We start from the raw sequence: 72,089 nt of genomic DNA on the forward strand, positions 1-72,089 counted from the left end.
ATACATAATTGATGTAAAACAAGGGATTATAGCCGGTATATATATCTTATGTATAAAAATAAGCTAGTATGAAGTAATTTTTTTTCCGCTAATTTTGCCATAAAACGATTCAAACTATTCAGAGCTCAGACTATTGACGATTTTATTTATATAAAAAAAAAAAAAAGATTTCAAAGTATAGATTACGGATAAAATCGAAAGTAGTCATAGACAAAAAAAAAATGATGATATCTTAGTAATTAATTAGCTAGTAGAACTAAAATTATATATTAAATTAACCTACATTTATTTGTGTTTGAATGTTCTTTATGTTTTCAATTACGTATTAAAGATTACCGTTGCGTATTAAATAAATTAAATAGAAGGAATCAATGTGGTTTTCGTGACTATTATTATATATAAAATAAACTACATTTATTTGTGTTTGAATGTCCTTTATGCTTTTAATTACGTATTAAAGATTGCCGTTACGTATTAAACAAATTAAATAGAAGGATTCAATGTGGTTTTTGTGGCTATTATTATATGTGTATAGCAATTATTAATTAGAATATGATGACTTTTGAATTCAGATATTTAAAAGTTTCACGTGGCAGAGTTTCTTTATTTATATATATATATATATATATATATATATATATATATATTGGTGAAACTGAGTGACACACAAGTTCGGTGAAAAGTTAGCGTGGATAATGGCTTCTATGCTTCTTGGCTCTTTCTCTTTGGCTTCTTCCCTTACCGCTGGTAAGCCTTCCAAATTCCTCCATTTTATTTCAGCAATATTACTGCAAATTTATGTTGTTTATGCATTTTTCTAAAAAAAGAAATTGATGTGAAAAATGCTATATTATTTTACAGTTTCATAGTGTTCATGCTGATAATTTTATTATTGAGAAACCTTGTGATGGGTTAAGGGGCATAAATGGGTGTATTTAAGGGAAGGGTGTGAGGGTGTAAGCGGGTTTGAATAGACGAGTTTGTGCAATATTATTTTGAAATCTAACTTAATCTAATTTAATTGTGAATGAATTAGATTGTGTTCGTCAATCATATTTATATATTTAAATCTATTTTATTCGAATAAAAATTTAAATATTTTAAAATAGATGCAAATTATTTAATAACTTGTTGTAAATAAAATGTTATCAACATATAAAGTAAATAATGATACAAGCTAAATTATAAAATAAATTTTGATGGAAACTAGTAAAGAAGATGCTTGTTGTTTCTCCTCTTCTAGTAACCTTTGAAGCTCCCAATCTTTTTCATGGATTCAAGACTCAAATTCATACCAAAGAAGGTGGTGAATAGAAGAGAATAGATGTGTCACTCCAAACCTTGAAGATGAGTAAGTGAGAGTTCTAACAATAAGAAGGAATTCTTAATGAAAGAACTTTAGGAGAAGTTTCTCCTTCTAGAGAACTAAGACTTTTGTAGAGAGAATTCTAAAATAAAATATGATCTCAATAAGAAAAAGTGTGAATACAAGAAGGAAAAAAGAATTTATAGGCCTATGAGTCTTGGAGTGAAATCTAACTTAACCTAGGTGACATGTAATTTAAATATAATTAATTTTTCTTATAAAAATTTTTTTTGAATACATTTTATATAGAAATTGATCAAAATTATAAATGATAAACTAATTAATAATTTATTATTTCCATGTGAGCGTGAATAATAAAACTCATCACTAAGATGAACAAAGCCCTTAAAAAATTAAAATAGAACTCATCTATTATCAAATATTTTTACTAGATTTTCCTGTATATGTTTTTTTTTAATAAATCATTATTTTCATTCTACTAGTATTACTCTCTTTTTTAAACGGTCTTTAAAATTATGAAATTATATAAGGAATTTGCGAAATGTTGAAGATCTATCATTCAATCTAAGTGTAACTTGGAAAAATTCAGAAACTAATTTGAAGAGTGTTTTTTTTAGTATTTAGATATTATTTAATATAAACTTTTATAATTTTAAGAATATTTAAGTGTTTTTTTTTCTTTTATAAGTTTAGGAACCATTTAAGAGAGAATAATGCGAGAATGGAAAACGAAAGAAAAGTATCCTCACAGCCACTAACATTCCACATTTGATATTTTAGGTTCTTACGTAACAAAAGCTTCATGGTATAAAACCAAGAAAATCCAGAATGAATATCTCATCATAAGGCATCAGCAACAACATAACTTGAAGCATCATTATAGATGCATAGAGGCAGCATCCACAAGTAAAGAACGTGGTAGAAGTTATTCTGTGACTGCAGCCTCTGGAGAATCATTTGAATATGAACATCAAGATCCTAGACCAAAAAGCCTTCTGGTCTCTACAAAAGATTCCTTAAATACTTTTTTCAGGTTTACAAGGCCAGTGGGAATGATTGCCACAGTTAAGTCAAACCTTTTTCTTTTCTAGCATCAATTTTCAAAATAGTATTAATCGATATATTTTGTATGAACCTCTATCTCTGGTTTTAGTAGAACAAAATATGTAATATTTTTTTAATCTTTTAAAAATATTTACTTAAATTGTTTGTGTTTGTACAGGCAATAAACATAATTTCTGGGTCTCTCCTTGCAGTGGAGAATTTATCTGATATTTCTCCCACATTTTTTATTGGCTTGTTGAAGGTGGGGTCTCAAATTTGTTGGTGGTTTAAAAATGTCCCAATGGTAGATATTTGCCTCATTTACTTAACTTTATTAACAACTGTGAGTCATTCTATCTCAGGCTATGGCAGTTATCTTGCCCATGCACATATACAATGTAGGCCTGAATACTTTAACCGACTTTGAAATAGATAAGGTATGAAACTTTTTTAACAAAAATGAATATTATGCTAAGTAATATGTGGTTATTTTTTTTTTTTTTGACTTTTGGGTGTAAGTACTCAATTTAACCAAATTTGAGTTTTGAAAATAAAATTTGCTATAATTTTTATATTTAAATTAGTTCAAACTTAGAATTGTGCTAATTCAACTCTTTTTTGCATAGTATTTTGAAGCCTGTACTTTTATAAATTGATACAAATAATTTAGAAGCTATTTTTATTCAAATTAATACATGATGACAAAACATGATAATATATATCTTTATGTGGGCAAGAATGAAGTTATTCGACATAGTCCAATTTTTCCTTGCCCTTGTTTCTTTCAACACCATCTTCAGAAACGCTTTTGGCAACAAATGATGGGAGTTCTTGAGAGAGGTTATCAAACTCTTGAAGAGGTATGATGAGCTCGGACTAGTGGGAGGTTTCCATCTATACTTGCTCTAGATGACTGGAGTAGAAATAGGATAAATCTTTCTCATCAACAACTTGGACTTTTATAATTGTCTTTGTCGTCTAGCATGGAGTTTTTCAACAACTAGCCCCTAATAATTATTAGAGGGAAGAAGTAAAGAGAGATTGAGCGAGTGATGAAGAATGCAACTGATTGTTATTAGAGTATCAAATTATACATCAGCAAAATCTATGAATCTGTCATATAACAAAATGACAGTTATACAAAAACTGAAATTGAACTCTTCTATTATTTTGGGCCTCTAAGTACAATGAACATAGCCCAATATATGCTGCTAAATTACTAACCAACACAACCCCCTAATTCAGCAATTGCTTTTACGTTTAAGTCTTTCCTAAGTTCTACAAACCTTCGAGTATTCAAAGGTTTTGTCATGATATCTTCCAGTTGTTCCTTAGTTCCACAATGCTCCAGCTTTAGCTTATTCTTTCTCACTTTTTCTCTGATAAAATGGAACCTTATTTCAACATGCTTGCTTCTGCCATGATGGATTGGATTTTTTGCTAAGTTGATGGCTGATTTGTTATCAATCTTCAATGTCATAGCTTTTTCAGGTCTGGCCAGTATTTGTTTCACCAAGCTTTCAAGCCAAAGAGCTTGACAAGCTTTGTATGTAGCATATATGTATTCTGCTTCACAAGAGGAGAGTGCCACTACATGTTGCAATTTTGAGCTCCATGAGATTGGTGACTTACCCATCAAGAACACATAACCTGATGTACTTCTGCATCCATCCTTATCACCAGCCCAATCTGAATCTGAATAACCAACTAACTCCCCTCCATTTTGATGTTTAGCATTTGGTAACAGAATACCATAATCTATTGTTCCTCTTATATACCTCATAATTCTTCTAGCAACTGCAAAGTGAGATGCTTTGGGCTTCTCCATAAACCTACTCAACAGACCAACACCAAAGTAAATATCTGGTCTACTGCAGAAAAATACCTCAAACAACCAACCATCTGTTTGTAAAGTGTAGTATTCACAGGCTTTCCATCTTCATCTTTGTCTAGCTTCAAAATTTGCTTCAACTAGTGTAGTTGTTGCGTTACACTCACTTATTCTAAATTTCTTTAACACTTCTTTAGCATAGTTACTTTGGTGAACTAGAATTCCTTTTTTGCTTTCAGTAAACTCCATGCCAAGAAAATATGATAGCTTTCCTAGATCAGTCATTTCAAATTGATCCTTCATCATTATTTTGAATTTCTCAATCATTGTAATACTATTGCTAGTCACCAAAAAGGTCATCCACATACAAGCACACTATTAAAACTTCACCATCCTCAATCTTTGAGTAAATTCCATACTCTACTTCACACTTGGAAAAACCACATGCTGCATAAGAAAGCCATCAATTTTGTTGTTCCAGGCTCTTGGAGCCTGTTTCAGGCCATACAAAGCCTTCTTTAATCTAAGTACCTTGTGTTTTTCTCCAGCAACTATGAATCCTGGTGGCTGTGCAACATACACTTCCTCCTCTAATTCACCATTCAGAAAGGCAGATTTGACATCCATTTGGTGCATTTCCCATCCTTTATAGCTTGTAAGATCTACAACAGTTCTCATTGTCTCCATTCTAGCCACAAGAGCATAAATTTCCTTGTAATCCAAGCCTTTTCTCTAAAGAAACCCCTTTGCCACGAGTCTGGCTTTATACCTTGCAACTGTTCCATCTAGCTTCAACTTAGTTTTATACACCCATTTTACATCTATTGGCTTTTGATTCCTTGGTAGATCGGTAGGTTCCCAAGTTTGATTTTTTTGAATTGCAAGCAATTCTTCTTTCATTGCCTCAAACCACTTAAGGTCTCCAATTGCATCTTCAAAGCACACTGGTTCTGGTTCTATCTCAACATATAAGGCCAAATGGACAAGACCATTTTCATCCTCTATTTCTCCAATAAGTTCTCCTCCTACTGTAACTGCATTATCAGCATTTATCTCATAATCACTAAGCCTTGCAGGTGCTTTTACTGTTCTTGTTGGTCTGTTTTGTGACACCCTCCTACCCCATAATAGATAAGTAACAACAATAAGAATAATTCAATAAATATAACATCAAGAAGGGTCCACATATTTTAATAAAAACTCATAGGTTCACAAGTCTTGAAATAAATAGAAATAATAATAATAATAATAATAAAGTTTTACTCTTAAAATAAAATTATCAAGGTCTCTAAAGAAAAATGAAAGGGATCCAGAATTTACAAATATAAGGTGAATATAAAACTCCTAAAAATAAGTCTCCTCAAACGACAAATAACAATTCATAACTAAAACATCCTAAATTCATGCCCCAATGTCACATCCTATCAGAGCAGAACCCTTTCCCTTTAGAACTCAACACTATGAGTGCCTTCATCTTCACCTAAAAGAAAACCACATAAAAACAGGACGGTGAGAGATAGATAACATCATATATGAACATAGAGCTACCCAATTCCCACCCCACACCGTGCACCAAAATATCATCATTAACTATAAACAACAAATACATCTCATATAATTACCAAACATCATTTTTTTTCAATCATACAAGCTTTCATACACATGCTCACTATATGCTCATACACATCTCCTTTCCTAAGAGTCTCAACTTGGCACTCCGCACAATGGGCGTACCTCGTCAATTCCCTTAGTTGTTGCCAATGCGGGCATACCGTTCTCACACCCTCCCAGGGCCGGTATGTTGCACGGTTAAACACCCAGCGGCCCGTGCAAAGGCAATCCACCCACCGTTAAACCCTCTGTGGCCAGTGAGCTGCGCAGTTAAACACCCAACGGCCCACGCATGGAATGCCTCCCGTCATGGTCCCCCCTGTCTCAACCCCTCTCTGGGCCCAGGGTCCAATGCAATATAGCCACGTCTGGCTTCTCAAGCACCACATGTAACTCATAAGTCTCATGCAACTCATGCATCCCACGTAACTCATAATTAATGCATCTCCATTATATAACATCATCACATGTCAATAACAATCCATGCAATATCATCCTCACATGCTAGGTACCTATCATTAAGTTATCAACATCATAGACCACAAATTTCACATAATTCTTCACACACATCACAATATCTATGACATTCAGTTAATAATTTAACCATAACTCGAGATATACATATCCTTTCTAAGTGATCCCAACTCCATTAGAATCCTAACATCAATATCTACAACTTTCATGAAGAACACAAATCCTAATAAAGTCGTTTAGGTTACCATTCAGGGCTCACAAAAATTGATGTTGTGGTTCGCACACAGATTGGAAGGCTCAAATTGCAACTCACATAACTTGATCAAATATTAATATTTTTACACAATTCTTGTGTCTAAATGGTAGCCCCAGATGTCTAGTTTCTAACAAAACAAACGGCACTCGGTTTGGATAACTACACAGAAAGATATCACAAAATTACAAACGTATGTCGGGGTCCCGACGCCCGACGCCCAAAACTGGCGCTGAGCGCCCAAATCTCTGCCCAGACTCCCCTCTGTGAAATTAAACCTGCGTTTTACGAGTTTCAACAAGGTTTTTACCAATTTTCACTACTTCTACACCCCGTTGGTTCAGTTTAACTCCATTTATATTCTTCATACGTTCCAAATCAATCCATACACATCTCAAGCCTCAAAAATTGGTTTCCATTGGTTTTACAAAAAAAAATCTAAACCCTTCTTAACACATAAAATTCAAGTCATCAAATTTAAGGATAAAGAATTAACAAGAAAGCCCTAATGGAATTCAAAGACAATTCAAGAAATAAGTTCTTCCAAATGAATTAAGAATTTAGAACATCGATTGCACAGATAATCGTTCAGAATTTTAAATAGAGTTCCTAGAGGGACTTAGGGATTGCCCTCACTACCCGAACACCCCTATATTCACATATGAAGAAACCCATCTCCCCCGTACCTGGATGAGCAGAAGATGAATGGTCTTGGTGTGATCTAAGATCGTTCCTGAGTACTCTTCCTTAGAGCTCTTTGTTTCTCCTCTTTTTTTCCCTAACCCTTCAGAACGCAAATGAGGCAGATAGGGTTAACACCACCTGACTCCTTTCTTAAAATTAATCCATTGGACTGGGTCAACCCAACCCATTTTCCTTCTCTTCTAACCCATTTCTAATTTTCCTCAAAATAATTAAATAAAATAAATACATGTATATTATAAAATATTTTTTTTTCTATAATAATAATATATTTCTGACCCTAAATATAATAATATAATTTCAATAACAAAATATCATATAAAATCAACCTTATCTTAAAACATATAAATATTTATTTAAAAATGCTAATAAAAATACTTATTTAATATGTACAAAATAATTGTCCAAAATAATAATTATTTAAAACGTACAAAATAATATTCCTCTATAATTATTAAAATAATTATGACCAAATACCATCTAATAATAATAATAATAATAATAATAATAATAACCTTTTTGAAAATTGGGATGTTACATGTTTCTTCCAACTGCAGCTACTTGCAGATTGTTCTCATTACAAGGTACTGTTTTTGGCATCAACTCATTGTTATCTTCTGAATCATCCCAAGAGAGGTCCAATATGTTGTTCATATTTCTTTCTAAAGAGTTCCAATTCCAACTGGCCTTCTCATCAACTATTATATCTCTGCTGATGGTAATCTTCTTTGTGATGGGATCATACAATTTATAGGCTCCTGTTGGATGATATACAACCAGAATTAATTTCATGCTCCTTTCATCAAGTTTCCTTCTTCTTTCATCAGGAATGTGTCTCCAACAAATTGAACCAAACACCTTTAAATGCTTTGCACTAGGCTTTTTCTTTGACCAAACCTCTTCTAGTGTCTTCTCCTTAATTCTCTTAGTTGGACAAAGATTCAAAATATAAGCTGCAGTGGCAACAGCTTCTCCCCAGAAAGAGTGTGGCAAACCTTTGCTTTTCATCATACTTCTAGCCATGTTAAGAATTGTTCCATTTCTTCTTTCAGCAACTCCATTGTGTTGTGGTGTATATGGGGGTACAATCTCATGTATAATACCTTTTTTCTTGCAGAAAGATGCAAATTCACCATTGTTATACTCACCACCACCATCTGATCTCAATATTTTTATGACTTTGCCACTTTGTTTCTCAACTAATTTCTTAATCTCAACAAATCAGTTAAAGGCTTCAGATTTCCTGCCAAGCAAAAATAACCAAATTCTTTTACTAAAATCATCAATGAATGTAATGAAGTACCTATGGCCTCCAAGTGAGGACACTTCAAATGGTCCACAAACATTTGTGTAGATCACTTCCAATACATCTTTGCTCCTGGTCTGTAGATGCACTTTGAATGGATTTCTTGCTTGTTTTCCAAGCATACAATTTCACAGGTAACATCACTCTTCTCAATGTGAGGCAATCCTATCACCATCTCCTTCTCTGCTAGTTGGCTCAAGCTTCCAAAATTTAGGTGACCAAATCTCAAGTGCCATAACCAGTTAACATCGAAAACTGTAACTGCAAAACACATGTGCTTTGACATTGAGATATCAACTCTAAAGGTTTTGTTGTTGCTTAGCGGAGCCCTCAAAATTGGTGTTCCTTTGTTATCAAGAATTCTGAACATTTGTTCTTTCCATTTCCAATCAAGTAAGTAACCTTTCTGCAAGAGTTGAACAATGCTCAATAGATTGTGCTTCATGGAAGGGACATATAGAACATAAGAAATTATTGTTGCTTTTTCATCTCTTCTTCTAATAAGAATTTTTCCTTTTCCTTCACTTTTCACTATGGAGTTATCTGCAAATTTCATCTTAGTTTTGATCTTTTCATTCAATTCAATAAACCAACTCTTCTAAAAAGACATGATTGGAATAGCCTGTATCCAAATACCAAGACTCTCTATATATCTTCTCTAGTTCTACCGTAGTCACCATTAATAAAACTTCATCTTTAAAGTCCTCTTTTTGTGCTACATTGGCTTCTTCTTCTCTATTACTTGAATTACCTTTACTCCAACAATCAGCTAATAATGACCATATTTGTTGCAATTGTAGCACTGCATATAGCTTTTATCAGAAACAGAACTTGAGCTAGATCTACCACCTCTCCATTGTGAATTGTTTCCTCTTCTTCCACCTCTCCATTGTGAATTGTTGCCTCTTCTTCCACCTCTCCACTGTGAATTACTTCCTCTACCACCTTTCCATTGTGAGGTGTTCTCATGTTGTCCTCCTCTTCCTGAGTTTTCTGATCCATGACCTCTATTATTGCCTCCTCGAATACCTCTTCCACGACCTCTCTTGTTGAATTTCCCTCTATCACCATCATTCTTCTTACATTGCTTAGCTAATAAAGCTTGTTCTAAGTTGGATTTATCACCATCTCTTTCACGCAATCGTTGTTCATGAGCCTCCAACGACCCCTGCAATTCTTCCAATTTCAATAAATCCAGATTCTTGGATTCTTCGATCGCAACAGAAATCATATCGAATCTTGTATTAAGAGTCCTTAAAACTTTCTCGACCACCGCGCATTCTTCTAATTCTTCGCCACACGATTTCATCAAATTGGTGAGGGAAAGAAATCGTGAGAAGTATTCTTGAATGGTTTCTTGAGTTCCCATCTGTAACAACTCGTACTAACGACATAAAGTTTGAAGTCGCACTGTCTTCAACCTCTCTACTCCGACATAACTCTGCGCCAAAATGTCCCAAGCTTCTTTTGCTGTTTTTGCTAATGAAATCTTTTCAAAGTTGCTGTCGTCAACGCACTGATGAATGTAGAATAGGGCTTTGCAATCCCGTTTCTTTGCATCACACTACAAGAAAATTACATATTAGCGAGAGAATATTCCCTCGCTATTTCTTCTCTGATTTCTCGCTAATCAGATTTGCGACGGAATAGTGATGGAATTGCGAGAGACCATTCCCTCGCTAAATACAGGTAGCTAATTAGCGAGGGATTTAATCCCTCGCTGATCTGTAGCAAAATTCGTCGCCAATCCCTTGCTAAGTTCCTCGCTAATTATATTAAGTATGCTAACTATATCGCTCGCTAATTTGCGATCAAGCTTCCTCGCTATTCCCTCGCTAAGGTGTCGCAAAATATCCCTCTCTAATTTGTAGCTAATCCCTCGCTAATTTTCCCTCGCTAAGGCTTCGCAATTCCCTCGCTGAATATTCCTCGCAAACCCTTCTCTATTCCCTCGCTACCTTTCGCTAGCAATTGTTTCGCTATTCCCTCGCAATATTTCCCTAGCAATTGTCTAGCTATTCCCTCGCAATATTTCCTTCGCAATTATCTCGCTATTCCCTCGCAATACTTCACTAGCAATTTTCTCGCTATTCTCTCGCAATATTTCCCTAGCAATTGTCTCGCTATTCCTTCGCTATATTTCCCTAGCTATTTACTCTTTTTCCCCTCGCTATTTCCTAGCAAATCCCTTACTGTTATGTTTTGATTATCATCGCTAATCCCTTGCTATTTTGTCGCAATTTTATTTTTAATATTCATATATTCGTCTTTACCTGCATTTTTATACTATAACTATCATAATTGTTTAGTTGTGATATCAAGATTGTAGTACCTGTATTTTACATATCAAATATATTGTGTCATCAACTTGCATCAAATAAAATAAAAATACTAAAGGCTACCAAAACAATTCTACACAAAACAACTTTTCCTTTGATTTCTACCCATTAGACAACAATTGGGAAGATTTCTCTAACATTTATATATTAGCCTAGTTATCATTATTTTCACTGCGATATCACAACTAACCAAAACAAGGATTAGAAAGATTCTCAAGCTGCCAGTCTCATTACACGTATTCTAATTAATCCAGCTCATTAACAGATTCAACCTCCTCCTCCAGTAGTTCAAATTCATCGATCTCTCTAAAGTAGGCGTTCTGTTTTTCAATATAATCTTGCAGCTGTGCATCCTTGGACACGTCTTGTTCATTAGACACAGCACGTCGCTTCTGAAAACTCAGCAGATATGATCAAACACTTGACCAGAACATCCATTAATTAAGAACCATATAGAGTTAATTTTTCATATATAAAAACTAATCCAATGAGTAATGACAAACACAACAGAATCAATTATTCCATAGAAATCTGCAGAACCATCATAAACAGAGTAAACATTAACCAATCTACGGAAAATACTTATGGCAAGTTTCAACACACACAAATTAAGAAGAGTTGAAAGTTTTGCATGGAACCGTTGTAGTCATATTATTTACCTTCCTGCAACGGACTGTTAACAGACTAGCCTTAGGTAGGTCCAAACCTTCAAGCTCAACTCCATCACTTTTATCTCTGTTTGGAACGAAAGAAACATAGACGCCAACCGAGTAATTCATCGGTGGAATTTTATGGAAAATAGAAGAAAAGTAATAATTAAACTTTGCTCCCTTAATCATTGTAGTATTGAACTTAGTATGACTAAAAAACGGAGGGATAATTAATGTTACCGAATAGTAGAGAACTTTGGATTCGTCATTGTTTCTTTAATTTTCCTTTTCTTTTCATTGAGAGTATGAATTCGGTTACAGAATGCGGAAATTGGCTCAGAAACATGAAGGCCAAGTGTACCTGAATTCAAAGCATGGAATTCGAAAAGTAAGAAAGAGTTATGGTTAATATAGCAATGTGGAATTTAGGAAAAATTCATAGTTAACATGTGATTGAATAAAAAAGAGAGTACCGCGTGTGGTGTTGAATGTGGAAGAGGAAGAAGACGACGATGGAAGGGGGTTGGGTTTGAAGGGTTAGAATTGGTCGGGTTAGAATTGGTGAGATCCGAAAGAGGGTTTCGCCTTCGCTCCAAAGCTTTTGCATTCTTCATTTCAGTGTCATGCATTCTGTTATATTCCATGGCGGGAAATTTCAGTTAGAAAACCACCATCGCCTCATGCCGTCTGCGTGACTTAATTTCAGTTAGATAAGGCTATGATGTAAATTACATAAATTTTAGCTATATAACTTTTTGTAAAAAAAAAAAAAAATCTATGATGTCAAAAAAATGCTAAAATTTTAATATAATATATACGTACGATTTTATTGTGACATTGACATATATAAGATTCAGTGATGAATAAGAATAAGATATAGTACGTACTAATTTATATTCGGTGATGTATCATGAAAACCTTGTTTTTTGTAGAGATAATCATATAGTATAAAAAAACTAAAATAAACCTACAAAATATATATATATATATATATATATATATATATATATATATATATATATATATATATATATATATATATATATATATTTAACTAATATTGGTTCTCCTAATCAATGGTGTCTTCTAATCAAGAGTATTAAATGTGTGCAAGAAATTTATTCTTAAACGAGAAATTTGGAGTAAGTAATTGATAGAGTTTAATTTATAGGATTGATAGTATAAAAATATATATTATCAATTAATTAAGAATTAACAATTTAGTACATTTAATTTAATGTAATTAATTTTTAAGCACACTCTTATGTTAAAATATACAATTTAGTACATTTAATTTAATGTAATTAATTTTTAAGCACACTCTTATGTTAAAATATACAATTTAGTACATTTAATTTAATGTAATTAATGTAAATTTCGCTCTCTTTCTATAAGTAACATAAGTATTACATTATTCATTCTTCATATGTTAAAATGTCAAATAAATTTTATTTTTATCCCTTACATATATAACACAATTCACTATTATATCATAAAACACTAATTCATGTAGATATTATAAAATATTTTTATATAAATTATATCTTAATACTCATATATTACATTTAATATATGTAATTAATATAATAAAAATATTATTTTATTTAAATATTTATAATTAACAAAATACATTAACTACATCTATTAACTACTGTTTTAATACTCATATATTATCTTTAATATATGTAATTAATATTATATAATGAAAATTTTATTTTATTTAAAAAATAATTTTAATATAGTCAACTTTGCGAGGGAAAGGAGAGAAATAATTTCCCTCACTAAATAAACTTTTAATATCTCCACTTTTGTGAAGGATTGGCGAGAGAACATTTTCCTCGCTAAAGTAACTTTTACTATTTTAATTATAGTGACAGATTAGCGACCAAATTATTCCCTCACTAAAATAACTTTTATATTCTTCTCTTTTGCGAGAGATTAGCGAAGGAAACTCAACCTTGCCAAAACAAATTCAATATTCTAGACATTTTGCGAAGCATTAGCGAGAGATCTTGTTTCTCGCTAACTATTTGTGAGCAATTAGCGACCAAATTTATGTTTCTCGCAATTTAGCTACGACTTAGCTAGAGAATATTTTTTTATCGCTAATTTGTCGCTATTTAGCGAGGGAATAGAGAGACAAATTTTCCCACGCTGAAATCCCTCGCTAATTAACAATTTTCTTGTAGTGTCACGAAACATGGCTTGTTGTGCATTGGTGGGAATCTCCGGTAGCTCGTCGTAGCTGCTCAGAACGATATCCAAGACTTCTTGAAACCCAAAGATTGCCTTCATCTTCACACACCATCGATCATAATTTTTCAAGTTTTTGCTATTTAACATTGGCATATTTCCCAGCAATGTGCCTACATTACCATTCGCCATTGTTATGCTTCCCTGATCTTGAAGCTCCTGATACCACTATTTGAGGGAAGGAGTAAAGAGAGATTGATCGAGAGATGAAGAATGCAACTGATTGTTATTATTCAAAGAGAAAAATAGAGTATCAAATTATACATCAACAAAATCTATTAATCTGTCATATAACAAAATGACAGTTATACAAAAATTGAAATTAAACTCTTCTATTATTTTGGGCCTCTAAGTACAATGAACATAGCCCAATATATGCTACTGAATTACTAACCAACAATAATAAGTTTCATCATTTTCTTTGAAGGAGTAGATGACGGTGAAATAGAAAAATTACCTTCATAGCAGCTGGGAAAGGTTGTTTCTTGATCACTCTCTAAAGCTTCATATTGTTGAACCAATTAGAGAGAATCAAATGCGAAAGATTGAAAGGTTGATCTGTTACAAGTTGAAAATGATCAAGTTAATGCTTGATCCACAAAAGTTGGGGCTAACAAGACAAAGTTGTGTTGTATTCAGCTTCACATGTTGAGATAACTATTGCCCTTTGCCTTTTGCTCCACAAAACTGACCAATGAAGTGATAACCTCTACTAGTGATTTTTTAATCAATCTGGTCTCCGACATAATCAACATCACAATATTTCACTAAATGTTAATCTTCTTTTTTTTAAAGAAAAAACCATGATTAGTAGTGCCTTTTAAATATTTGATTATGTGTGTAACTGAAGTTAAGTGTACTTCCATTGGGTTACATTGAAATTTGGCACCCAAGCTGACATTAGATATATGGTCTGGATGAAGTGAGATATAAGATTGATATTATCATTCCTCTAAAGGTTATTTGATTCACTTTTTTTTAATGCTTCATCCATGCCAAACATTGATGTTGCATGCAAGTGTGTGCTCATGGGTTTGGCATCATCCATCTTGAACTTTTCCAAAAGTTCTTTTATGGTGTACTTCATCTAGTGTATGTAGATTCCTTTTTTGTCTTGTTTGATTTACAATCCAAGGAAGAACTTGAGTTCTCCCATCTTAACTTAAATTCATCCTACATTAACTTAGAAAACTCCTTGTAGAGCGTTTCGTTAGTAGCATCGATTATTATATCATTCATATAGATTTGAACAATGATAAAGTGTGACTTCATGTTTTTGCAAAACAACATAGTATATGCCTTTGTTCTTGAAAACCAAATTTCTAAAAGAAATGAAATTAAATTCTCATACTAAGCATAAAGTGCTTGTTTGAGTTCGTAAATAGCCTTGTTTAATGTAGAATCATGAGAGCAAAGTTTTCATTTTCAAAATTAGGAGATTGTTCCACATAAATTTTATCACTAATTATGCCATTCCGAAACACACTCTTAACATCTATTTGATAAAACTGTATTTTACTAAAGGTAGAAAATGACAATAATATTCAAAGGGCCTTTAGTCAAGCAACAAGAGCAGAGGTTTTAGTAAAGTCTAAACCTTATTGTTGTAAGAACCCTTAGATTATGAGTCTAACCTTATTTATCACAACTTTACCAGCTTCATTCAGCTTATTCCTGAAGACCCATTTAGTTTCTATTATTGACTTGTCTTGTTGAAGAGGAACAAGTTTCCAAATATCATTTTTCTAAAACTAATCTATCTCTTCTTGTTTGGCTTTGATTCATCCTTCACCTTGGAGTACTTCATCTATAGTCTTTGGTTCCATATCAGAGATTAGGGTTGTGTTATCTTTTTTCTTGAGAAGTTGGGAGAATTTCGTTCTCCTCACAAAATCTTTGAAAACTTTCATTTTCAAATTCACCCATATGATCATTTTAGATAGAAGGAATGCATACACCTTTTTTTTTGTTTTAATCCCTTTTGCAAAATATATAGAAGAATTTAAAAGACTTAACCTTGTGGGTGAGAAATTGAACTCATGTCTATCTAGTATAGTCGTCCACAACCCATAGCCTTTACCACTGAGGGATGCAATTTTGGTTGGACCAAACAAGTCAATGTGTAGAAGTTCTAAAGGCCTAGAAGTGAAAATAACATTCTTTGAATCAAAGGATGATCTAAATTGTTTCCCATTCTAGCAAGATTCACAAAGCTCACTAGAGTTGTAAGTAAGATTTGGAAGTCCTCTGATGAGGTTATGCTTCATAAGCTTTGAGATTAATCTCAAGGTAGCATGTCTAAGCTTTTTTGCCACGTCCAATGGTTTTCGATTAAAATAAAACATTAAACATTTTGACTTGTTAGTTTGTTTAGCTTAATTTTGTAAAAATTATTCTATATATTTGCAAGAAAAAAAATTGAGTCAAATAATTGTTATTGATTATACATTTATCTTTATTAAAGAACACATCAAATCCATTATCCAACAGTTGACTTATGCTATGTAGATTGTTTTTTAATTCATCAAGATAAAGCATGATATCAACAGTGAGGGAAGACGATATACCTATCTTATGATCTTGCCTTTTTGATTCCCTCCAAAAGTGACTTGACCATCACCATTGGATCTATGACTTTGGAAGATATACCTTTCTCTTGTCATGTGACACAAGCATTCATTGTCTAGGTATCATGACTAGAGTCCTTTTCTTACTATCAAAGAGATTTGCAATATGAATTATTTTCTCTTTAGGTACCCAAGTAAACTTTGGTCCTTTATCCATATTTTCAATACATCAGACAAACTAGGATAAAATGATGTTAAGGGAATCCATTTTCTTCTTAAGTTTATCAATTTTTTCTAGAGTGTAGATTTTTCAAGAGATGTTTCAAAATATTTGCATTTTCCTAAAAGCTTTTCATTCTCCTTTTTATTAGTTCATGATCTCTTGATAAAGTTGTAAAATGTTTCTTATGATCTTTACAAGCACTTGAAATCTTAAAGAAATCAACAAGCTATTGATTATGACACGAGGATTTCATCATTCAATTAGTTTCTATTCTTGTTAGTTAGTTTGTTAGGTCCCTATATATATGTGTGTGATTCTTTGTTACTAACAAAGGAAGTTGGAACGAGAACATGAAAGCTAGACTAGCAGACACAACTGTTGTGATTGTGTTTGGTAATCGTCTAGTGTAATTATCACATAATATGAAATCAATATACCATTTATTTTCTTCATCTTTTTATATTCTTCCTTGATTTTGTGTCATTTTCTTTACTTAATCTTTCACAACACAAGCAATTCATGAAAGCTTCTTGCATAGCTAAACATTCATACATGTTTACCTTTCAATCTTATCTGACTCTTCGCTAGAGCAAGTAGGTTCATCTACATTGGCCCTGAGATATAGTTTGACTTCTTCATTTGTTTTCTCTTCAAATAATGAGAGATCAAGATCTTCCCTTGTAGCCATCAAGCCCTTATTCTACTTTTTCTTGAAGAAAGCATATTTTTTCTTACTATTTTTTTCTCATAATCAAGATATTGAAACTTGAAGTGGCCTAGCTTTTGCATTCATAGCATATGGCCCTCAAAATCTTCTAACATTGTCCTTATTTCTCCTTGAGCATGGAATGGATCTTTCTAGAGATATAAAAATATCTCATCCGTAGAGTCAAGTTCCTCCTCTTCACTTTGTTCTACAAAGAACTCTTCAGCCTTCATGACTTTGGATAAAGACCCACTTCTTGGCTTTTGAATGCTAAGAGTAAGAGGCTTTCCCTTCTTGCCAACCTCTTCTTATTAAAGTTCCAACTGTGTACCTTTAACAATCCTATCAACTCTTCAAGTGATAGTTTGTTTAGGTCTTTGGATGTTTGAAAGGCTATAACCTAAGGTCTCCACTATTTGGGTAAACTATGTAAGAGCTTGTCAATGTGATCAAATTTTATCATAAGTTCAACATAAAAGGGATAGTTCATTGTCAATAGTTTGAAAGTTTTCAAACATGGTTTAAATATTTTCATTTTATTCAATGGTGAACTATTCACACTTACTTGAAAGTAAGCTAAGCTTGTTGCATTTTACCTCTGTGGATCGCTCATATGTAAGTGCTAAAGTGTCCTACATTTGCTTGACACTCTCGAAGTTGTGTACTTTGGTATATTCATCCTTACATAGGGCACACATGTTGGAGTTATAAGCATTTGAGTTAAGTAAATATATTTGCCTTTTTCATCGTTTCAATTGGCTTTTGGAATTTCCCTCACATTTTTGTCAAGGAATGTCTTTTATGCTCTCTACTACATCCCACATGTCTATGTGGCAGGCACCAACTATCATCCACAACTTCTAGTAGTCATGCATGACTTCTTTGAAGAAAGGTGGATGACTCATGCTTGTCCTTCTTTTTTCCATAGGATCATTTTTCCTAGATGATTAGATGCTCAACTCGAAGAGGCCAAGCTCTAATACCAACTAAAAGAGAAACAAACATGCAAAAAAAAAGAGGTTGAATGTATGTGATAAGATTTTTGCAAACCCTTTTTGAAAGACTCATAGTTGAGTTTAAAAACATTTTTTCTAAAATCAAGTGAAGACAAAAACAAGAAAAACACTTACCATCATTATTTTTTAATCTGTTTAGGCTTTGTTTAAAGCACAAAAATATTGAGGCAAGTTTTGAAATTGCATAAACTAGCAAGTGGATATGCTGACCTAGCGTATTTGATGTTGGACGTAGGCTTTTAACTAGATGCTAACAAGCTCAATTTTACATGCTACTTTTATGCATTAGATAAAGCTCTATACATCACGAAATTTGGAGGACAAAACAATGCCATTTTCTCACAGGTCTGGAAAGTCAAAGTTACACCTAAGGTGACATTTCTAATATGGAGGATCATTTGTAATACTTTACCAACTCTTGAAAACTTAATTAGAAGGAGAGTTCTACCAGAATCAGTGGATAGTTCTTGTCCCTTCTGGCACTTAAATCTAGAGTCGGTGTCACACATTTTTTTCTCTTGTCATGAAGTATATGGGATTTGGAAAGAATGTTTTTACTGGTTTGGGACTCATACGGTTTTGCCTAATGATCCTACTCTACATTTTAATCAAATTCCATATAGTTTGGCATTTGAAGTGGAGAAACAAAGATGGAAAGTAGTATGGTGTGCTAACACGTGGTGTATCTGGAGGTATAGAAATAATTGTGTCTTTAATGGAAATGCCTTAGACAAAGAAAAACTGAAGGAGGATACACTTTTCACTTCATGGTCTTGGCTCATATCCTCCCAACTTTTGGTAGACTACTCGTTTAATCAATGGGTGGTTAATCCAGGAGCTTGCCTATCATCATCATGTGCGAGAGGGTAAAGGAGGTTACAAAATATTGTATCCTAAATTTAGGATTTAGTATGGAAAGAGCTGGGGGATATTATAGCTGTCATAATCAAAATTGGCGGGTCGAATAGGGAGGGGAGTTATGCTAAGGAGAGAAGGAAATGGTTCAATTGAAAAGTTAATTTGGTTTTATGTGGGTGGACAGATTTCGATAATCTTCTACCTATCTTATGTATATGGGTTTTGGTACCCCTTGTACCGGTATATATAATAATATAAATATTTGTTGGCTGATAAAAAAAAAGTATATTTAATCTAAAATCATTTTGTCTCCATAAATCTTCTCTTCCATGCATATTTCCTATAATGACTTAGTCCAAGAATTAGTATATCCTAATTTTGTTATCATCAAACTCGGAGTGTTAGACGTTCATAAATGTCTTTGATTCAACATAAATGAGAGAACACCTATATAAATTAACTTATATGGAAGAAGCTTAGTTCATTTTCCGTTCTTATTTTCTTCACTTATAAGTGTTTATCAAAAAGTTTATCAAAATATAGTTTTATGCATTTCAACTTAATTATATAAATACTGTCTCACTTATTTGTTTTTAAAAAAATATTCTTTAATGCATAAATTCATTCTAACTTATGAAAAAAATTTGCTTTTTTTTTTTGGTACAAAACTAGAATAGCGTCTATAAGTTTAAATTATTATTATAAAAATGTTTCACTTTAGACATCAAAATTAATGATTTTCAAATCGTGATTTTTTTTAAGAAAATTGAAAATGAAAATTGACATAAGATTTTAGAAAAATCGTATTTATGCAATAGTATAATTACATTGTATAGTGTATCAAACATTTAAAAAAGTTATAAATGCTATATATTGAAGAAAACAAATAACATTTTATTATGTACTACTCTCGTTGTTGAGGAAAAATATATTGATTTGTGTTACATGTTGTATTAACTGCAGATAAACAAGCCAAATCTTCCAATGGCATCAGGGGAGTATTCCCTTGGAACTGTTACCATTATTGTTGCATCAAGTCTTATTTTGGTATTTATATAAAATTGCCCTTTCTGAAAACTTTAACGTACATCATGTCTCATACTTGATTTTTGTTGTTATTAATATAAAATTCTTTTTCTATTTATTTTAGAGAGCCAATTAACTTGTTATATTATTAATGCTCTATTTCTTAGTATAAATTTAGACATGCAATTATGAATATTTATTTACACTTTTGTTTGTTTTATTTTCTTTTTATTATTTGAAATAATATGAGAATTAAAAAGTTGTAATAACACAATATGATTTCTTTCTCTATGTATATGCTTTAGTGATACTACAAGAGTTGTTCAACCAAACACTTTTACAAACTAAGAATTCATAGTCATTTCATTTTATATATAAAAAAAATCATTTTTTTATATACTTTGTTTAGCAATCAATTTGTTTTCTCTAAAATGTTGATCTTATCTTTATTAGAAAAGACTATGCTCTTTTAGAGTTGTCTAATGTAATGATTATTAATCTATCTGATATCTTTACACTGACTCTTGTCTCCAAAACATTTCATTAAAATTATAAATTTGTTATCCAATCAATGAAAATCTTATGACGGAATTTTTACTTCTTTAATTTGGTTCCACATGGCATCTATGACAAAGTTTGATAGCAATAATTTCAATTTTTTGATGTTCTTTTTCACGTTATATATTGTTCAAGATAGCTTCATTAAGTTTACTAAGGTTAATCATTTTATTCTTCTTTACAGAGTTTTGGGCTTGGATGGATTGTAGGTTCACTGCCATTACTTTGGGTTATTTCCTTCAATTTTATTTTTTCATCTGCTTATTCAATGAAAGTGAGTTCTTTTCGAGGACATTTGAATTTCCTTTTTTCCTTGATATTTTTTAAGGCATAATTATTAGGGTTCATGATACAATTTTGTCATTGAAAATCAGCAAGAGCTTTATTAGAGTTGAGGGAACTAGGAAACAAATGTGATATGCAATAAGTAGCATCTTAGGAGACCTTTACTGTACATCTATATATAAGTACTTCTCAAAAAATTAAAGCTTAATTAAAGACCTCATAACTTATTTAACGAAAACATGAAAACATAAAGAGGAAAGTAAAGGGCAACTGGTGTACCCTACAGATCTCAAATAACTGTAAAAAAAAAAATCTTTAGGCAAGAAGTATAAAGTCTTAAAACTACGAATCTATAAAGGTTATAAGATATAAGCATGAAGACTCATTCTACTATTATTTCCTCACTCTTTACTTTGAAACATGATTGAATAACGAGGGAAATCAAAGAATGTCCTTGGGGCACTACAATAACACATAACATACAGGCATATTCATACTTTAACTATCAACTATAAAAATAAAGCAATAAGACAAAACAACAAACATTATATTTAATAATGCATTAAAACTTCATTTAAATATCTTTTTTACTTAATTTTTTCATCCTTATGACAAATTTCATTTGAAAATTTCAAGGGATATCCCTTTATATTATCATACAACTTTCTCCTATTAAAAGTTGATACCACCCTTTGTGATCCATTTGAGACAAATATTCCTCTCTTTCAATGGAGATGTTATGTCTTAAATTCTCCTTTTAAATTGATCATCCTTTGGAGAATATTAAAGAGATTATTATCCTTCACTTGTCAACAGAGACTCCTCCACATAAATAACACACAATACACTCATGTAACTTTTGCATATATAGCAAGTATATCACTTGAAATACATTTAATTAAAAAATCCATCACTTTTCATTGTTAGGGACTTCAACATGAGTGTGCTTGGTGAAACATGATCGTACTTAATTTAAGCCACTAATTGTGAAACCCTTGTACAAATGATTATGCTTGCTTCCAACATGCTCCGGCTCTATAGAATGTATTTGAAGCACAATTCCAAAAACACCTACAAGTCAAGCTTCCTTTAGTACAACCGTGCTCATTGTACGTAACTATATGTTATTTTCTTTAATAATAACCATTAAATGATTATCTTCTCCTATAAATAAAGCCACCACTCTTTTTAGTAACTTTCATTATTTTTTATTTTTAAATAAATATTTAAGGACACAAAATGTTTTTTTTCCCTATTCTATACTAAATATTATATACTATACTATATATAAAAGGGATAGTGATTATGTAATTTCTTTTTGGTCTTTACATATTTTAGATCATTATACTCCATATAATTATTTCACTCATTATTATTTAACTTCTATGTTATCTCACTTTTTTTAACTCTCTAATCTTTTAGAATTCTATTTTTATTTTATTTTTATCTATATTATTTATTTATATAATTTATATTTATTATCTATATAATTATGTATAATCTAAAATCTATAATAATAGATTTAAATTCAATATTTATTTTATGTAATACCAATCTATATATTATATATAGTCCTGACTTATAGTCTATGCCTTTTCCTATCTCTCTCTTTGACTCCTTCTATCTATAATGTTAGTTTTTGGATCCTTCCGAAGTTCAATAGAGACCTCTTGCTCAAACACTTCAAGCACAACAATCCAGTTTTGTTTGAGATAGTTACTTTTGTTTTTCCACTTTATAATTCTCAATTTCATTGCATTTTGCAATTTTGGTATGTTTGTTTTCTATTTCTCTCTCTCACTCTATGTATCTAAGACGTGAAATATGTCTAAGGAAACATAACATCTCTTTGTTATAGAATAAAAATACTTTGTCTATAACAACGGGCGAATGAGCCAATAGATGAAATACTTTTTATTTAAATAAAATACATATAAAGGTATGGAATGTCTTGAATTTACTAATATATATATATATAAAGGAAATATCCCCTATTTTAGTTTTCACTTTTTGAAGATGATTATTCTCATAATCAATCATAAGAAATAAGGATATAACTACCCACAAAGACGTAATTACCCATTTATTTTGCCTTATTATTATTTTTTCAATAAAGGCGCATATTGTCTCTTTTTCCTGTAATAAATAAAGATTTAGTGAATAACTTAACAAATGTGATATACAATATTTGTACTTACCCTGAATTTTCCTTTTATGAAGAAAATTATGTATATCAGAGGAAGGGTTTAAGTATTAAAAGTATGTGACACTAGTTTGCTTTTTCAAAATTTAGACTTGAATTTTAGCTTCTTGAAAGCATGAGTTTGGAAACTTTATTTGATAATGACTACATTAATTTGTCTCTAAAATTTCTTAGTTGCCTTTGTTGAGATGGAAGAGATCTTCAGTGCTTACAGCCATTAACTATATAGTTGATCGAGGAATAATGTTTAATCTTGGATTATTTCTTCACATGAAGGTGATTTTCTCAACATGTTAGCTTGATTTTGTCAATACATTAGCTTTCAAACACATGATTGCAACTACAAATCTTTCTTCTAAATTTTTTGGTTGCTTTTAAATTCATGATAAACTATCGTAAACCAATTTATTAATTGATATTAGGATTTAAATAGTAGTATAGTTTGCATAACATATTGTCTATTAGATACATCGATCTTAGTTTTCTATACTCTAGAGCAACCTTCCCACCAAGTCAAATGTTATTTGATTGCTAATATATTTGTGTAAAATTGAATGTGTAGACCTATGTGTTCAAGAGGTCAACTATGTATCCAAGATCCTTGATTTTTGCTATAGTATTCATGAGCATATTCGGTATAGTTATAGCATTGTTCAAGGTAAAGGAATAAAAGCTTATATATATATATATATTTTTTTAAATATGCATATGTTCTAGTTGCGAAAGTTAAAATTTCCTTTTGTTGACTTCATTAAGGATATACCTGACATTGAAGGTGATGAAAAATTTGGCATTCGAACTTTGGCAGTTTGCTTAGGTCCAAAGTGGGTATGTTCTTTCTATGTAGCATCTCACATGACCTAGTTGTGCTCTCATGTATCTAGGATTTTCCCTAAATATTTCCTTTTTTAAGGTATTCTGGTTTTGTATTTCACTCCTTGAAATGGCTTATGGAGCTGCCATACTTTTTGTGGGAGCAACATCTTCTTTCCTTTGGAGCAAATTGATAACGGTGATGTGCTAATTACTTGTATAAATTATCCTATAGTTATGACTGTGCAGTATTCTTTGATGTGTGTTATTAATTTATATAAGTTTCATGTCTAAAGGATTTTAATGCAATTTTATCTAAGTTCATAGAATAGTGAGTTTCAAGGAATCCAACTTATATTCTCTGTTTCAATATCATGTTGCAGTTTATGCAATACCGTTGTTAGTCAATTATCAAAAAAATTTGCAATCATGTTTACTCTTTTACAATTCTTAACTAAATTTCTTTTTTTAAAAAAAGGTAGTCATTCACTAGAGCAAACATAGACTGCATCAAGTGCACCACAATAAGGAAATTTCTAACCTTTGTTGCATAGAATAGCTTGTCTTTAGATTTATATGGATTTAATATATTGTTAGTTTCAAAATTTGGTTGTTTCAAGGTGGCATAATTTGAAGAGAAAGACTAGGTTACTTCATCAATTTTAAAATTATACTATATTGTTAGATAGATGGATATATAATGAATGTGAACATGTTTGATCCTTTCAAAAAAGTTTGACATTTATTTTCATTTTCAATGTGTTAGGGTTTGGGACATGCTTTTCTAGCATCAATCTTATGGTATCATGCCAAGTCTGTAGATGTCAAAAGCAAAGAAGAAACATTTTCCTTCTATATACTTATTTGGAAGGTAATACTTAACCTTATAAGTTCTTTTAGTCACATGGAATTGATTTTTTTAAAACTAATACATTTTAGCTCAATAATGAACTTTATAGAACAATTATTCAAAGAAAATGATCATCTCATTAATTTTGCCTTGTATTGAGAATTAATAGTTGTTCAAGATCTAATGTGAAATTAACTATGAATTAATGTCATCGTTTATCCATTGGCAAGTATATACCAATATCAACTTGTAACTAGTAGTGAGTATGAGTCATCACCACATGAACTATACATACATGATCAAATTTCATAGTTAAACTAATTAAGTAAAGAATTGACTTCAACAAATTCACATAGCCTTATCTACTATAGTTATACATTATTATTATATTATTAATATAATTTTTTTTTAATTTATTTTTCAATTCAATCGATTATCCATTAATAATTCAAAAAATTACCTTTTAATTAATAAATAATTTCTTATTTGTATCACAAAAAATCCAACGAACCTACCATTTACCTAGTCATTTCATGTTCAAACTGGATTTTGGGACTTACTAAACATATTTGGTTGGGCCATAAATCATTGGCTTGACCAAATTTTCACCCTTTTGCATCTCCCTCCCATTTTACCTTCAAAAAGTGTTCTTATTATAATCCTCTCCCAAGTCATATTTTTTTTACTTGACTGAGGTTACACCTAACACAAAAAATATAACTAGATAAATTAGCTAAATAATTATAAATATATAAAGGAATTTACTAAATACATTTCTTACAAAATTTAATTGATTTTGACATCTAAATAAAGAAAAGGCCTAGAAAGTCAAGTTAGATGTCTTCTTTTTTAAATAGATATTTCAAATAAATTTGACATCTAACAATCATTTTTGTAGCTATGTTTTTGGTTATTTAACCAAACCGTTGTTTGGCCTTTTATTTCATTTACATTAAAGACTTAAAAGTTACTCCCTTAATATGTTGTTTTTCACAAGAATTAATAAATATAATTAATAATTTAGATTTTATAATTATTAAATATTTTCCTAGTTTATCTCCTTATCTTCCATATTAATTATATTTTTTCTTTTTTACTATTTTTTTTTATTTTCTACAATAAAATGTTTAAGTATAAATTAGAAGCCGACTTCCTTTATCGAGCGGCTGTCTCTGTTGACGATAAAAGCGATGGTCCGGGCTGGGCTGTTTGAAATAAGCGGTCATTTTGGTCAGTCTCAATACCACGTAGAAAAACTATTTAATAGTTCATTGATATTTCAAAATGACAATCAAAATGGGAAATTTCTATTTTAGTAAAATGTTAAATAACATGAGTTTGAGGGACTAAATCTATCTCTTTAAGAAGCAATACGAGAAGGAAAGAAGATGGAACAATGTAATGACTAGATAGCTCGAGTATAAACAACATTCATGAAAGAAGTCACCTTGATCAACCATACTTGGACAATTCCTTGTATAGCTTCAAGCCATAATTCCATCTAGCTAATTCTAATATGTTCTTGTATCAAAGACATGATCATCACAATCAAACAAACAACAAATTAAGAGGCAAGCTTGATATCGAAAGAAAAAACATATAAAAAAATATACACAACGTGTATATAAACATTCATACAATCTGAGTCTCAAGATCTTAGACCACATATCTCTATACAAAGAGAAACACCACATTGTACAATGCATTTACCTCAACACCTGTCGTATGCACCATGCGTTGTAACGCATGCACAACTCAGAGACCTCTTACATCATCAAATTATTCAACATTACTTTAAAGAACCATCCTCACACAACCTTTGGGTATTGTTGAGATAAATTAGGAAGACTCTAGATTACTATTAATTAGGAATAGCAAAACTTAGGTATATACCTACAATGCTTGCTGTTGTGATTCAGGAATTGTGTGTATTGTTGTACACACACCAATCTTATTTATAGAGTGAATACAATAAATGATAGAGATACTAATCTCTTATATTATGGAAACTAATCTAATCATATCCCTAATTGATAGTGAGGATAATAACCATAATATATGTACCCACAATATCTATAATATATTCACAATATCTGTAGCACTCCCCCTCAAGCTGGAGCATATATATCATATGCACCAAGCTTGTTACCAATATAATCAACCCGAGACCCTTTAAGAGATTTTGTGAACACATCTACTCACTGGTCACTAGAGTGGACAAATTCAGTGGTGATTACTCCTGAGAGCACTTTCTCTCTTACAAAATGACAATCTATTTCTACGTGTTTAGTACGCTCATGGAAGACTGGATTTGAGGCAATGTGGAGAGCAGCTTCATTATCACAGATGAGTTTAGTTCCCTGAGTGTCTCCAATTTGAAGTTGCTTGAGAAGTTGTTGTAGCCATGTAACTTCACTTGCAGCTGCTGCCATAGCACGATATTCAGCTTCCGCAGTGGATCTAGCAACTGTAATTTGCTTCTTTCTTTTCCATGAAATTAGGTTGCCTCCAATTAGAACACAATAGCCAGAGGTAGACCTTCTGTTTGATGGTGATCCTGCCCAATCAGCATCTGAATAACAGACAATTTTGGAATTGCCTTTATCCTCGTATAGTAGTCCTTGGCCCGGTGCCTTCTTGATATATCTGAGTATCCGCATTGCTGTAGTCCAATGACTATCACGAGGATCGTTAATGAATTGGCTTACCACACTTACTGGGAATGCGATGTCTGGCCTGGTGACAGTAAGATAGTTAAGTCTGCCAACAAGTCTACGATATCTTTCTAGGTCATCCAATGGCTCCCCCTGACCAGGAAGAAGCTTGATGTTGGGATCCATCGGAGTATCACTAGGGCGGCAGTCAACCATACCAGTCTCAGTGCGAATGTCCAGAGCATATTTTCTTTGGGAAATTGCAATACAGGAAGTGGAGTGAGCAACCTCGATCCCCAAAAAATATCTAAGTGGACCAAGGTCTTTCATCTGAAATTGGTGTTGAAGATGAGATTTGAGGCGACAAATACCATCGGAGTCATCATCAGTAATGATAATGTCATCAACATACACCACTAAATAAATACAAATTCTAGATAAGGAGTGAAGAAAGATAACAGAGTGGTCAGCCTCACAACGAGTCATACCAAACTCAATCAAGGCGGAGCTGAAGCGTCCAAACCAAGCACGAGGAGATTGCTTCAAGCCATAAAGAGAACGAAGAAGACGACAAACAAGGTGAGTCTCACCGGAAGCAATAAAGCCAGGGGGCTGATCCATATAAACCTTTTCTTGCAATTCACCATTTAAAAAGGCATTTTTAATATCCAATTGGTGTAATGGCCAATGACGAATTGCTACCATAGCAAGAATCAAGCGAACAGACGTCATCTTGGCGACAAGGGAGAAAGTATCCCCATAATCGAGGCCATAGATTTGAGTATATCCCTTTGCAACCAATCTCGCTTTAAAGCGATCAATGCTACCATCTGGTGCAACTTTCACTGTGTACACCCATCGACAATCAACGGTATTGTCAGGTGGTAAAGGTACCAACTCCCACGTGTCACTAGTCTGCAAAGCACCCATTTCATCCAGCATCCACGGTAGTGGCAAGCGAGGCAGATTGTTTGGCTGCTCGAAGCTGAAGAAGATCTTGATAGTCAGAGCCAAAAATAGTGACATCTGTAAGAGAGGAAGAGCCGGCAGAGGAGGTAGTATTGGGCACATGAGCAACATTCGCTGATGATGACTGTTCTCGGGCCTTTTTGCGACAGTTAACTTCAAGATGACCAAAGAGGTGGCAATAATTGCAATGACGATTCTGTTTTCCACAACCTTCGTTATGTCCACTACCACGATTAGATGAGTGAGAAACAAGAGCAGAGGAGTCTGCAGCAGTTGCAGAAGGAGTAGCCACAGTATGAGAGATGGAGACACGCAACAATTGTTCACTAACAATGTCGTATGTAAGAATAATAGGGGCAGACAAAATCTGATTACAGACAGACTCAAGCTTAGGAGGAAGACCAGCAAGTGCAAGAATCATGAAGAACTGGTTTCGCTATTTCTCAAAGCTCGCCACATCAGAGGGGTAAGGCATTAAATTATTGTAATCAACAATCAGACGATCAAGCTTACTCAAATATGTCTGTATGTCCCTATTCTCAAGCTTAGTGGTCATCATAGTGGTGATGACGTTGTAAAGACGTTGAACATTATTAGCGTAAACTTTCTTGGCCTTGTGCCAAACATCGTAACATGTGTCGAATGCTTGATAAGAATGTTGAAGGTTCGGAGGAATAGAAAACCAAAGAACCGTACACAATGAGGCATCAATTTGTTGCCACTGCTCACGGTTATCGATAGCAATTGCAGAAAAATGAGTGGTTAAGTGGTCGGCACGTCCTTGACCACGGAACCAAAGCTGAATCGCAGCTGCCCAAGTGGTATAATTGGCTGCTCCGGTCAACTTTTCACACGGAATTGGAGGGATGTTGGTAAATGTCGTAGTTGAAGTAGAAGCAGCCATGAAAGACGAATATCAGTGGCGACCAGAGGTCGTTGATATGGACGACGGTCAGAGGTGGGTGGCGGCGGCGGTAGGCGACGATCAGAGACGGGCGGCGGTAGGCGACGGTCGGAGACGGGCGACGGCGACGGTCGGGGCCGGTGGTCGGAGGCAGCGACCGGATGGTGGGTGAAGGCCTCTGCAAGAAGAAAAGGAAAAAAATCTAAAGGAATAGAACCTAAGCTCTAGATACCATGTTGTGATTCAGGAATTGTGTGTATTGTTGTACACACACCAATCTTATTTATAGAGTGAATACAATAAATGATAGAGATACTAATCTCTTATATTATGGAAACTAATCTAATCATATCCCTAATTGATAGTGAGGATAATAACCATAATATATGTATCCACAATATCTGTAATATATTCACAATATCTGTAACACTTGCAAATAACATGGCTAATATGATATTTGGCCGCCTCAAATCTATCACACTCTTTGAGCATTAGGTTAGAGTTCCTCCAAGCAATTCATAACTTACATGCCAACTCAACTAGGTCTGAAACATAGACATGTCCCTTTATGAAAAATATGAATCAACTCATTTTATACCATTTTCTCAAAACAAATTTTAGAAAAATCATTTCATTTTAAAAGAAAATGCCCACAATATTGGGTCTTAAGGCGTGAAGCCCTCACAAAGATCTACTTAATTAATGACATCTTTTATTGAAAACATTTTTAGCAAAATGCTTTCAACAATGACAACAATACATATCCTTCAAGCCACCTTTGAAAACATTTTCAAGGAAAACACAAAATAGAAGACTCAACCTCCGAATTCCCAACAACATCATCATGCAAATATGCACACATTTAAATTCATACATAGCCACAAACAAGCCCACATCTTCACACAAAGACATCTCTTACATTTATCTACATCCAATTTCCAACCAATAATATAGGTTATCAACATCTTCCTAACCTCCAAGGTTATCAGGGACACACCTCTAAGAGACCTTTAGATCATCATTTCTCTAAATAAAGGATTTACTAAGTGAATTCCACCATAGAAAAGAAAAGTCTCTCAGCCAAACCCCTTCGCTAAGTGAGCTTAAAGAATCCTCAACTAGGGGGCCAAAGTTTTCTAAGCCAAAATATTGGGCAAAGTGAACCCCAAAACTCAAAAATTACAAGGACAAAGATTCACTATAAGAATTAAAAAGGCCATTTCATAAAGGCCAAGATTCGCTAAGCGAATTTACCACACATTCTTAGAGGCTAGAATTTGCTTAGCCAACAAGTTTCACTAAGTGAAACCATGGGTCATAAAGCCCATACAAGTTCATGGCTTAGCAAACACTGGTTCACTGAGCCAAAATTCAAGTTGTTCATCATTTTTGCTTAACTCATCCTTTTGAACCTAGACCTTCATCCTAGGAAGGCTCGTTGAGCAAAAATCATATATCACACTAAGCAAGAAAGCCATGAACATTACACATGTAGGGCTCTTTAGTGATCCAAAAAACTTCGAAACACTTAAAACAATCAGACTCAACTCTAATTCACCTAAACATTCATTAGATGACACATGCATCCACATTTAAATAAAAAAATCATTCACCCTAAAGCAAGACCAAAATATCCAAAACCCTTAACAAGGATAAATCCAAAAAACCTCATGATCCAACCATCAAATTGGCCTAAGGTTAACATGATAAATATCCTAACAAGGAGAAACATCATTCAAACTTTCCTTGCTTCAATCGTGCTTCCGATAAGTTAAGATCGAAGAAAACGAGAAGTATCCCAAAACCTTTGCACCTAGTCTTTTTCAACTTCACTTGAAAATGTCTCAACTATAACAATCTTTTGTCAACTATCTAAGACTCCAATCTCTAGTTTGGAAAAATCTCGGGTCTACAGAATGATTAGATGAAGAAGGGTAAATCTTAGTTTTCCCATAACCCTTCTCTCTTGTTTGTTTCTCTAACTTAATTTTATTAAAATGAAATTTATTATGTTTCACTTTTTATATTTTGTATTAACTTTAATGTTTTATTTTCTAACTTTAACATTTCTTAAGTTATAACCATATAACTTAACTTCAGAGTTATCTCATCACTAACCATTTCTCACAACCAAACCTTATAGAATATAAACAAATAATACACAAAACACGCACATGCGCTCGCACACACACAACTACATACATATATCTAGGTAAATTTCACTTCTTCCTCTTAAAATACTTAAATTATATTACCTTTCTCTCTAATCTGAATATTATACATTTTGTCTCTAAGAAATGAAAATGTGCATACTTTATTTAATTTGTTTTAATGAGAATGAAACTATAATATTAATGGTTGATCAACTATGGCTAGGAATGAGAATATGTCAAACCTTAAACAAGGGGTCAATGGTCACCTATTTAAAGTCTGATTTGACTTGACTTATTTAATAAAAGTGTTAGGTTTAGGCTTTTACAAAAGCCTATTTATTTTAAAAAGCTGAGCTTAGACTTATAAAAAATTTATTAGGCCTAATAGGTTAGTCTATTTATATATATGAAAGTATAAAAAACATAATATACATATGATATTATTAACAATATAATTAAATAAATAAATTTGTAATACAAAAAATAAAATTATATCAACATTTTGACATTTCCAATACACTTAAACGTTCTACATTCTTCATTCATATGAAATCAAGAAATCAAAATTGAAACTCTAGCAATTGTATATTCACTTGCTTTTTTCCTTTCATCTTCATGGATGGTTATTTAGAATATTTCAAATGGGATATAGGGAATATTTAAATTTTTTTGATAAGATTATCTTCTTTTATTACAACTTGTGCGTGAGTGTATATTAGCATATGTGACACCCTTACTACCCCAACACATATATTGTAATAATATAAATAAACTAAGAAAATAAAATTTTCCACATAGGTAAACGGATTCACATAAAAACCTTTAGAAACATTCTTCAATATCTAAAATAGTCTGAAAATGAAAGTTGGAGAATAAAACATAAGAGGTTACAAAATGTTTTCAAATTAATAGGTTCAACTCCATATACAAATACAATTCATGTCTTAGAAATCCTCTGCCCCGATGTCACAATATCAGAGTGTACCCATAAATCAACTGTTGACATTCTAGATGTCACTCATAGCCCGGATCTTCCTCACCTAAAACATCCACAAGTTATACGGTGAGAAAAGAAAACATATATATATATCACATAAGAAAACATAACATATTATCACATTATAGCTTAATATTCATAAATATTTCAACATGTCATATTTCAATCAATCATGCATCGTCATCACGTCATAATTCTCAATCACACCATTCATCACAAATCTTGCACTTCATACTATGCCAAGGTCACGCTACCCAATTAACAATCCAAGGCCGTGCTCACCCCTGATATAACACTGTGCCAAGGTCACGATTCCCCTGTAGCATATCTAGCCCAGGGTCGTGCTCACCCCCGACATGTTATTCAAGGTCACGATACCCACGTAACAATCCAGAGCCATGCTCACCCCTGATATAACACTGTGCCAAGGTCACGTTACCCCTAACCTAGGGCCGTGCTCACCCTTGATATGTTAACCAAGGTCACGATACTCATGTAACATACCCGGACCGTGCTCACCCCTGATATAACACTGTGCCAAGGTCACGTTACCCCTAACCCAGGGCCGTGCTCAGCCCTGACATGTTAACCAAGTTCACGATACCCATGTAATAATCCCGGGCCGTGCTCACCCCTGGTCATAGGTGTGAAGAACCACAATCACATCTCATTCACATTCCACACAGCATCTCATAGTTCAATTCCATACATGCATCAGATAAGTCCAACATAATGAGTTTCATACATCTCAAGCAATTCACATCTAAGTCATCAATTTTATCAAGTAATATAGCAATAACAATCATAAGTTAATATGATAATCAATGGAATTATCAATTTAATACAATCTTAACATAAATAGTAAAACCCCTAATTGTTCCAAAACCTAGCTCACAGACACTTTTCTACAATTTCGTTCTCTCTCCCAGATCATCATTCTTACAAATTATTGGCATATTTATAATCCTCATCATATACAGAATCTAATGGGATCATCAATTCCTCAAACAGAAATCATCCAATTTTTCACAACCTAACTTACAGGCACTTTTCTATAATTTCGCTCTCTCTCCCAGAGCATCATTTTTACCAATTGATCATATATCCATATTCCTAAATACATACAGAATCAAATAAGACTAATAATTCTTCAAACAGAAATAATTATAAAATTAATCATAATCTTAAGGGCTCTTCCTCTATCCAATTCCCTCATGTAACTCTACATATAAATAATTCCCTTTTCCCCAGTACCTGGATAAACAGTAGTTGAACTAAAACAGGAATCTTTTGGTCTCCTCCTCTAAATGCCCCTTGGTCTTCAGAGAAAAGGAAAGGAAAAGAAGAGAGAACAACAGAGAATAAGAAGAGAGAATGAGAGATGTGTGAAAATGAGAGGTGAGGGGCGCTATTTATAGGATTTCAGGCTCACCTACTGAAACGGCTCGTTTCAAAAGTGGAACGGCCGTTCTGGACCCTTCAAAACTACGCAAAATTCTCAACTGGAACGGCCCGTTCCAAAAGCAGAACGGTCTGTTCTCAATCCCAGCAGAACGACCCGTTCTCCCACCAGAACGGCCCGTTCTCTAAACCAGAACGGCCCGTTCTGCTTCTCCAATTTTGGGCATTTTTCTTATTCCGGAACGGCCCGTTTCACTTTTGAAACGGCCCATTCCGGGCAATCAATTGGGCCTCTGGCCCAATAATTTTGGGCTGTTACAGCATACATGAATATGCATGAATTGATCCTTATTTATTTTTTTATTTATTTTAAACTCTAAAATTTAATAATAATCGAGTAAATAATTTTTTCATCGTGAAAAAAAAAAGACTCACATGTATATCTAAAAATATAATTGTCGAGTTATTAAACATTAAATTTATTGATTTATTTATTATTATTAATGTAAAATAGGCTTTTAAATAAGTTAACAAGTTATACCAAGCTTTTAAAAAAGTCAATTTAGACCTATAAAAACATCTATCATAGATAATAAGTCAAATTTTAATTTTAATTTTATAGAATAAGTCTAGCCTGTATATTTAATGTTTAGCCTAACCTAACATATTCTCATACCTAAGATTGAGCTTGATATGACATATTTCTTTTCTTTGTGACTTTCAATGTTATCAACATCTAATTTTGAATATTGAATTATTTATTTTAGGAGTTTACAAAATAAAATGTAAGGTTAACAAATCTTCATCTCATTTAATATATAAGGTTCTAAAGAAAATTGTATGAGCTCAAAATTAGATAACACTATTAAAAATGTTATATATAGTGACATATAAAAAAAATATCACTATAGACAAAATATATGTAAATATAAATTTATTTGACACATAACTACATACAATTCTAATATTAATTTTGAATGAGATTTAACAATATATATTGTGTATCACTATAACATATACATACACCTTTTAATAATATATTAACATATATTATATCTATAGTGTAGGTAAAAGTTGTGTCCAATGGTAGATATTTTGTCATTATAGAGTTGTGTCATTGCATAATAATTTTTTTTATAGTGTAATGACACTAATAAAAGTTAAAGAGAGAGAAAAATAAATTTCAAAATTAAAAATAACCCATTAACTATGATGAGAAGTATTTTGACAGAAATTCAACTCATTCAACTTCCTTTTCACAACCTCTACTTCTTGGAAGCTACTCTGCTTAAAAGAAGAAAAACTAATGAGCAGTTGCTCCTTAGAATTTAAAAAGATGGTTTTGTGGATATTGAAAGTGAAAAATAGAGAAGATATGGAGCAGTAAATACCACGACACTTAACATTTCAGATTAACATACTAAAATACAGTCCGTAGTCTCTTACTAACCCCCTCACAATACTCATTTAAAATAAAATATCTTGAGGTAGGATGAAGTTATTTTTTCCACAAGTTAAAATGAATATCATCTTGATTTTTAAAAGTTCCTTCGTTTAGCTTCTCTCCAAGTAATCATAGTTCAGCAAATTTTGTTTAGAATTATTTTAATTAATAATGGAATTTTATAATTTAAAATCTCCTATAAACTAAATCCAAATTAGGCTTTTTGATGTCATATATTATGCACATTAATACAGCACATGCTCTTAGCTTCTGTTTAAGATACTTTATTTAGTTTGTTTTCTTCTTCCAGATGCTTATGGCGGAGTGCTTCATCTTACCCTTTGTTAGATAAGTATGCAGTGACTTTTTATCCTTAAGAAATGGTGCTCCCTTGTCAATTCTAGACTATTATTTTAAAATTGAAAGTCCTAAGTCATTATTAAAAAAATTATCATATGGTGATACACATTTTATAGTGACATAATATATGTTACTAAAAATTACTTTTATCTACACAATGAATACCATATATGTTAGTATTTGTTAAAAAGTAAATATGGATTATAGTAACACACAAAATATGTTAAATTTTATTTAATTAATACTAAAATTATGCACAATTATATGTCAAATAAATATATACTTATATATATTGTACTTATAGTGACACTTTTATTTGTACCTATAATAACATTTCTTTGTAGTGAGTAAGCAATTATGTAAGCTGAATCTCAGTTTGCTTGTAATTAATTATCGATGTTAACTTTTTAATTATTTAGATTACTTTGTAATATGAAAACTGTGCTTCTTTTTTTTTCGCTTTATAAGTATTTACCAATTTATTCTTTCACAGATTCAATATATTTGAAGAGAATGATAAATATTAAATTTTCACATTATAAAACCATGAACAAATTTAACCAGAAATGTCTCATTTTATTTTATTACTTCAATACCATCACAAGTTTGGTATATTATTTCAATCTATAAAATTTACGTAGTTATTCAATTTGTGAGTAGTGAAAACTTTTCATTTACAATAAAAATATAAATTGTAGTTATTCAAAGATTTTAAAAGACTAAAACTTGAAAACAAAATTTTAGGTATAAATAAATTGCCTTATATATTGTTTAAAGAAGTTTTAAAGGATAAAATAATTTTATTAAAAAATGAAGACTAAAAGTAATTAAAAAAAAACTTTTCATTTATAGATAAAGTAACATCTTCCCTGAGTGTCAAACTGCTGCCAAAACCCTTATGACTAGTTACTAATAGAGAAGGAAAATTTAAAGTCGGTTAAAATGAATTACTATGTTGGTAATTGGGGTCAACATGGAAACTTCATAATTTCTACGGCAATTTTTTACCAACATAGAAATAGTTAAGTTCTACTGTGATTGTGGCTTGAACCTATATAGAAATGATATAATTTTTACGTCAATTAAAGCTAAAAAGAAACATTGAGCTACTGAGGTTTTACAATACTACTTTCGATCTTAATTATAAATTATAAATAACATAAAATAAATCATCAAATCAAAGAAAAATAATTAAGTTAATTGCTTTTGATTAACTCTTCATAAATTTAAATTTTATTATAAAAATACTCTTTATTTTTTATAATTATTATATTTAATGTTAATTATAAGTGAACACATAAGAAATAGTGTTGACAATTAATTAAAAGGTATAAAATAAATTTACATTATAATAATTTTAAAAATTAATGATTGTTGTTTATAATTAGAATAAAAGAAATTAATTTATTATTTATAATTAATAGCAGAGATAGTATTTTTTTTTTTTTTTGCTGAAACCAAAAATTTGTAATACAAACAGAAACTCCAAAAAGAAATTCACATATATGTAATTTGCATAATCAAGCATCGAAATTAATAATTCAACATAAACAATAAAAATAACATTAAAATCAAACAAATTACCAATGTTCCTCAAATAATGCACAAAGTATTCTAAATCAATCACTACACAACAAGTATATAGTCATTTCATACTTAACCACTAAACTATCATAACTTAAGCTATAACAAACTAAAAACACTCAAGTCTAAAAGAAAATATATACAACCCAAAGCGTTCAGTAGTTGAAGGACAAATCTTGTCCACTATAACAACTCAACAGATCATATATTGGTACTACCTCGACAAAGCACATCAGATAAATCGTCTACCTTAGATTTTTTCATGCATATATCTAACATGGACATTATGCATACATAATATATATACTAAGAATCTCAAGGATCAAGTGGAAAACATAAAAAAGTAGTTCTTTCATCATCCACATCAACAGAAAATCTCCTAATGGAGTTACAACATTCATGAAAATGCAAAGAGTCCATGAAGAAAGCTGCAAGATTTCATGGTTAGGGTTCCACGAAAATCCTCAATATTAGAAGAGAAAGATAATTCAAGAAAAGCCCCTACCCATAGAGACCACGAAGCTTCCAAAGTTTACTTAGCTTGGAACATAAGTCAGAAAACCTAGGCAGAGACAAACCCTTAGATATATAGATGAATCGCCCATGCAAAATGCCTTGTACTCCTCTTCAGGCTTCAAACATGGCACTCGCAATTGACTCAACGTTGATTCACATATAATTAGATTAAAGTAAATGTTAAAGTGAGTTTTTTCTTAAAATTTAATAACATTTTTAGTAAAAGATAAAAATATTTTAAAGATATATCTCGAAAAAAATAATTATTTTTTATTATTTTATATTATTTTAAAGTGAATTTTTAAAAACATAAAATGTGATTTTTCAGTTATAAAATTTTTGAAAAATTATATAAATATTAATATAAAATATTTTTGAAAAAAAAAAAACTTAAAACACGAATTTTATGTCGTTGAGTCGGTCGTGAAGTGACTGTGCCTCAGCAAAAGACTTTTTTTTTTGTAAGGAGCAGTAGAGGGCACTGCATCCTCCAAGAAACGCCACAGAAACACCACATAAGATGTTTTACATTTCATATTATATTGTTTTCAGATTTTTCTACTTTAAATATAATATATAGTTATATATTATTAAAATTTAAACTTAAATATTATATTTATATATTTTTTAGTTTTGTATTAATGTCCTAATATTTTATTTTTAGGCTAACCTAATTCAGTCAAAAAATAAATAAAATTTAATTAATAATTATTTTCATGAAGGATCAAACTTAGGTATTGACTAAATAATTCAACTTTGAATTTTATATTTACACTTTTACATGTATTTTAAATATTAAAAATATATAAATCATCTTTCCTTACATTTTAGTCTTATAAAATTAAGATATTATATTTATGTATTATTTAATTATTATTATTATTATTATTATTATTATTATTATTATTTTAATATTAATTTGACTATAACGGATCATTGAACTTTAAATGAATATCTTGATCGCCTGATTTGAAAAAATTGGATAATAATGAGTTTTAATGACGAACATTTTATACATATTTCATCTTAATTTGAATTTAACTTTTAAATTCATATGCTATTTGTCTTTACTTATTTTTTTTTTTTTTGTAAATATAAAGGTTGATGGAGGAAACGTTTGTTGCACAAAATTAATTGGAACATGTTATTACTTTATATTTATTTTTATTTTTAAATTCTCAAATACATATGTATAGTTTTTTTTATTAGAAAAGAATATTAAAGTTAAACGAGAAAGTGTTTTGTTACATTATTCAATAAAATATGCATCACAAACATTATTTAATAAAAAAAAAAATCTTTTATTTGTTAACCGGTGTCATTAGACCGTTATTTAATATTTTTCTAATAAAAAGGAAAATAAATTTTTAATAACAATTAGTTTCTATGTATATTTTGTACTCCCTCCATCTTAAATTCCTAATCCTTTACACTCTAGGATCCAACTCACTTGAACGTGCTTTTTGTGTACCAAAAGAAAAATCTCCGGTTCTTTAAGTCTTTATCTTTTGTCTCAAAAACAATTGACATTTAAGAAATTCGAAGTCTAACTAATGTTTTTTTTCTTAGTTACGCTATTATATATATATATATATATATATGCATGACAATCTAACTCATCTCTATAGGTATTTATCCAAACCCGTCTTGATTTGGGCGGAAAAAACTCGTGTTTATTGAGTTTGAGTTTGGATTTGGATTTTTTCCGATTGTTAAATCAGAGACAGGGGTGGGGACGAAAATGTTAATACCTGCACGTCCTCGCCCCCGTACCTGACCCTACCCCGCCCCGCTTAATAATATAATTAAAAAATTATTTATATATATATAAACCAATATTAAAAATATTTTATGTAAAAATTTGTATTATTTTATTTTTCTTTTATTTATTTATTTTTAAAAAAATTTCATATTTATTTAAAAGAAAAAAAAAAGAAGGTAAGAGCGAGGGCGGGGGTAGGGAACTCGAACCGGCGGGAACGAGGATGAATACCCAGATTTTATTCTCGACAGGTATCGGTGGCAGGGTAAGGGCAATTTAAATTTGCAAGGGCAGGGGCGGGGAACGTAAAACCTACCCCGCCCCGCCCCATTGCCATGCCTATATATATATATATATATATATTGATAAAATAAAATTGACTGACCAGGGTCGGCTAACAAAATCTTTATTTTAAGTCCCTTAAAATAATGTTTTATATTGATAATTATATATATATTTTTAAGATTTTATAACTTAAAAGTTATTTTTTTTATATTCTTACAAACTCTGTCCAAAAGTCTCATTTCAAAAGCTATAAAATATAATCATTATTTTTTTCAAGACTCATTTCTAAAATATTTTTTATTTTTTTTATCAAAAGATAATATTATTAATTTTTGTAACACGGGGTCTTTTTGATTTATTTGGTTAATTATATGATTAATTGTATAATTGATTGTTATTAGTTGTTAGTGAGTCATTTTTTAACTCTGTCAAGGAATTTTAAGAGTTAAGTTGTATATGAGATAGTTTCATGCTGAGTTAAGTTGATTGTGTAATAACCTATGCTTTCACAATTAAATTAATTATACATGTTTTATTATAAAATTGAAGAGATTGGTTTTATAGAGCGTTTTGATAATTAAATATTTTGATACTTATTTAATTAATTATACGAGGATTAAAATATAATATAATGTTTATTATTATTATTATTATCATTATTATTATTATTATTATTATCTTGAGGGAAGGGAAAGTGTAAACTGAGTTAGTGTGAGTAATTATCGGTTGGGTTAAAGAGAGGTTGAATCAGTTTTTAAATTAAAGGGAATATGTTAGTTTTCTTCTTACGCTTTCATTTCACATTTTTACACTCTAAAGAACCAAGAGAATAAGAGGCTACAGAGATCATTCTAGAGACTTGCATTCTACACCCAATGCTAAACAGGGTAAGGGGGAGTGAATAGTCTCACTTTAAATGTTGGATAATTGTTGGGTAATGAGATTGATCCTCAACCTCTTTTCTATTGCATGTGTTGTATGAAAGGGAGAAATCCCAATTGTGACTTGTAACATGTTTTTTTCTTCCATATGATTTTTCAATGCTCTATTAATTAGATGTCTTAAATGCCTATATGTATAATTAATTTCATCAATCAAACTAATCTTGTAGATCTTGGATTGCCTGTGAGTTCTTGTGAAAAACCTAAGTGAACTTATTTTGATGTTTGATTAAAGAGTTGGTATGGACATTTGAATTCATGTAGTTGATGGATGAATAAAGTATTTTTAGACTTTTAATCTATGATTATATCGATTTGATGGTTAATTTTGATGAATTTTGGTAGTAATATGAGACATGAGTTTGAAATAATTGAAATTGCATCTATTAGAATCTGTCACATGTGTTATCAATGAGTCACAACTATGATTGGTCAGTCACAAGCATGATCATTGACGAGTCATGGGCATGACTAGCGTCATGAGAGTGACTAGTGAGTCATGGTTGTGACGCGCCTTGATCTTGACTCTCATTTTATGACAGGTGAGTCATAGTTATGACTTACCCTGTTGCTCTTTTCTCATTTTTTTTTCCTTGACTTTTGTCCTCTTTATCACCTTTATTGCTTAACATGAGTTATATTTATGAGTTTGAGGTACAAAATATTGTGCTAATGGATGAATATAATTATGATATGATGAATGATTGTTACAAATAGAATATGATTAGCAAATCGTGTAAATGGAAAATTATTGTGGGCATGCATAATGATATCATGATATTAAATCGATGAGTCACAGTTATAATTTGTTTGTTATTGTGTATCAATATTATGGTTGGTAGGAATGATTGTGTTATTGTTGAGGTCCTTAAGTGTTAGAAAATGCTATAGGAACAAAAAAGGAAGGATGCATATCCACCAACTTTCAATGGGGATATGACTGAAAAATTGTTATGATCTGGTTGACGAAGATAAAGTATTCAAGGTTATGAAGTGTCATGATGTATAGAAGTGAATTTGGCTACCTTCAAGGTATCTAGTGATGCACACTTTTGGTGGGAGGGTACCTTATAGCGGATGATGGTTAAGGGTACACTAGTCAACTAGGACAATTTCAAGGGTATTCTTGGAGAAGTATTTTACGTACAAACGATGTGTGAAGTCAAAAAGAGGTGGACTTCCTAGAGTTGAGGTTAAGAGATACCACAATTGCATAATATGTTGTTAGGTTCGAGGAGTTCATTGACTACTGTGCTAATTACCATGGTGAAAATGGTGAACAAGCTAAATGCAACAAGTTTGTGAATGGTCTCTATCCTAAGGTGAAGAGGGTGATTAATTATCAAGAGATCTATCATTATCCTACCTTGGTGAACAAATGCAAAATTTATGACCAGGATAATAAGGCACATGTTGTACACTACAAGAGTGTAAGTCCTATTAGAAGTGGAAAGTTTGGAGGTCAAAGCAAGGGTAAGCCTTACTTGACACCTGGGAAGTTTCAAAGGGGTCGAGTTGGTGCAAGTGGGAGCATATCTTTTTCTAGGTCTTCTATAGGGAAGGGAGCTACTAGTGTTGGGGGATTGATTTCTATAGGGATGCTTAAATGCAAAAGGTATGGTAGTGCATAGCATGACGTCTCTAGATGTCCTTATTTGGAGTCAACTTGTTTCAACTACCAACAGAAGGGCACATCAATACTTACTGCTAGTATCCGAAAAGAGCAAGGATCATTGGAGCTAGTTCACATGTTGAACAACGCAAAGCTACTGGGAGAGTATTTTCCCTCAGTGATGCTATAGTCGCTTAGTCAAAAAACTCATCCAAGGTACTTAATTGTTTCATAAATGAGAGATCTTTTTGATTATGGTGTGATCCATTCCTTCATTTCTATTGCTTATCTTAAAAAACTAAAATTTTCCGTGTTCCGTTTGACTTATGACTTGGTTGTGGATACTCCCACTAATGGTCTTGGGATGTATTGGTTATTTTCCAACCATGTTCTCTTAAACTACTTTTAAAAGTCTATTTCTTTCCATGGGAGTAAGAGTGTGGAATTTTTATCTGCTAATAATATTAAAACTTGTTTGAAAGAAAATGAAGAGGTATACACGATCCTTGCCTATTTAAAACTTGAGAAGAAAAATGAGTTGTGTGAGATTCCCTTAGTAAAAGCATTTCCTGAGGTTTCTCCTGTAGATATGTCTAGTTCTCCACTTAAGAGAGAGACTGAGTTTGCCATAGACTTAGTACCTAGTACAACAATCACTTTTGTAGCACCATATAGGATGTCACCTAAGGAATTAGCTGAGCTTAAGAAACAAAAATAGGAACTTTAGGAGAAATAATTTATTAGGCCTAATGTGTCACCCTAAGGAGCACCTATGTTGTTAGTGAAAAAGAAAGATGGAAGTATGAAGTTGTATGTAGACTATAGACAACTTAACAAAGTAACCATAAAAATATATATCTTTTATCTAGGCCAGATGACCTTATGGGCCATTTGGTTAGGGCTTCTATGTTTAGTAAAATAGAGCTAAGATTAGGATACTACTAGATTTGAGTGAAGTCTAAAGATATTCCAAAAATTTCTTTTAGGACTCGCTATGGGAACTATGAGTATTTGGTTATACCTTTTGGTGCAACTAATGCACCCGAAGTTTTCATGGACTACATAAAATAGGACCTTTCACCCATACCTTGATAAGTTTGTAGCAGTCTTCATAAATGATATCCTTGTATACTTTGGGACTAGGGAAGAACATTCCAAGCATCTTAGGATAGTATAGCAAACCCTTAACGATAAGCAACTATATGCTAATTTGTCTAAGTGTAAGCTTTGATTAAGTAGCGTTTGCTTTTTAGGTCATGTGATTTTTAAGGGAGGGATAGTTGTAGATCCTTCTAATTAAGGTAGAAGTTTTTTTAAAGTGGAAAGCATCGTAGTCGGCGAGCTAATCTCATAAGAGACTTAGTTTTGTAAGTTAATGTTGTGGTAGACTCAAACTCAAGTTATTATACCTTGATAGAAATGCTAGAGTTCCTAGTTTAAGCGGTAAAACTAGAGAAATCAATTTGAGTTGTATATCTAGCACTCTAAGAGACTTGATGTTGTCTATACTTGACCTGGTTGTGATAGGTCATCAGATATTGTGATTTAGTAGGTCTAACCACTTAGATTATTCACCTCTATTACTGGAAATCTCTATAGTTAATATGCGTAATGATTTTTTAATGTTGTTATTATAATGTTGTAGTTTGTGTTGTAAGTTGCTATGTTGAGTGGCATTAAATGTTGATTAAGTTATTTATGTTGTATTGTTGTAAGTTGTTGTTGTGAATATTTTATTGATTCTTTTCACAAACTTATCTTTTTTTTCCTTGTGGTTGTAACCACAATGATCATACTCTATATGAGAATAGGTTCAGATTAATAGGATAGCTTGTTCATTTGGTGGAAGGTCATGCAATTGATGGCCACTTTTAGTTATGTCACTTTGATGTGACATAATTGTTGTATAGACGTTTAACTAAAATTTAGGGATATTTTGAGTACAATTATGTAGTTGATGAAAATTGTATAAGTGTACAAGGTGTGTATGTCACACTGTAAAAGGATTTATATTTTTATTAATTATATTTTTTGTCCTATACATGTATTAATTGCATGAATGACTAAGTAACTATTGCATGAGAATCATAGAATATTTGAATATGGTTTATTATTTTCACTTTATTATAATAATTTGATTATATTAAGTATAATGACCTATTGTATCGTTATATTTTTTTTTTAAAAAAAAAAACTTCACTTTAAAAATCTGTTATAAGCTTAATAATATATTGGATTAACTTTGTCACTAACTATTAATATTCACTTTCTTTTTGAAAAAAAGTACAATAATGTTGAGATAATGTGATATATATTAAATAACGGTCTTTTTTAATATTAATATTTATCTATTATGTATTTATTAATTCATATACAATAATCTTGAAGGATTAAAGATTTAAGGGAGTATTAATTTGAATTTGATTTTCAAATTCACATGTCTTTACTTGATATAAACGAAGGGGTTGTTGAGCGGAGTTTCGCTACTCATAATAGGAATGTACAAGTCATTTTTTATTTGTTTACTTCTTATTTCATGCAAATACCTAATTATGTTACATCTTCCGTCTCATTTTATTTTATGTTTAAGATACTACTTAAGAAATATTATTAATATATTTTATTTCATCAATATTGTTATATATCTTTTTAATATATCTTTGACATACTTAACAATAAAATGTGTATTGAAAAAAGAGAGAAAAAATAATTAAAAACATATTAAAAATAGTTAAAAATATTTAATGATACATTGATATTATAAAATAATAATTAAATTTTTAAAAAAATAAAAAATGTTAAAATGTCAAATAAAATACAAACAATAGGAATTGATATAAGTTAATTATTATGAGAACAGATATATTAGTATATATATTATAAATCTATTGTTGCTTGTAGTAATTATTGCTTACAAAAATGTAATTTGATAGATAAACTATTATCGACATAGTTGAAATAAAAAGGTTTTAAATACTCACTTCACTTTGTTTCATTTATTTTAATATTGATGGTTTGGATATAAGACTTAAAAGTTAAATTAACATGTCTAGTTTCAGAGAGAAAAAAAAATGTTAATTACCAATATATCTTTAAATCTTTTGATTCCTATCAATAAAAATGTATAAAAGAAAAGCACATTAATTAAGAAAACACATTAATAATGACTAAAGGTATAATATGAAAAATAAAATATCCAATGTTATCTAAATATTGTAAAACGACAAACAATTATTTTGGTTACATAAAGTAAATAAGGGGAAAATTTTGAAACCAAACAAAAACAGGAATTATAAACAAGTAAAGACACTATGCATGGCATCAACTTGCAATATTAAAGCCAGGCAAGGAGAAGGAGTTTGCAGGAACACCAATTCTTGGTTTGACACCCCGTAAGAGCATCAACACAACTATTTCATTCATGCAACAAATGGTGGATCGAGCATGTACAATTTTGATTAAGTAGCCTTCGTATAATTGTGACCTTGTTCACGTAAAGCTGATAAGGGTATCATCCACTCGCACTAATTTAACCAGAGAATTTGAATAATAAATCAATGCATAATAGCCGACAACTTGTAATCATAACTAGAGACCCTTCAACAATGCAACCATGATCGAGCATTCAATAAGGCAATTAAGGCCAATGTCTAGAGTCCCTAAATTGCTTATAGAATTAATATATTTTTAAAATGATCATGATCTTTTTCATCTTTTGGATACTCTATATTGTTATATCTAATTGAACTATTTTCAATTATTAAATCTCTAAAGTTTTCATCAATATTTTCCCATTGTACTGGATCATAAATATTTTTAGAAACTTCATAAACATTTAATGTACTATCTTCTTGACTAGGATCAGGACTATTGATATTGTGAAGATTTTCTATCTCTCGAATGTTTTCATTATCAGTATTTTGCTTTACTATATTAATATTGGGAATTTGGGATTTCTAGTGGAGAATTTTCTATTATATTTGTATTTGTTGAACTAGTTATAACATCTTTTTTGTAAAGCCCGATTCTAACGCCTAATTTATATAATAATAATTATATATTTTCTTATATAATATTTTCACAATTATATCGTTAACAATACTTTTTTTTTTTTTTAATAAAGATAAAGATAAAGAACAATCATATTTTGTGAATGATATATCGTTCTAAAATATTTACAATAATGTATTATTTTACACAATATATTTTTCTTTCACTTTTATCTTTATTAAAAAAAAAAAGTATTGTTAACGATATAATTGTGAAAATATTATATAAGAAAATATATAATTATTATTATATAAATTAGGCGTTAGAATCGGGCTTTACATTAAGTGGTATCAGAGCAACGTTCCATGTGTAACTTGGGGAAATGTGCTAACCATGTTTCTAGTATAACTAATCTATAAATTTCAGATGGCAGGAAGGAGGAATACAGAACTGACTGAGGCTGTGCAGGCTATTCGAGACATGGCTGCCGCCTTGTTAAGGAATCAACAACCGGAAAGAATAGGGGAGTCACAGGGACTAATAGAATTTAGAAACAATAAACCTTCTCAATTCGATGGAGGATATAATCCTGAAAAGGCTGAGTTATGGATAAAAGAAATAGAAAAAATATTTCGAGCTATGAACTGTCCCGATAACCAAAAAGTGAACTATGCAGTGTTTATGTTAGTAGGAGAAGCAGAATATTGGTGGGATAGTACTAGGAGATTATTAGAAGGTGGAGGAATAATTATTACATGGGAAGTGTTTAGAGCTAAATTTTTTGAAAAATACTTTCCTAATGATGTTAGGAGAGCTAAAGAAATAGAATATATGCAGTTAAAACAAGGAAACATGACGGTGGGAGAATATGCTTCTAAGTTTGAGGAATTGGGAAAATACTCTACTTTCTTTTATCATCCCGATGAGAGAATGAAGTGTATTAAATTTGAAGATGGACTTAGACCAGAATTAAGAAAGGCAGTAGGAATACTAGAAATCTCTGATTTTCCCACATTAATACACAAGTGTAGATTTTTGGAAGGTTTTGATTATAATAAGGATAATAGACCAAAATCCTTTGGCCCTCAGTTTAATAAGAAAAAGAATAATGAAGGAAAACCTTATGATCGACCACAATGGAAACCCCAATCTTCTCAATTTGCAGGAAATTCCGGTAGACCCATGAATAATCAAGCTAAGTGTCTTAAGTGTGGACAGGGTCATTATACTAAAGACTGTCATCTCAAAGGACCTGTTTGTTTCAAGTGTGGAAAGCCTGGTCACGTATTTTCTGAGTGTGGACAACCAAAGGTAACCGCAAATACCTCTGGACCCAAACCGAGACCTCCTACAACTGGAAGAGTTTATACCATGACCGGAACTGAAGCTGCTCAAAACAACGATCTAATACAAGGTAAATGTTTCATTAAAGGTAAAACTTTAAATGTACTGTATGATTCAGGCGCAACTCATTCTTTTATCTCCAATGATTGTGTTCAACATCTTCAATTACCAATTTCTTCTTTAGAAAATAATCTAATTGTTTCAACCCCTACAAACAAATTTGTAATTGCCAACAAAGCCTGTTCAGACTGTCCTATTTTTATTAGTGACAGAAAATTTCTTGTAAATTTGATATGCTTACCTTTATCACAATTAGATGTGATTTTAGGTATGGACTGGTTATCTTCCAACCATGTTCTTCTCAATTGTGCAGAAAAGTCTATCATATTTTCTGATTCTAAGGACCTATCGATTTCATTATCTAAACCAATAAACAAAATTTCTTGGGGTAAAATTCAAGGATATTTAATCTTATCTTCTATGGAAGCTAAAGAGGAAGTTGACTTGAAAAATATAGCTGTTGTTCAAAATTTTCCTGAAGTTTTTCCTAATGATATACCTGGTTTGCCACCTAACAGAGAGATTGAATTTTCGATTGATTTAATACCTGGAACTGGACCAATTTCAATGGCACCTTATAGGATGTCACCTTCTGAATTAGCAGAGTTGAAGAAACAATTAAAAGAGTTACTTGAAAAACAATTCATACGCCCTAGTGTATCACCTTGGGGGGCTCCTGTTTTGTTAGTTAAAAAGAAAGATGGAAGCTTTAGGCTGTGTGTGGACTATCGGCAATTAAATAAGTTTACCATAAAGAAAAATATATTGTGTAAAATAATACATTATTGTAAATATTTTAGAACGATATATCATTCACAAAATATGATTGTTCTTTATCTTTATCTTTATTAAAAAAAAAAAAGTATTGTTAACGATATAATTGTGAAAATATTATATAAGAAAATATATAATTATTATTATATAAATTAGGCGTTAGAATCAGGCTTTACATTTTTTATGAATAGTAACAAATTTATGAAGAGCACCTTGTTGAGATTGAATTAATTTTTCAATTCTTCTATTTTTTTTTAACTTTTCAAAACCAGATACGTACTTTCTATTTGACATATTTTACTGATTGGCTAAAATAAAATAATAAAAAATAATTTTTAAAATTAAAAGAAGATAACAATGAAACAATAAAACTTGGAACGTGAAAAATTATATCATTGAATGAAAATTTCTTTAAGCTATGGTTATGCACTATCGCAGCTATGAGTATCCAAAACCGAAACCGTAGTGACAATTACTTTGCGTGCACCTACAATGATAAGCAATAGAAAAATCAGATCTAAAAATTATAATTTGTAAATAAAAGTACTACACTAAATTGTTTTTTCTCATGCATTAATAATTAATTTACAATGTTTTAGAAGGGTGTGTGATCCTAGCTTTTCAAAGACACGTAAGAAATCATGAAAAGAAGAAATCTTGTCACAATGACAAACTTCAATTTCAATAAAGGAGAATATGTGGTACTGATTCCCGGGATGACCCATGACAAATTCACAATGCAATATCATGAAAACTATAATGGATTGTCAATGATGATAACCAAGAAAATACTTTTATGTTATTGAACCAGCACCCAGAATTATACTAACTTAGTAGTTTAAAGGATCTTACAAAGTAGGAATCAACCAAGAAAAAAGGCATAGTAGGACCGTATTGCTCTCAATCAATCTCTCAAATTAGACGAGGAGAAGGAATTGAGAATGAGAATGGAGAGAGAATGAGAAATAGATAGACTAGAGAGAAAACAAAGAAGTTGAAAATTTGTCATCTGCAAAAGAAAAAAGTAAGTAGTAATGACTGTTGAGTGACTTTTTATTTACAAAAACTAATAAATGGACTGTGGTCTTTTAAGTAATTCTAATAATAAGAAAATAAGATATATGAAAAATGTAAGATATGTGTCTTATAAAATATTGGGTTTTATCTCAAATATTATTAATTTTTTAAAAATTATTTTATATCAATAATACTACTATTAAAAGAATTTGGAGGCCTTATAAATTTGGGGGCTCTAGGTGTAACATCCCAAAATTTATACAATATTTTATAGTTATTAATTAATAAAAATGGGTCTTTTATGTAGAATATTTTAGAGATTTTAATACTTGATTATTATGTATTTTAAATATTTATGAGAATTATTAAAGGAATTTTTATAATTAAAATAATAAAATAATATTATTCTGGTATTTTGAAGGCTCAGAACGGGCCGTTCCCAAAAATGGAACAGGCCGTTCCAAATCTTCAAAAAGGCTTGTGTTTGTAGGCCTGGAACGGGCCGTTTCAAAAATGGAACGGGCCGTTCCAAATTTGTAAAAAGGCCTATTTGGGTTTCTCCAGAACGGGCCGTTCCCAAAGTGAAACGGGCCGTTCTAGAGTACGAAAAATGTCTAAAAGTTAAGTTGGAAACGGGCCGTTTTACTTATGGTCAATCAGTGTTAACACGAACACCAGAACGGGCCGTTCTGCTTTTTGAAAAAGGGCCGTTCTGATTTTGGAACGGGCCGTTCCAGTTGAAAATTTTACGTATATTCGAAGGGTCCGGAACAGGTCGTTCCGGGTATCCCTGAATGCCTATAAATAGGAGGCATGGGCTGTGAAAAAATATAACATCCGGAGGTGAAAATTTAGAGAGAGAAAGAGTGAGAGAGGGAGAGAGAGAGAAAGAGAAAGAAAGAGGGAAAGAGAGGAAAAATGAGTAGGAAAAAGGGTCTCGAATTTTTTACGCAGATGTTCTAAGGTAAGGGGGAGGAGAACCTTATCTCTTTAAGATTTTATATACTATTATGTATATTTATTTATGTTATTTTTTATGTATATTTATTTAGTGAGGTGTCCCTAACCTCATTTATTTGTTTAACCTATGATTATTTTTATCCATATTAATTATTAAGGTGTTCATATTTTATATTGTTTAATTATTTTATAATGATTGTTATTTTTATTTATATCATTGGTACTCTTAATATATCCTTTTTACGTAAATATATTTATTGTAAATATATTTATAATCAACTATGATATAGTTGTGATATCTTGGACTCGTCTTGCTATTTCTTCACGTATTTATGAAGATAAATATTGTTCTATGGCCATAGAAGATAAAGTTTGAATTATTTATAGCTGGAGGTTTGACCTTGGGGATTTAAATGAGTAAGGAATGAAGGTGAAATATCCTATTGTTGGTTAAGGTGAAATATCCTTTGTTTGGTTGGTGTTATGATGATGCTCATTTATCTTGACTAGTCACTACAAGTATAATTCAAATTTTATTATATCATGAAAATCTAATATATGATTTGTATATATATTTATATATATATATATATATATATATATATATATATTTAATATTGATTATAAATAATCTTGTATATTCTTTTGAATTATTGTATTTATTGGATATTGTTCTCACTCCTCTCTTTTCTTTGTTTTTAAAATTAAATATATTATAAAATAAATGAATCTACCGGCCATACCAGGTCCTTCTGCAGTTGTTATTACTGCTGTCCTACTTGAAACACTAGTGCAAAAATTGGATTTAAAATCGGAGTTTTAAGATCGGTTACAAAGTAACCGATCTTAAAAGTGATGCGGTGGCAATTTTGTAAATAATATAAACATTTTTAAAATCGGTTAAAATTTAACCAATTTTAAAAGTACTTTTAAAATCGGTTATTTTATGACCGATCTTAAAAGATATGTCTGACACAACTTTTAAGATCGGTTCAAATATAACCGATTTTAAAAATTATTTTTAAAATCAGTCACAATTTAACTAATTTTAAATCATGTCTTTTTTACTACTTTTAAGATTGGTTATATAGGAACTGATTTCGTATGTAACATTCAAAATCGGTTCTTAGATAACCGATCTTAAATATCTTTTTCCGTATCTAGAATTTCGGCCTCCACTCTCTGCTTCTTCGTTCAGGTTCGTTTGTTCTCGGTTACGCATTACGTTGAACAAAGAAACTGTGCGCGCCCTGAAATCGCCACCCTTCTCCTTCTCCGTGAACAACATTAGGTTTCGTTTACAAATTTCTGTGGTCTGTGCTTCGGGTCCGAGTCTCATCTACAGTGACAACATTGAACTTCTTCCACAGTTTCCGGTTTCCAGTTTCCAGTTTCCACCACCACATCTACGTTAGGGTTCGTCTTCATTTCGATTTGAAGAGTTGAACTACACCATGGCAACTCTGCAATCCTTGCGACCTTCTTTCCGCCCAACATCAATCTCTCCCTCAAATTCTTACACTTTCCCTGCCACTCCCTTTAATTATTCCCCCAAATTGATTGCCTCAAAGGGTGTCACTGTCACCCTAAGACACTCTATCATTTCTCCTAGGGTTTCCAATTCCCACTATAGTCCCCAAATCGCGGAAAGTCTCGGTGAAGTTAGCATTTTCACCGCTGCCGGAGAGCCAGTGAGATTCAGTGACCTCTGGGATCAGAAATTCAGAATGAGGTCAGAATACCTTATATTCATGTGTAAAAGCTTTAACGTAACACCTTTATTTGCAGGATGAAAGGCTGGCTACCTTGAGTTATAAACAGGTAAAGCTTTTTCCTGTTCTTGTCAAATTTGAAATAGGAATATGTCATTGTCATAGACCATTTTGTTTATTTTATATGGAACATCTCTTGATGAGAGTAAAAAATGAATTGCTAGAATGATTTGGTATGCATGTAAGATCTTGGGATCAAAATGGTTACTTCTGTTGATGTGCCAAAAGAAAATATTGATTTAGTAGTGTGGTTGCAGGATTATGCAAATCATGGATTGGCATATCTCATCGACTTTGTACATGGAAAAGCACGGAAAATGCCTGAAATTTTGCAGGTTGGAGTTTTTTCTTCAACGTCAGTTATAATTATATTCTCTTTTGCTGTTAGTCACTCTCAAATTACCTTTTACCGCTAAATATACAAAATTATATATGTTCTAGAGGCTGGATTATCACCCTCTTATCTGTAGAGTGTTAAAGTGACAATCAGAGACCTAGATTAGCTTGAACAGGTTATATTTAGAGCCGACTATAAAATTACAGTACTGGCACTTTATTCAGCTCTTCTAATTCTTTGGCTGGCTTTGGTTATTATATCTTCTTGTACTTTCCTGTTGAGATAATGATATGATGTTAATTAGTAAATATTCAGCTGGAGCAACAGAAACTTCCAGGGAAGTCCCCTCATTTGCTCACATATAAAGGAACTCCAAATCTGAAGGTGTTCTTCTACCTTGTGCTTTGTTTTCTACTGTTGTTTTCCTACTGAAAAACGAGTTTGTCTCTAGGTTATATCAGTTAAATGGCTATTAATACTTTTTTGGTGATGTAATTTGTCTCTAGGTTTTGTTACTCATTTAACTATTATAAGATTCATATTAATTTTTTTTTATTTCAATAGACTTTTAAAATCGGTTGTTACATAACCGATTTTAAAAGTCTTGACTTTTAAGATCGGTTATAAATCAACCGATCTTAAAAGTCTACTTTTAAAATCGGTTGATAACCGATCTTAAAAGTCTACCTTTTCAAAATCGGCTCTTTTAAGATCGGTTCCATAACCGATTTTAAAAGTCCAAAATAATCGATTTTAAAAGTCTTTTTTCCACTAGTGAAAGAAATTGGAATATGAAGGCTATTTGATAGATTTGTTATAATTTTATTTGCCAACCATATTATTTCAATTGTAATTTACTTTTCACTATCAATGTAAATATTGTAATAGAAGTGAAAGAAATAAATAATGTATAAAATAGCACGTTATTCTAAATATTTTAGAACGATATGTCATGTATTAAATTTACAAAATATTTTTTTTTCTTTATCTTTATTTTCATTAAAATAAATATATATTGTTAATGATATAATTGCGAGAATATGTTATAAGGAAATATATAATTATTATTATATAAATCGGGCGTTACACTAGGCATTTGCCTTAATTGCCTTATTGAATGTCCGGCCATGATTATCTGTAACTGTTGCGATTGTTGAAAGAAGTTTTTCAAAATTAAAATTGATTAAATCATATTTAAGATCAATTATGCTACAAGATAGATTGAATGTGTTAATTATATTATCTATTGAGAGTGAAATGTTAGAATTACTTGATTATAAAACTTTAATAAATAATTTTACAGTTCAAAAAGTCAGAAAAATAACATAAAAATTATTAGGCTATATTAACATAGGCCCATATCTTAAAAATTATTAGGCTATATTAACATAGGCCCATATCTTAAATTTTGCCTAAGGCCCTAAAATTCGTAGATACGACCCTAAATGCAAGAATCTCTCCTAAAGAAGATAGAAATTTGGCTTGTATTACCATAAAAACCCATAAGAAAATAATCATAGTAATCTCTACAAATACCACTAACTCCAAAATAAATAAAAATTGTCAAAACATTAAACAAAATCGAACAGAAAGAGTATAAAATTGCTTAAAAAAGGAAGGTAACTCAGTAATTACTTTTTCTAATAATACAATTCATATATGTCTAATTTCATATACCTATAAATCTTTTGATATAATGAAAAAAAACGTATTTAGTGTTAATTTAATATCGTTAAGTGGTAATTAAATTGAAATAAAGGTAACAAATTAATAGAATTTTAAAAAAATGAACTAAAATAAAGGAACAGACATTAATTTGTACTTGAATGATCTTTTAGCTTTTTAATTACGTATTAACTACTATTAATACGTAATTAATGGAATCATTCAAAAATAATTGGCAGCCTAAAATAATAGATAGCCTAAGAGTTTATGGGAATTAGTATTCACAAATAATAGCTTCTCAATTACGTATTAATAGCTACATAAGTCTTTAATGGACAAAAAAAAAATCTTTAATTAAAAGTAGTATATTATATTAATTTGAATTCGTCTTTTAAACTCACATATTTATGTTTATAGTTATTTAAAAATAGGGTTGTTGGGGGTGTAACATCTGAATTATTCTAATTTAATTATTTATTTAATTTATCTTATTAATTAAAATGAATATTTATTATTTTTTAAATGAAAGAAAATAAGATTTAAAATAAATAATCTAAAGTTACACTCAATTATATTATGCATTATTTTTTTACAACCTACTTGCGTTACAACCATTCTATTATCTAAATATATAGTAGGAAAAAAAAGATTTTTATTTGTAACATCCTATTTTTATAAAATATAAGTATTTATTAATAATTTTGATATTTTATTTTATTAATAAGAGTTGATTGATATTTATTTAATTATTTAATATATTTTTAAATATAATATAAGGTGTTTTATTAAAGGTTTTATTTTATTAAGAGGTAAGGGAATTAGTAAGTAAGGTTAAGCAATTTTAACTGGAAGGTTAAAGAGAGGTCAGGGTCTTTAAAAACACAACTTTCTAATTAAAACCCTTTTATGCTTTTATTTTCTGAACATGCTTTAGATCTTGGAGAACAAGAGTAAGGAGGAAATCATCTCAAAGTTGTACATTTGTCTTTTTCTGCTTACCAAGGTAAGGGAGAGTGAAAAATCTCTCTCTAGGTATGAGTTTGTATGTTGGATAATAGGATTGACTTCTAATCTCGTCTTTGTTATATGTCACTGCACTCAAACCGTCACCTTTATCCTCAAGATCACACTTCCTATTTTTTATCCAAATCTGACAATCCAAATTCTAAACCGTCCAATATAAACCCCAATCCCCCTCCGTGATCTTGACAACGACATCAAGTTCATCCTTAATGATCATTACCTTTATGAGGTTGTTATCGACTACCATTGCCACCTATGACACCCTTTATCCTGCATGTCATAATACATAAACGATAAATTAAACTAAATAATATGATCTTCATAGACAAGTCAAATTTGTTCAAGTATAAAGTATCATATTTTTAACTTAAAAAAATAACATAATTAATGAAGTCGTAAGGAAATAAAACTAATGTTTTCCAAATTAATTTAAAAGAAAAATATCTTAATCTAGTCCTAGCTATGCCCCAATGTCACATGTTTTATCAAAGCAAAACCAAACACTGAAGCCTAAGTCTCATCACCAACATTTTCAACCTCATGTTGATAATTACTTGCATAAAAACCAAGGAAAACAACACAATGCAAAGGAGTGAGAAACATTTTATTTTGGCTCACGATGCAGGAATGCAAACTGGATAGCCAAACACAAACAAGGAATACAAGATATAGCATACACAAACAAACATTATAACCATAGACATTTAGTCATAGCATAATAAACAATAATAGTTACATTATGATACATTATGTAATGGACATGGACTACATGATATCATGCATGTGGCGCTAGTAAAACATCACATATCACACTTGTGCATTACCACTAGTAATACACATAGAGTAGTCTAGGAGTACATACTAGGTCACACCTTCTGCACACTCTCACTAGAAGGACATATTACCAGGGCCTGATCAGGATAGGTAAGTTGTGCAAGATACATCCATGCTCATGAGGAAAAAAATGGGACTTCTAAACTAAGCTATCCCCAAGGTTGATTCCCAAGTTTTTACACAAAAGACCTTCCCTAGCAATGTATATTTGATATTATATTCTTTCAAAAAAACATCTTTTATGCACATAATGCATGTCAAACAAACTCAATGCAATAACATACACACGATCTCACTTCACATATCACATATTCCTCATATCACCTCATATCACCTCATATATCCCATGTACATTCTCAAATACATCAACTAATCATTAGTAAAAAGGTAGTATCAAGATCACAAGCATAAAACAACCATCCAATAGTGTCTCAAATAACATTTAGCTGAGCCACTAACATCTAGCTGAGCAAGCTACATCTTCTTGCTGAGCGACCAACATCTAATTGAGAAGGTTGAGCCCCTTGAGGCTTCTCTTTGAGCAACCGACATCTAGCTAAGTGAGCTAAGCTCCCAGGGGCTTCTCGTTGAGCGACCTTACACATCTGACTAAGCGAGAACGTGATCTTCCTCCTAAGAAATCACGTCTCCTCAATGACTACAAGTTACCCATATTCAATTTCACGCATAAACACATATACAATCGATAAAATTTCTCTATGACATGCAAATTTCAAATCACTCAATTTACACATATCAATCAATAGTTTCACAAACTATTACAACAAGTTTCCTTAGGGTTTTCCATAGGAACCCAAAGGAACCTTAGATCATACAGTTACAATCTAAAACATACAATTGGTGAAACATGCAAGCAATTCATGCCATTAATTGAGTAAAAAGAATAGAGAGAAAATCAGAAGCATTAGGGAAACCCCTTATACATAGGCATACATCATACACAAGATTGGAAGTCAATCCCAGTACTCGACATACAAAACCCAAACCTAGAGCAAGGTTTCTCACTCCCCCTTACCTTATTGAATAAAAAATATGGATGATCAACTCCGAGGTGGTTTTCTTCTTGCTCTTGATCTCTGATCTCTGAGTGTAAAAAGAAGAGTGCGTACGTAAAATAGGAAAATGTGTTACACCACCTCATCATGGAGGAGTTTGACCTCATACTTGGCTACTCTCTCATTGTGTAGGAGCTCATGTATTGCTAAAGCGTCCACCACTTTGTAGTTGGTGCCATCGTGAATTCTACTTGCTCTAAGGCCAAGAAAAACTACGCTTCCATCAAGACTGTCGCCACCTACCCCAGCCATATCACAACATTGACAAGCAGACACCTCATTGGAGAAGGGAGGCTAGAGGTCCAACTCCACCATTGATGACAACCAAGATGCAATGTTCTACAACTCGAAGAGAGTGCATGTAAAGAGTATGAAAATAATGTAAAACTATTTTATAAAAATAAATCATTTTTTTATCAAGGACGTTAGTATATCATTTATTTCCTCTTTAAAATGTTAAATTGAAGGTATTAACAAAATTTTAAAATTAGTTATTTTTTACTTTTACAATCGGTTACTAAATTGATTTTGAAAGAAACGATCTTGAAAGCTAGACTTTTAATATCGATTATTAATCGATCTTAAAAGTTTTAAGATCGGTTATCGAAAAATCAATCGTAAAAGTATCAACTTTGAAATGTCGTAGTAGGTGCGACGACAGCGTAGCTTCAAGGATTTCTCATAGTGCTTGCGAACGTTGAGGGTTTTTTTTGCGACATTGAAGTAGCAGTAACCATAGTCACAGTTGTCGAGGTTGGGGACGTCGATGATGTTGCCGTCAAGGTCATTCATCTTGGCGGGGTCAAGGATGCGGTGCTCCCAATGGGACTTCTCGCGGATGAGTTTGTTGATCTCGTCGTTGAGGTTGCGAGGATGCTCCCTAAGGCCCTCGTTCTAGATCCCCACCACTTTGAGTCTAATCTTGCATATAATTTTCTAGTACCACTAGTCAACTTCTTCTTCTCCTCCACCCTAATCACGATGAAACGGTTCAGTATTGACTATGCATTCTCCTCGTCACGAGCCATCTTCTTCGAGAACGAAACCTAGTAGAATTAGGTTTTTGATTTTATTGATTGGGTTTGGGATTTGAATGAGATGAGATGAGGGGGAACGAGAGAGATCGAGAGAGACAACAAACATAGAGGCACAAGTAGATAAAGTGAAGAACGCGTTTCATTCATACTTATGAGACTTTTAAGTTCGGTTAAATTTTAACTAATCTTAAAAGTACTTTTAAGATCAATTCTTTATGAGTGATCTTAAAAGTTATGCGTGATACAACTTTTAAGATCGGATATAAAAGAATTGATCTTAAAAGTGGTACACAAGATCAGTTTTTTTTATACCGGATCTTAAAAGTTGTATCATGTGACACCCTTACTACCCAACATATACATTGTAATAATGTAATTAAATTCAAAAAATAAACTTTCAAAGTTGGTAAAAGGGTTCACATAAAAACCTTTAGAAACATTCTTCGATATCCAAAATATTTTGAAAATGAAACTTGGAAAATAAAACATAAGAGGTTATAAAATGTTTTCAAAATAATAAGTACAGCTCCATTTACAAATAAATTCCATGTCCTAGAAGTCCTCTGCCCCGATGTCACAATATCAGAGCATACCCATAACTCAACTGTTGGCATTCTAGATGCCACTCATAGCCGGATCTTCCTCACCTAAAACATCCACAGATTATACGGTGAGAAAAGAAAACATCTATATGAAAAGCACATAAGAAAAATCCACAATATCGTCTCATCATAACTTATACTTATTAAAGTATTTACAAGCATTTGTATCTATCCTAATTCTATCAATCATGCAACATCTTCACATCACAATTCACAATCACACCAATCCATCACAAATCTTGCAATTAACCCTACGCCAAGGTCACGCCTGTAGCATCTCTTGCTCGAGGTCGTGCCACCCTCGACATAAGTATTAATTGCCTCACACATCCCACCCTATGCCAAGGTCACGCCTGTAACATCTCTTGCCAAGGTCGTGCCACCCCCGACATAAGCATGAGAAATCACACATCCTACACTGTGCCAAGGTCACACCTGCAACATCTCTTGCTCGAGGTCGTGCCACCCCCGACATAAGCATGAGGAATCACCCATCCCATACTATGCCAAGGTCACGCCTGTAGCATTTCTTGCCTAAGGTCGTGCCACCCCTGGTCACAAGTATGAGGAACAACAATCACTTTCTCATTCACATCCACATTCACATCCACATCCACATCCACATCTCAATTCCACAATACATACACAATCCACACAAAATGGTGGTTCACATACCCCTCAAGTAATTCACCATGAATCCTCACCTAGATCATCAATTTTATCAAATAATATAACAATAACATTCATAAATTAATATAATAATCAATAGAATTAGCAATTTAATATAGTCTTAACATAAACGGTAAAATTCCCAATTATTCCAAAACCTAACTCACAGGCACTTTTCTACAATTTCGTTCTCCCTCTCAGATCATCATTCTTACAAATTAAATATATATTTCTAATCCTCAACACATACAAAATCTAATGGGATCATCAATTTCTCAAACATAAATAATCCAATTTTCCACAACCTAACTTATAGGCACTTTTCTATAATTTCGTTCTCTCTCCCAAATCATTGTTCTTACAAACTAAATATATATTCATAATCATAAATATATACAGAATCACATAAGACCAATAATTCTCCAAACAGAAGTAATTATAAAATTACTCATAATCCTACGAGCTTCCTCTTCTACCCAATTCCCTCATGTAACTTTGCATACAAATAATCCCCTTTTCCCTCGTACCTTGATAAGTAGTAGCAGAACCTACGCAAGATCTGGTTGGTCTCCCTCGCTGGGTTCCCCTCGGTCTGAAGCAAAAAGTAGAGGGAAAGAAGAGAGAGCAAAAAAAAAGAAATCAGAAAATGAGAGGTATGCCTTTTGGAAGTGGCAGAGCACTCCATTTATAGGCATCAGGCTTCGTCGGAACGGCCCGTTCCAAATCCGGAATAGCCCGTTCTGGACCCTTAACTCACAACTAAAAAATCACATCCAGAACGACCCGTTCTCAACCCAGAACGGCCCGTTCTCAAACTAGAACGACCCGTTCTGGGGTGCATTTAATAGTCACAACGGTCATATTTTAGAACGGTCCGTTCTCAACTTTGGAACGGCCCGTTCTCAATTTGGGAACGCCCTGTTCCCATCTAAAATTTGTAGAAAATTTTTGTATTTTGGAAGGGTTCGTTCCAGTTTGGGAACGACCCGTTCTGGGATACAAAATCACTCTCAGTTTAGTCATTTGGAACGGCCCGTTCCGATTTTGGAACGGGCCGTTTTGGGCTACTAAATGACTCCTATTGGGCCTTTGGGCCCTCAAACAATCTGTGAAATCGGGCTATTACAATTCTCCCCTCCTTTTAGAAATTTTGTCCCCGAAATTCACCTGAAAACAGAAATGGGTAAACTCCTTACGTCTTGCTTTCTAATTCCTATGCAACTTCAGTATCTTATAGATGTACAACTCTATCAATTTCACCAAGGAATGTCTATTATCAAATAGGGTAAGACAAGAAAACTTGGTGAGTCTATCCATTATAACCCAAAAAGAATCAATTTCTTAAGCATTTCAGAGAAACCTATAACTAAGGTCTATCTACACACCATGTTGCTTCCAAAATGAGACGTCTAAAGGCTACAAAATTCCTAAAGACTTTGAGCATACTAAACACGAGTTCACAAATTACTCTATTCCTCTCTCCACCTAAGGCCACTATGCTTCCGCTGCGCCACTCTGATACATCTTAGTAGCTTCTAAATGAATGTTAAAAGTACTCTTATGTCCTTCCTCTACGATCATCTTCCTTAATTCAGGATTACTAAGCACCCAAGTTTTGTTCTTGCACCTCAAAACAACGTCGATTTCTACTCAGAAATGGTTATCTATACTTCTACCAATCTTCTCCACTTGGTTCCCTAAGAAAGGATTTGACTCCTAGGCTTCTTTAATCTCATCCATTATTTCACTAGTCACTTTCAACATAATTAATTCAATGCTCCTAAGGATAATCTCACACACCAAGCATAAGTCTCTAATTTCACCACTCCATCTACACCCAAGTCAAACTCTTATCCATCACCTTATCCTATAACCTCATATCTTGTCACCAAAATGAATCAACTAATTATGCTTCTCCAATTTCCTTCAACAATCCATTCGTTACTCAAGTCATACTTAGTCTCACACTACTAAGGGTAACCTTATAAGCCAAACTTTAAATCTCTAATTTGAGCCAAAAAGATTCATCTCTCCAATCATAAGGGAGGATAGATGTAGAGGTTTCCTACCCAAAACATTTGTCACCATAATGGCTTTACTCATATAACAATTAAGTTTGAAATCTTAATCCTCAAAAAATTTAAACTATCTCATTTGTCTCATAATTAACTCTTCAGTCAAAAATATTTAAGGCTCTTATGATCACACTAAATACCTCAAGCTTAAAATCATATAGGTAGCATCTCCAAATCTTAGAATAAATATTACAACCGCTAACTTAAAGTCATAGGTACGTAATTTCTCTAATGAGTTTTCAATTGCCTAGAATCACAAGCTACTACCTTTCCTTCTTGCATCAACATTCCACCCAAACCTATATTAGAAACATCAACCTATACCACAAAAGGTTAGAGCTGTCAAAACAGGCTACCCGGTCCGGCCCGGCCTGGCCAACCACGGGTTGGCCATTTGGTGGGCCAACCCAACCCGGCTCATTTATCAGTGAGCTAAAAAAAATCAAACCCGGCCCGGCCCACCACAGGTTGGTGGGTTAAACGGGTTGGCTCACCTTTAAAAAAAAATAATTTTCTTTCAATTTTTTTTCTTAATATACAACTAAAGCCCAAAAATTTAAACTTATTTTAAAAATCTGATATTCTTAATTAAGATATCCATAAATGAATCATTCATCCCAAACATTAAATGATAATTTTAAATACAATCAAATCAAATCTAAATAATCTCAAATAGATAAATATAATCCAAAATCATCTTAAACTTCAAATACAATCCAAAATCATAAAAATTACAAATCACAATCCAACATGAAATCATTATTGTCTCATGTTGGATGTAACACCCAATTTTTTATTATTATTATTTTAATGGCATTTTCGTAATTTTAATAAAGTTATAGGGGTATTTTGGGTTCCGGAACGGGCCGTTCCAAAAGTGGAACGGGTCGTTCCAAATGTTGAAAATGTGAGGTTTTTGTAGTCCTAGAACGGGCCTGGAACGGGCCGTTCTGGTATGGAGAACGGGCCGTTCCGGAGGGAGAACGGGCTGTTCTGCTGAAATTGAGAACGGGCCGTTCTGGTTTCAGAACAGGCCGTTCCGCTTTTTGGCAACGGGCCGTTTCGATTTTGGAACGGGCCGTTCCGATTTTGGAACGGGCCGTTCCAGCTGAAAAATTTGCCCATGTTTGAAGGATCCGGAACGGGCCGTTCCGAAATCAGTACGGGCCGTTCCGGGTGCGTCAGATTGCCTATAAATAAGAGGCAGGGGGTGAAAATTTTATACTGAAGTGAGAAGTGAAATCTTAGAGAGAGGAAGAGGAAGAGAGAGAGAGAGAGAGAAAGAAAGAGAAAGAAAGAGAGAGAGAAATGAGGAGGGAATCCAGAGGAGGAGGCTTTGCCCAAGTTTCAACTCCTGCTTATCCAGGTAAGGGGGGAATGAGAACCTCGCTCAGGGGTGTGGGGATAATTGTTGGATAGTTTATTTGTCGGATTGGCCCCCAATCCCTTGCCGTTGTGCTATCTTATTTTCTATTTGCTCTACTTTATTCCTTGTTGAAAATAATAAATGATTATGTAATCCCAATCTCTTGCCGTTGTTCTGTTTGATTTTCTATTTACTCTATTTTGTTTTTTGTTGAAGATGCCGTTGTTCTGTTTGATTTTCTATTTACTCCACTTTGTTTTTGTTGAAGGTGCCGTTGTTCTGTTTGATTTTCTATTTACTCTACTTTGTTTTTTTTGAAGGTGCCGTTGTTCTGTCCGATTTTCTATTTATTCTACTTTGTTCTTTGTTGAAAGTAATAAATGAGTATGAAATTAATGTTAATAATAAATGAGTTTTAATATGAATAAGAATGCTCTCTGTGAATACCTATGCGGACCTTATGAGGAGTATTGATGACATAACCATGTGAAATATGGACAAATGACATGAGACCTAACACTACAAAAAACTTGTATGTTTGCGGCGGTTTTTTAGTAAAAGCGACGACGGTTTTAACCGCCGCAAACTTATATAACGACAGTTTGTAAACCGCCGTAATGCTGTGCGTCGCGACTACATTTTGCGGCGATTTTTGAAACAGCCACACAAACAGCCGCAACATAATTGATAAAATTGCGGCGGTTATAAAATTGTCGCTATTTTGAAAACTGAAACTAGTTAAAAAGTAACGGCGGTTTTGGAAACCGCCGCAAATATAAACATGCATTTTAATTAACAATTTGTAGCAGTTTTTAACCGCCACAATTTATTTCGCGTCCAATTTATAATTAAATGTTTTTTATAATTACATTTTCAACCTATTTGTTTAAATTCTCATCTCAAACACGTGATCAAGATAAACTAAAACAGATGATGCAAATAAAAATGTCATTCATTAAATAAAGATATTAAATCCAAATTTTGTATCTTTCAAACATAGAAATGGTCCTTAAGTTTAAGAAACTTAGGTACATAAAAACAACAAAAATATAAAGATGGTTCTAAAAGCTCCTAACAAACTAAAATTGAAGCAAATTTCTAAATAGTCCCTCATGGTGATCCTCCATTATCTTCAAGAACATGGCTAGACTGAGAAGAACGTCTCAAATCTACTGGAGATTTCGATTCAGCTGCCTGAAATTATAATAATAACAAATTAGATTTGAACTTTTACTTGGACAATAAAATCTACAATTTTTTAAAGACTTTATTTGATACCTGATTTCCTTTAACAATTTGCATAAGGAAAACTAATTGTAAAGTGGATGGTATTCATCAAAAAAGGAGCTGGGAACTTTCCCATATGATCTCCTAATAGACTTTTATTATACCTGTTCAAAACAGTTCAGAATAAGAAAAAAAGAAAAAAGTATTTGCATCACAAACACTAAACTGGGTAAACTAGGAACTTACATGGTCAAAAATAGGCTGAACATGTACCACATGAGTATCAAAGCTCAGGCACAAAACTGGGTAAACTAGGAACTTACATGGTCAAAAATAGGCTGAACGTCCAACAACATAAGTACACTTTGGCGCATAACACAGCTAGTGCATGGACCGTTGTTCAGGCACAAAACTCACCTCTTTATATTGATATTTTAAGATTTCTGGGCATCAGTCAAAATTTCTACAAATAAATATCACTGTTTCTAAATGATTGAATGATGCTTTTAGACAAACTTACATGGCCATCATATTTGTGTGCGCGAAGAAAAGCAAGGAGAGGTTCCAAACTTTCTTTGTTACGAAACATGAATGATGATAGATGACGGTTGAGAAATTGAACCCCATTACCAATAGAGGATGATCGAGTTGGTCCAGGGAATGTTGCATTAAATGGCTCAAAATCTACTTCAAGCATGTTTTTGCCATTGCACCTGGATCAAATTTTCAAAAATCATCATGTAATAATTTCATTTCTCCGTGAAGCCAAACTGAAACCATAGAATGCCACGCAATTCATTTATTTCATTCAACACTTTGGGGGATGGTAAAGAATAAATTCAAAAAGTAGTGCAGAAAATAATTCACATAGCAAAGATAACCCTTACTCTCCATCTACAAGTTCTTCTTTGAATCGTAGATATTCTGTAACACTCAGATTATCCACATTGAGTTCAAATGCATTAACACGAGCATACTCCCAAACACCAGGTCTTGGACGCAAAGCCATTGACACAAAAGGAGGTATAACTATGGCTTCCTGTGGCAACAACAGGAACAAAAGCTTTTTAAAAATTGCAATGACAAGGAAAACTCGAGAAAATTCAACTATTGTATGTCATTTATCAAAGCTATAACTTATGAAAATATACTTAGCTAACCTTTGCAGATTCTAGCTCTTTGACAAAGGGGCTATCTTTGAGTTTCCACATCCCTTCATCCTCTTCAAGAATCTTTTCTACCTCGTGCCTCAGGTCATGTGATTGTAGTATTCCTTTGCCCACAACAACATACCTTTGCAACAAAAATAGTAGTTATTATCACACACATACTTATCATTCACGAAGAATCTAAGAATACCCGGTTGCCAAAATCACAACTCTAACTTTCACCTGGAGAGAAGAGAGATCAACTCGTTGCGGTGACTAGAGAGGGTGTCTTGCACCCTCTCTCTCACGCCAGAAGCTTTATCGAATCTAGAAGAGAACATGATCAACTAGAAAAGGCAAAAACAGTGTGAAGCATTAGAAAAAAGCGAACATGATCAACTGGAAATGATCAACTCACCTCTTTATTTCAGTCCAAAAGAAGAACCATCTCCAGAGCACTTTTATGAAGAAAATGACACTGCTCCTTTTGCGGAAATCCGCACAATACTGGATATCAAGGGCACACCTGACGAATCAGGCTTACAAATCCCAGGTTTTCACAACAAATTTTATGAAGATGAAATACAAAATAAGTTTAATACAAAATTATTGTATTGATTGAAGAGAAATTACAAAGGCAAGAGAGAAGGAGGAGTTTCTCACTCTAGGCTCTCTTACACTTGATTCCAAGTTCTGCCTTACAATGTGGGCAGGATTCAAATTTATAGGAAAACTAAATTTACTATTACAACAATAAAATGAAGTTTTTCGCTACAGTGAACAGTGCACTTCCGCTTCCGCTACAGTGAACAGTTCCTTTCCGCAAAAGGAGCAGTGATTGTTGACTTTGATTGACTTCTTCAGATTGGGTGGATGACCATGGTCATAGTCTGGGAGGAGTAATATCGATAAGTGACGATGATGATATGTGGAGCAGGGTACTCCCAAGTTGTAACATGGACATGCCCTCCTCTTAACAAAATTATCATAAGAATTCTGGATAATTTTGAAGATTGAAGTAACTCAGTCTTCTTCAGATGCTTCATTAAGATTGATACCGAAGCAGTCATCTTCATTCTGGAAATATGATCCGGATGAGGAAGATGGAGAAGAGACTTCCTTTTTAGCTTTTCCTTTTGAAGAACTGGATTCTATGTCTGTCTGTAGGAGATCAAGTATTTGATGAAGATTTGTGGCTAAAGCTTCATCACTGGTTGCGGCTGCAAGTGCGGCAGCGATTTTAGCTTTCCGGTTGAGAAACTGGCAGGTTTCTGGATCGGCAACTTTAAGACTCATTGGGTTCTTTTGAAACCATAGAGCCACTCCTTGAGTATTTTCCCGGGATGCGTCAAATTGATCCCACCATTTGACTGAGGCTTGTTTCCCCAGGATTGGAAGAAGCTTGGAATTCTTCTTATATTGATGTTGCCAGACAAAAATCTAGGACAGGAAAAATTTGGAAAAGAAGTGAAGAGAAGAATGAATTGCACTATCTCCCTCTTCAAACCTTGATTTAAATTGATTGTATCCTTCTTTGATGTCCTGGGGAAGGATACTTTGGATTGGTCCAAAATATTCCCACCATTCAGAAAACCACTGAGGGAAGAAATATCGGATTTTTTGTTTAAAATAGATAAGCCAAGAATGCTTATGATTTTTGTTCTGTAACCAGAAAACATAAGTCCAAGCATTAATGTAATCCCAGTAGTTATATCCTATTGGATCAAAAGGCTGGGAAAACTTCCTGACTTGATTTGGTTTTTTTTCAAAATCTTTGAAAGTTAGAACTTTAAGAATTTGAAATGTTGAATGGGTGATAAACTGGTTATTCGCCTTTTGAAAATTGTGTTTTACAGAAACAGATTTAGTATCCACCAAAATAAATTCATAAAATGTCCTTGTCTTATTAAGACTAAGGGGTTTAAATAGAAAACTTGGCGGAAAGATGTTTTCACAAATTTTATTTGGATTTGGATCCCAGAATTCGGGCTCCATTTGGATTGTTGGATAAAATCTTCCTTCTTTCAGTTGATAGGAAGACGGTTGATTTTGGGTAATTGGTCGAGGCTGCTCAACCAATTCTTTTGGTTGCAAGGTGATTTTGGATTTGGCTATTTCTGAAATAATTGATTTCAGGTTTTGGTCCCAGAAGAGTTCATTAGGTTCTTCTGAAAATATTTGTTTCCATGATTTGGAAGGGAGATTGGTAAGCCCACAATCTTGAAGGGCTTGAAGGGTTGGTAAAGCCATGGCATAGTCAGATGGCTTGGTTTGCTGGGTAGATGACCCAGATTTTACAATGGCCTGCTGAGTAGATGACTCAGCTTTTGATTTAGTTTGCTGAGTAGATGACCCAGCTTGGGTAGATGACCCCTTCTTAGAGGTCTCGGAGGAGACCTTGATTGATTGGATATCCTCTACGGAGGATGGTGAATTTACTGGGCGGTTTGGCTTGCCCAAAATTAATCCTTTTCCCCTTCCCCTGGAAGAGGATGATCGAAGCCTTAATTTTGGCGTCATTTCATTCTGTCTTGCCCTGTAGGAATTCACGGGTAAGATAGTCAGGTAAAGTGTTTGAGGTGCCTTTGATAAATTCAATATCAAAATCAAAAACACTTAAAATAGCTTGCCATCGAGCAAAAATTTGTTTTGATGCTAAATTTTTAACATCTTTCTGTAAAATATCTTTGGCTGATTTACAATCAACCCGGACTAAAAATCTTTGATTTAGCAAATCAGATTGAAATTTTGAAATGCATAGAACAATGGCCAACACTTCCTTTTTAATAGTAGAGTAATTCTGTTGGGCCTTGTTCCAATGTTTAGATGTAAAAGCAATGCAATTTTCAGTGTGATGCATGCGTTATTTGAGAACACCTCCATAACCAATGTCAGAGGCATCTGTTTCAACAATCTTCGGAAGATCGGGATTGGGTAGGTATAGGCAGGGTAAAACTTTAACCTGCTGTCTGATTTGTTTTACAATATTGGTATGGACATCGGTCCATGGTGGAGGAGATTTCTTGAGTCTTTCATGAAGGGGTTTGGTGATGTTACTGAGTTGTGGAAAAAAATCAGAAACATAATTTAAACACCCTAAAAACCTCTGGAGTTGGGTTTTCTCAAGAATCTGATTTGGAAATTTATCAGCAAACTCTATGACTCGACAAATTGGTCGGATAGTTCCCTGAAAGATTTCATGACCAAGAAACTTGATTTTTGTCTGGAAGAGACAGATTTTAGTTTTGGAAACAGCAAGGCCGTTTCGTTTGATAACATTGAAGAATATCTCAAGATGCTTGAAATGTTGATCAATGGATGTAGAAAAAATAAGAACATCATCAATATAGACAATGCAAAAATTTGAATAAGGATTGAAAATATCATTCATGATATTCTGAAACTCTGAAGGAGCATTCTTAAGACCAAAAGGCATTACGTTCCATTCGTATTGCCCAAACGGAACAGTGAAAGCTGTCTTATAGCGATCATTGGGATTGATTTGGATTTGCCAAAATCCAGATTTCATGTCAAATTTAGAAAAGATCTTTGCTGAATGTAATCGGGCAAGAAGATCTTTCTTATTGGGAATCGGATATTTAATCCATTGAAGAGCTTGATTGAGAGGTTTATAATTGATAACCAATCTGGGAGCACCACGCTCGATTTCAGAAGCCTTGTTAACATAAAAGGCTGCGCAAGACCAAGGGCTCTTGCTTTTTCTGATTAATCCCTTGGAGAGAAGATCTTTGATCTCCTGTTGACAGTGTTTGACAAGCTCATGACTCATTTGGATTGGCCGAGCTTTGGTTGGGATTTGTCTATCAGAAAAATCCTTTTCATAAGGAAGACTTACCATATGTTTCTTTCTATCCCAAAAAGCATTAGGAAGATCAGAACATACATTGTTTTGAAAACGATCATGGAGACTCATGATCTTTTGTTTGATGAAGGGTTGAGAAAGTTGACTTTCAATATGTTTGAAAGAGATTTCTTCTTTAAGAAAATTGATCTGGTTGAGTTTTTGATCAATCTGATTGAGGCTTCGATGGAGAGGTCGATTGAGGAATTTGAATATAATTGTTTTTCCTAAGTGTTGGGTAGAGATTCCTTCACTAGAAATGTTGATTGGAAAGATTGATTTAATAAATGGTGTTCCTAAGATCACATCATTCTTAATATTTTTTACCAAGAGAAAAGGGGTCTCAACTTGGAGATTATCGTTTTTGATAATTGCCGAAGGAAGCTTATACTGGATTTCAAGCCGTGAGCCACTAGCCTTCCTAAGCTTTTCGGAGGTTTTATAAAAGTATTTGGTTGGGATAAGTCCTTCCAAAATACAATTGGAATCGGCTCCAGTATCAAACAGAGCAATTGTTTTTAAGACAAAATCTTCGATAAGAATAGTAACATCGATATAAAATTTTTGGATGCTACATTGATTAATTAAAGCATTGAAGAGAGTATCAGCGGAATCATGATCAGAATCATGGTCCTCATCATGATTGTTATGGTCCAGCTGAACCATGTCATCAGAAAAAGCTTCAGTTATCTGAGATATAAAGGTCTCATGTAACTGTTGCTTCTTTTTGAGATCTCGGACCTCAGATTTTAGGGAACTGATTTCAATCTGCAGATCCTGAATAGTAACTGGCTTAGCTGCAGATTTTTCTAGGCGTTGAGGGTTTGAGTGAGATCAAACTTGTTGTTGACAAGCCTATTATCAAGTTGTGAATTGTTAGGCTTGCGCAGGATCTGCTTGAGTTTTTCAAGATACTCATCCCTTTCTTGAGGACCTTGAATAGATTTTAAAACATCGAGGAGAAGATTTTGCTCATCATTGTGAATGACATTGATGAGAGGAGAGTCGGAGACTTCATCACTAGTGGAGGAAAGGTCGTCATCGGCTTGATCCTCTTCGGAAGAGGACATTTGATTATGAACGTCTTCATCACTATTATCAGATGAGTTGATCAGGAGATTGTTTAACTGATCCTGGATAGTAGGATCAAGATTGAGTTCTCTAACTTTAGAGGAGATTCTACAGAACTTTGCTAAGTGACCTTTGCGGCCACATTTAAAACAAGTCCTGGTTTCCCTAAAATTTTTTGGGAAATTGGTGCCCTGAGGGGTGGTTTTAACACCAGGAGTCCTACTGGTTTTGGGGTTAGAATGCCAAGCCTTAGACCTAGAGATCTTTGGTCTAGGTTTTTGAGTTTTACTCGGCAGGGGCTGAGAAGGTTTTCTGCGCTTGTGGGTCTTAGCAGAATCCTTAGAGCAGGGAAGACCAAATTGCTGGCAAAAATTTCCTAAATCCTTGCGGTTCTGGGCTTTTTCTTTGGCCAGCTGATTTTGGATTTTGTCATCTTGACAGATTTTGAGGGCTACTCTTTGGACATAAGCTATGAGATTACCATTACTTAACTGGTTGTAAGGGATGTCACCATTAAACTGGGATCGGATTTTTTCTCTAACCTTATCTCCTAAAGACTTTGGAAGACCAGCTAGAAATTTTTCTTTCCAGAATGGTTGATTACTATCATCCCGTGTATAAACTCTAGTAAGGAAGGTGTCCTTATACCACCTAAAATCTCCTAAAGTTCTACACTTAAGATTAGATAGGAGTTCACCAGATCGGTCTTTCCAGATACTAGGATCTCCGATGAAATGTTTGATGATGGCCATGATAAGAGTATTGACAGCATCAAGGATAGACTCACCCTTAGCTGTGGTGATGATATTACCTTCAGCATCAGTTTTGACGGCTGTAAGGATCTCATGTTTCTCTTCTCCAGAAACATAATTATCCCACCAACCTTTGAGTTGCCCAGAAAATCCGGACGTTAAAATCTCAACAATAGTTTCATCAGCACTATCAAGAGCAGTTTGATATGCTGTAGAAACCATTGTCATATGTTGAAGAGTATTAAGGATATTATACTCGGTTAAACCATCTATGTTCCACTCATAGATGTTGGTAGCACTGAATGACCGAAAACTTTGATCATTCTTTTCCTCAAGAAGGAGGTTTGGGGCCGTGGCCCGATTATAATAAAGCTTAGAAGGCTGCTTCTAGTTGACAGCCTTAGTGATAACAGGATTAACCTGAAGAGCAGACTTATTACTGGGTTCAGTGTCTTCAGAGTCAGAACCTATAGAGGAGTTCCCTAATTTGTTAATCCTAAGAGATTGTTCTTTTTGAGAGGTACTCCTAGTAACAGGTCCTATCTTGACAGATCCGACTTGTGATGAACCAGGGGTATCTGGAATAACAATAGAGCTATCCTTGACTCCTTTAGATTCTTCTAAAGTTGTAGTCCAATTAAGATGGATGGCCCTAAATTTATTTTTAGTCTGACTAGAAAGACTAAAAGGTTTAAACAAGGGTTTGGTAACTGATTCATCATCCTTAGTACCGGAGGACGAGGATTTTCTTTCAAGATTTTCTCCTAAAACCTGGAGATACTTGTTGGTGTAGTTGTTTTGTTCCATAAGGGCTTTAATATCCTGAGCTCCTACGGTTTCATCCGATTTATACTTAAAAGGTGAAGCTAAATACTTATCCTCTAAGTTCGGGATGTGATAACTACTGTTAGGCGGAAGGTCAGATTTAACCAACTTACCATCCTTTCGGTG

At 32.6% G+C, this 72,089-nt stretch overlaps 1 protein-coding gene, 1 long non-coding RNA gene and 1 other non-coding gene across 7 annotated transcripts; 2 read left to right on the forward strand and 1 right to left on the reverse strand.

Annotated features, from left to right (window-relative positions):
• Positions 1 to 627: 627 nt before the first annotated feature.
• Positions 628 to 36,067, forward strand: LOC109791554 (naringenin 8-dimethylallyltransferase 1, chloroplastic). 4 transcript variants are annotated; one of them, XR_003803303.2, is made up of 12 exons: positions 628 to 747; positions 2,108 to 2,391; positions 2,550 to 2,633; positions 2,734 to 2,808; positions 20,124 to 20,207; positions 20,929 to 21,018; positions 23,407 to 23,508; positions 23,795 to 23,890; positions 23,989 to 24,056; positions 24,146 to 24,244; positions 24,812 to 24,916; positions 35,728 to 35,762. XR_003803303.2 is itself a non-coding variant. In XM_020350859.3 (12 exons), exons 1-12 carry the CDS (start codon positions 696 to 698, stop codon positions 35,767 to 35,769), a joined length of 1,185 nt encoding a protein of 394 aa, XP_020206448.1. In that variant the 5' UTR covers positions 628 to 695; the 3' UTR covers positions 35,770 to 36,067. The 4 variants fall into 4 exon arrangements, 3 of the variants coding, with proteins under 3 accessions (XP_020206448.1, XP_029125743.1, XP_082933870.1); XM_020350859.3 differs by having other exon boundaries at positions 23,989 to 24,060; positions 35,728 to 36,067; XM_029269910.2 differs by lacking the exon at positions 23,795 to 23,890 and having other exon boundaries at positions 23,989 to 24,060; positions 35,728 to 36,067.
• Positions 36,068 to 51,769: 15,702 nt separating this feature from the next.
• On the forward strand, positions 51,770 to 54,142 carry LOC109799943 (uncharacterized). Its single transcript, XR_014431152.1, has 4 exons — positions 51,770 to 52,354; positions 52,411 to 52,443; positions 52,652 to 52,729; positions 53,047 to 54,142. It is a non-coding gene; the product is annotated as an uncharacterized LOC109799943 (long non-coding RNA).
• Positions 54,143 to 64,009: 9,867 nt separating this feature from the next.
• Positions 64,010 to 65,932, reverse strand: LOC109791555 (uncharacterized). 2 transcript variants are annotated; one of them, XR_014434920.1, is made up of 4 exons: positions 65,872 to 65,932; positions 65,466 to 65,780; positions 64,826 to 65,344; positions 64,010 to 64,469 (listed from the first exon to the last, which is right to left on the reverse strand). It is a non-coding gene; the product is annotated as an uncharacterized LOC109791555 (transcript). The 2 variants fall into 2 exon arrangements; XR_014434921.1 differs by lacking the exon at positions 64,010 to 64,469 and adding an exon at positions 64,724 to 64,748.
• Positions 65,933 to 72,089: the final 6,157 nt, after the last annotated feature.

The sequence above is a fragment of the Cajanus cajan genome, chromosome 1 (assembly GCF_000230855.2).
Source record: "Cajanus cajan strain Asha chromosome 1, NIPB_CcT2T_4, whole genome shotgun sequence".
Classification (NCBI taxonomy): Eukaryota; Viridiplantae; Streptophyta; class Magnoliopsida; order Fabales; family Fabaceae; genus Cajanus; species Cajanus cajan.

Excerpts from the sequence above, each read along its gene's own strand:
- LOC109791554 (XM_020350859.3), top strand. The coding sequence starts at position 696 with ATGGCTTCTATGCTTCTTGGCTCTTTCTCTTTGGCTTCTTCCCTTACC. Across the intron at positions 2,634-2,733 it reads TTTTTATTGGCTTGTTGAAG|GCTATGGCAGTTATCTTGCC; the intron begins GTGGGGTCTCAA and ends ATTCTATCTCAG. Across the intron at positions 2,809-20,123 it reads CCGACTTTGAAATAGATAAG|ATAAACAAGCCAAATCTTCC; the intron begins GTATGAAACTTT and ends TATTAACTGCAG.